The sequence below is a fragment of the Coffea arabica genome, chromosome 7c, assembly GCF_036785885.1.
Source record: "Coffea arabica cultivar ET-39 chromosome 7c, Coffea Arabica ET-39 HiFi, whole genome shotgun sequence".
In the NCBI taxonomy this organism is placed as follows: Eukaryota; Viridiplantae; Streptophyta; class Magnoliopsida; order Gentianales; family Rubiaceae; genus Coffea; species Coffea arabica.
This window is the reverse complement of record NC_092322.1, coordinates 24,931,506-25,003,594: the sequence shown is the minus strand read 5'-3', so window position 1 is coordinate 25,003,594 and position 72,089 is coordinate 24,931,506. Positions and strand designations below refer to the sequence as shown.

Below are 72,089 nucleotides of genomic sequence, written 5' to 3'. Positions count from 1 at the left end.
AGAACTGTCAGCATGACTGAACTCTCTAATACACGTCAATGGAAGAATGAATCTGTCATTGATTTCATCGACCATTGGAGGAATCTAAACTTAAATTGCAAAGATCGAATTTCTGAATCTTTCGTGATCGAGATGTATATTCAAGGTATGCACTGGGGATTCAGATACATCTTATAAGGTGTACAACCAGAAACGTTTGATGAATTGTTCACAAAAGCCCACAAGTTGAAAATTAATCTTAATGGACAAGAACCGCCAGTTCCTGACCCTCACAAGGCTAAAGAGAGACAAAAAGGAAGAAAAGGGGGCAAGCCACCGTTCAAAAATGAAAAGAAGGAGGTTTGGCTACAAGTGTAACGCTTTTTAAGATTGTTCTCAAAACTGTCAGGAGAAAAGACAGGAAAATCAATGCACATTAAGAACAAGGAAAGAGAAAACCGACTCTCAAGGAGATGCAGGATAAGGAGTACCCTTTCCTTGATTCTGATGTTTCTGGTATGTTTGACGATCTGCTAAGTATAAATTTGATCACGCTTCCTGAGATGAAGCGACCTGACGAGTCTAGGAACACTGATGATCCAAATTACTGTAAGTATCACCGATTAGTTGGGCATCCTATTCAAAAATATTTTGTCTTCAAAGACAAAGTAATGGAGTTGGCGAGACAAAGAAAAATTCTTCTTGAAGAAGACAAGGCAAGTGTGAATCAAACGTCCATTGATTTTCTACAATCCGTGGAGGTTAAAAGAGTCAGGGCTTCTGCATTGCCAACAATTTAATTTGGTTCATTGGATCCCATAGAAATCGAACAAGAAGGTGCTCTTCTAGCTCATCAAAAATATGCATATGAAGATGGGGAAGCATTACAATCCGATGTGAACGATGAAGAATAGACTTTAGTCACTCGAAAAAGGAGGCGACGTTCCCATCCATCTAATAAGGTGAACAAGGCTTTAACAAGAAGTTTAGTGATCTGGAAGGGGAAAGAGAAGGATGTAAAAAGAAACAATGACTGTCATAATCTTCAAGGAAGTCGAATCTGGGACAAGCAAAAGTTGCGGACTCCTGTCACTTTAAAAGAATTCATGCCAAAAGAATTCTTTGATGTTAATGTGGTCACAAGTCACACAACGCGAGTAGATCATGTCGAAAAATAAAAAGATAATACTCGCGAATCTCTCTGTGAGATAGCCTGTGTGGCTATCAGCGATGAAAAAAGTCGTGTGCCCACCAGCAATGAAGAGGTGAACGTCACAAGTATCACTTTCACTAGTGAAGACTTGTTGCTTGGATCAACACCGCATAATCGCCCTTTATTTGTGACTGGTTATGCAAATGAACAAAAAGTGAATAGAATTTTGATAGATGGAGGTTCCACAGTCAATATTCTTCCTTTAAAGACTCTGAAGGAGCTTGGCATCCCAGTTGATGAACTCTCTAACAGTCGATTGATGATTCAAGGTTTTAACCAAGGAGGGCAAAGAGCTCTTGAATCACTGAATTTGGAGATAGTCATTGATGACATGTCATCTAGAGCGTCGTTGTACGTAATAGATGCTAAGACAACGTACAATGTACTGCTGGGAAGACCCTGGATTCATGAAAATGGAGTTGTACCATTAACTCTTCATCAATGTTTCAAATACTGTTAAAATGGGGTAGCAAGAAGTGTGAAAACCGATGACAATCCTTTCACTGAGGCGGAAGCATATATTGCTGATGCCAAATTTTATATCAAAAGGCACAATACGAAGGATAAATCTGAGCAACATCTATCTGTGGATAAAATCCAAAACCCGAAATCTCCGAGTGCAAAAGGGAAAAACTGATAAATTCGAAGTCAAAAGAGGAAGTTTATGAAGAAATTGATGTTTCATTGCCAAACAACGAATCAGTTGTCTTTCGTTACCCTCCCAAGTCAAGAATGGAATAGGAACAGTCACCTGCAATTCAGCATGAAACTCTAAAAGGTTTGACTCTTCCGGTAGTTCATCTTGATACAAAGAAGGCATCATTTCCTCCACTTAAAAGGTCTAACCTTTTAAGTAAAGAATCTGAAGCTGAACAAGACACCACACCAGAGTCAAGAACCAAAGACGGTTTTGATCCCATTGCTCATAAACTTCTCGCTAAGGCTGGATACGATCTCAAAGAATTTGCTGTGTTAAATGTTCCATCCCGTCAATCTACTAGTGACATGATTCATGGGTTGAATCGTACCCAAAAGATGTTGAAGGAAAAAGGATATGCCGTTGAAAATCTCAAATTTGGTCTTGGCTATTCCTCTCCTGCACCAATCCGCATCAAGATCAATAGAGCTAGTAGCCAATATATTATTGTGGAGGATGAGTCTTCTCAAATAACTGGTAAATTTCAAACTTTTCACGGAAAGGAGAATAAAACTCCACAGGTATCTGTTTTTAAGAGATTAGAACCACAAAGAAAACAAAAGCCTCAAAACTCTCATAGGACTAAAGGAAAAATGGCAAAATCATTGTAAAATCTTGAAGAATCTTCTGATTGTCCTCATAAATTTGGCAGCATCATTCCCTCGAGAATGAGAAGATGCACAGACCTTATAATAAAGTGTGGGACTGAGTTAAGGATCAGAGAGCATACTGTGGTGTACACAAGACCAAAAGAGGATGATGAGGAGAGTGTTGCTTCATACAATCATACATGTGAGAACCCTAAAAAATGGATATATAAACTAGTGCATATTTCATTTGCATTTCTTTTATTCTTGGCTAATTTTTAGTATTACTTTTAATTGTTCGCAATTAAGTACGTAATAATAGGTTTACAAAAAAAAATAATAATATAATTTTCCTAAGTTATGAAATTTCTTGGTTTTATTTGACTCAATTAATATCCTTAGGGTTAGCTTAATTTGTCGCCTTAACATAAAATGATAGAATACTTAATTCTTTTATGCTAAATTAATGATAATTGAATCGATAGACTTACTATCTTTAAATAAATTATTTAAGTTCCTATGATTAATTCCAATTAGTTGCTAATGTTAAATATTAATAAGAATTTCTAGGAACCTTAATATTCAAGTTTAATCGATAATTATTCGATAAAAATGGTTTAGGTATATTAGGGTAATATTAGGCGTTCAAATCACACTTGAGGATAATTTTTAGAATTAAGTTGGAATTGAGAAATTAAGTTGAGATTAGGGAACAAAGTGAAAAGACAAAAATACCCTTACCTTTCCATGCAAATCAAACAAGACGTCTGACCGCAAATCAAATCACATTTGCTATTACCAATTCGATACGCAACCCATTTGTTATACGAAATCGATTCTTACACAAAACCTCTATTCCTTAAACAACGGCACCACCATACCATCCTCTCTATCTCACGGCTAAAACCACAATACCATCCTCTCTATCTCACGGCTTAAGACACAATTCAATTTCATTCTCTGCACAAAACCAAACCGCAAACCATTTCTCCTTTCTAAATACCGAGGCACCACCTTCACCAAATCTCATCTCCTTCTCTGCACAACTCCACCGAAACCACTGCAATCTCTCTTCATAACCACACCTCACCTCTTCCTCTACCTCAGACCGAGAGCATCCGAGAGAGAGGGTCACCTGGTGAGCTACATCCGAGAGCAAGGGAGGAGGGATCGCAGCTGCCATTTTCTTCCTTTCTGTTCTGACCGTAAGCTGAGGGAAGATACCAGGAACCATCACACCTTTCTTCTACTAGCTGTGACCATTTCCAACTTCAATCAACCGAGCTCATCTTCATCAGCTACAACCAAATCCAGTCGCAGCTTAGGAGCCAGGAACCACCGACTGCACTTGAAGCCGTGAGCAAGGAAGAAATTTCTGGAAATTTTCGCGTGAGAGATTAGCTGCTATCTAAGGTAAATTCTGGATTAATTAGGTTGTTTATTAGTTGAACAAGCTATATCAGAGCTTGCATGTAGGGATTAGGCAATCGGATGCTGAAATCAAACCATTAGGAAAAATTTTGTTTTGATAAAATGTTGCTACCGAGACTTTGATGAGATAATGCAGCTCCATTTGTGTTTTTCTGTGGCATCTGAACACCTAAGTGCCTTTAGCTGAGTGAAGACTTGAAAATTTAGATCATGCATGCTGAATTGTACATTCGGATGATGTATTAAAGCAGAGAAAAATTTCTGGTTGGGTTAAGAAAATTTCTGCCGAGAGCTTAGCTTAAATTTTTGCAGCCTGACTTGGTTTAATGTTGTTGTTTAAGCTTATAACCATAATTAGATAGTTAATAACAAGATAATTAGGCTCTGCATGCAGCTAATTAGTTAGTTTAAACCAGAAAAATAAAATAATAATGCAATCTGTTGCATGCATGTTTGTCCGAAGCTAGCTGTACAGAATTTATGGAAATTTTGGGGATTTGCAGCTGTTGTTTAAGCCGTAACTTTAGAGAAATGTTCAAAGTAACTTTCTAACATTGATATTGAGAGGTTTGTCGACTTATTTCAAGAAAATAATACTAGTTACCTTTTATAAGAAAAATATTCCAAGGAAAACTAAAGGAAACAATTCTTCTACTTTCGTCAAGATTCAACCTATGGAGATTCTTGATTTTTCTAAGGGAAAGTGAACTAGTAGTATATTAGATATACCTCAATATCTATAAGCTTAAAAACTGAGTAGAAACTTATAGTTTCAAAATTTGGTTTTTAGGATACTGCGAGGACGCGGAATTCGATTTCCAACTTGATATCTGAACTCCACTTTTGGTGAGTGTCCCTGTTTGTTCTATTCCTACGTGATTAAAGTGCTTTCTTGAATTAAAATGTGATATTTGCAAAAAAATTGGTTTTTGATCCATCGAAGTGAGCGGTGTGTACTTTATCACACTAGCTGTTCGAGTGGTGACTTGCGTGAAACATTTTCTCGTGAATCCATGAATCTAAATGTAGTTACGTCGTTGGGTGAATCTCTCGACGCGTGAATCAAACTACAATTACGTCGTTGGGTGAATCCCTCGACGCGTGAATCAAACTACAATTACGTCGTTGGGTGAATCCCTCGACCAATCAAATACGGGTATATCTCGAGTATACTGCGTCCTTAGTCGAAGTTCGGGCCCAGGACAGGGGTAAGAACGGTGACGGGTTAGGATTAAAATGAGTGGATCTACATGGACTATAAGTAGTGAGAGTTGACGGAGGGTCAACTACGATGAATGGTGATCAAGCGAGGAAAATGGCTCCTGAGAGCCCCTGTATCCTACCTTGTGCTGTTATACGCTTTCTAACTGTTTAAATTTGTTAAGTTATTAACTGCTGTTTGATATTACGTGATTGCATGTTTTGGGGCACTACTGAGCTTTAGCTCACCCCACGTTTATTGTTTTCCTTAACAGGTTCTGGAAACTGAAAGCTGGATGCTTACTTATGTTTTTCTTTTGAACTGTATTTGAATACTATAACTTATTCTGTGGGCTGTAATGTGTTATTTGGGATAATGTATTTTCCTTTTTGGATTGCCACTTGAAGCTGGAAAATGTGTAAACCCTAATTCGATTTCTTGGCTTGTAAGTTTGTATTATGGATTTATGTACTTATCTATCCGGATTGTTACGACTTTATACTTTGGTACGTAGCACGTAGGACGTTTAAGGGCCTCGACTGGTTATTTTTATCACTGCTACCTCTGAAGTTAATGTGGCTTTAAGGAAGATCTTATTCAGGAAAAATTGTTTTGTAATAGATTAGGATATTCTTCGAAAGGATTTGGGTTAGAATGCTTGCGTGAGTCCTGGCGAGAGTTGGGCAGACGGCCCGCCAACCCTTTGGTTCGCCTTAGGGGGAAGTGGGGTCGACACAGGTGGTATCAGAGCCTAGGTTAGAAAAGTTATTTGAAAGACATATTAGGTGTGCTAGAAACCCTAATCCTCTCTAGGAATAAGTTTTGAGACCATTAGAAATACCTTAAGTAATATATGATCCGGTTAGCTATTTAAGTTCTAACCTTTAAGTGTTGATTATTGTGCAGGTATGGAGAATGGTAACGGGCATGCTAATGGTAGTAGCGAGGCTAATGGACACATAGAGCCGTTAAGATCCATTTCCTATAGATCTCGAGGAGGAGGAGACCGAGTTCGATGCTCCCCAGCTGATAGGCACCCTAGGTGCCAATGTAGGGCCACATACACGTATCCCAACGCATTGGTATTATCTCTTGATGATGAGCGCCGCCACTTGTGGGACGCTAATCACACCTTGACCCAGGATGTGGAGGAGTTGAATATCATGGTGGATACCCAGTTCGACCGCATAGCCGATTTGGAGATTAGGCTGACTGCTGAGCATAATATGCTAGAGGTTGCTCGCTTGGAGATAGAGCGACAGAAGGCTAGAGGGACCCGACTTGCTGAGGGGATCAGAGATAGGAGTGCTGGCATCAGGGCTGATGCTTCTATGCTTATGGATGAGGCCACTAGTTACCTCCAAGGTAACGAACAGGCAGGTGTGGAGGAGGACCCGGAGGAGGATCCGGAGGAGGATCCAGAGGAAGATCCGGAGGAGGATCCAGCTGAGGACATTGCTCCTGATAGCCCTGCTGAGGGTTAGGTTAGGATTGACTTGATAGTATTAGATAGGTAGGATCAGAACAGGAACATTAGTCAAGTCATCAAGTTTTGTCTAGGTGAATGACTTGCTTTCGAGGCACCATATCCCTACTTTTGTTTAAGGGATTATTTGTATGTATTTTTGCTAACTTATGTGCCTTACTTTTGGAAATGTTCCAACTTGCTAATTGTATGACTGTTCCATGGAAATATATGTTAAGTGTTTCATTTTCTTTTCCTCTATTTCCATGTTGATTTTTAATCACATAACGAATCATAAAAATTAATTATAAGTAAAATTTTGCCTAATTATCTTACCCTTCAGTAATAGACATAATTAGGCAATGGATCGCCAAGTGGTAGGAAGGAACCGTGGGAGACCCACTAGACAACACCCGAAAATGGGTGGTGATAGGGAACCCGAGGTCAATCAAGACCAAGGGCAAGAGGGAGTGGCCGGAGATCGAGTGGCCACCGCAATTAACCGTATCACTGATGTCTTGGAGCGCTTGACTGAACATCAAGCCTCTGGGCCAGTGCACCGCCAAGGAGGCCCAGCCGATTCTGAGGATTGGGCACTGGAGAGGTTTCTGAAGTTTGGACCTCCTAAGTTCTACGGAGGACCCGAACCTGAGATAACTGAGGGATGGTGGGAGAGAATCTCCGACATCTTCGCAGTTTTAAACTACACGGAAGAGCGGCAGGTGACTTTCGCCGCATTCCAGTTTGAGGGAGCTGCTCGCTCCTGGTGGAATCTGATTAGAACTAACTGGGACAGGAATCATACTCCAAGGACTTGGGCAAATTTCACAAGGGAGTTCAATGCTAAATTTCTTCCACCTCTCATCCAAGAAAAGAGGGAGGACGACTTCATAAAATGTAAGCAAGGGGCGATGAGTGTTGCTGAATATGAAGTCCAATTCACAAAGCTATCCCGTTTTGCTCCTGAATTGGTAACCACGGAGCAAAGGCGAGTCAGAAGGTTTGTGCAGGGTTTGAATGTAGAAATACAGGAAGGGTTAGCTGCCGTGAAGATAGATACTTTTGCAGATGCCGTCGAGAAAGCCCAGAGAGTTGAAGTAGCAAGGGCTCAAGTGAAATCTTTTCAGGCCAAGAAAAGATTTGCTCCTAGCAGTAGTCGGGAGCCGACGTATGGAAATGCTCCACCGGCCAAAGTGGGCCGAGGAACCATTGGAGTGAATAGTCCTGGAGCACCACGAGGCGCCCAAGCAAGAGGAAACGGGGCCAGGAATGCAGGGGGACGAAATAATGGAACCAGAGTGGGACCGATTGGAAGGGGACAACCTAGGAATACCTCGCAAGGAGGCCGAGCAATAGTTCCCCAAGTGAATTGTGCATATTGTAAGAAACCTGGTCATGCTATGGATGGCTGCTGGAAAAAGCAAGGAAGGTGCTTGAAATGCGGAAGTAGCGAGCACCAAATTGCTGGATGTCCAAAAATGCAGGAGGGGAGTACTCCAAACGTTAGACCAAACACTTCTGGAGGGAGCCGGCCAACAGTTCCTGCCAGGGTGTATGCTATAGATGACCAACCCGTACCTGATTCCTCGAAAGTCGTGGAAGGTACTCTCCCCATTTTTCATCGATTAGCTAAAGTGTTAATTGACCCTGGTGCAACTCATTCATTCGTAAATCCATCATTTATGTCTGGAATAGACGTGAGACCTGTTAAATTACCCTTCGATCTTGAAGTTAGGACACCAATGGGTGATAAGAGGATAATCGCTAGCTTAGCCTTAAAGAATTGTGAATTCTGGATTGAAGAGCGTAAAATGCTAGTGGATCTAATCAGTCTGGACATAAAACGGTACGATGTTATCATAGGAATGGATTTCCTAGGTCAATATCATGCTAAGCTGGATTGCCGAGCAAAAGTGGTAGAATTCTGTATACCTGGAGAAGCAATTCTGAGGTTAGATGTTAAGGGTAGGTTAGCATCATTTGCTATGATCTCAGGGATACGGGCGAGGAAAATGTTGTCAAGAGGAGCTCAAGGTTTCTTAGCCTTCATGATTAATGCTCCCAGTGATCAAGTGAAGTTAGAAGATGTACCAGTGGTACGAGAATTTCCGGATGTTTTTCCGGAAGAGCTTAAGACTCTACCGCCGGAAAGAGAAGTGAAATTTAAGATTGACTTGGTGCCTGGAACGGCTCCAATTTCTAAAACTCCATACCGAATGGCTCCTGCCGAGCTAAAGGAGTTGAAAATTCAATTGCAAGACCTCTTGGAGAAAGGTTTTGTGAAGGAGAGTGATTCACCGTGGGGAGCCCCCATTCTATTTGTTAAGAAAAAGGACGGAAGCTTGAGGTTATGTATTGATTACCGAGGGTTAAATGAGGTTACAATTAAGAATAAATACCCTCTACCGTTGATAGATAGTCTGTTTGATCAACTGCAAGGAGCAGTAGTTTTCTCTAAGCTGGATTTGAGGCAAGGGTATTATCAGTTAAAGATTAAGAAGGAGGATATACCTAAAACTGCTTTTAGTTCAAGATATGGACATTTTGAGTTCGCAGTCATGTCTTTTGGTTTAACTAATGCACCAGCGGCATTCATGGATTTAATGCAGAGAGTCTTTAAGAAGTATCTGGATCAGTTTGTGGTGGTTTTTATTGATGATATCTTGATATACTCTAAGACTCGAGAGGAACATGTTAAGCACTTGGAGATGGTCTTACAAATATTAAGGGAGCAGAAGCTGTATGCCAAATTCAGCAAGTGTGAGTTTTGGCTTGACGAAATATCTTTTCTAGGGTATAAAATTTTCAAGGAGGGAATTGCTGTGGATCCGGCAAAAGTTGAGGCCGTCATGAATTGGAAGCAGCCAGAAAGCCCAACTGAAATTAGAAGTTTCTTGGGATTAGCAGGGTATTATAGGCGTTTTATCAAGGATTTTTCAAAGATTGCTGGACCCATGACCGAGCTAACCAAGAAAGGGAATACATTCATTTGGACTCCGAAGTGCGAGTCAAGTTTTCAAGAGTTAAAGAAGCGATTGACATCCGCTCCTGTTTTGGTGTTACCTAATGGAGGTGAAGGTTATGCCGTGTACTCCGATGCTTCTGGAGAAGGTTTAGGATGTGTTTTAATGCAAAATGGTAAAGTGATTGCCTACGCTTCCAGGAGACTGAAGCTTCACGAACAAAACTACCCAACTCATGACCTAGAGTTAGCAGCAGTGATTTTCGCCTTAAAGAAATGGAGACACTACTTGTATGGCGTGACTTTTGAGGTTTATACGGACCATAAGAGCCTTAAGTATTTATTCTCCCAAAAGGAATTAAATTTGAGACAAAGGCGATGGGTAGAATTTCTGGAAGATTATGACTGTTCAATTAACTACCACCCAGGAAAAGCTAATGTGGTAGCTGACGCTCTAAGTAGAAAGGCCCAAGTAACAGGGCTAATGGTTAAGGAGTGGGATATGTTGGAGGAAATAAGTGGTTGGAACCCTCGCTTGGAAAAATTGAAGATATTATTTGGAAACTTATCGTTAAAATCGCCATTATTAGAGCATATTAAGGAGGCCCAGAAAACATACCCTATGATTCAGAAGAATTTGGAGAAAGTGCAAAAAGGGGAAACCCTAGATTTTAAATTGGGGTCTGAAGGTGTATTGAGGTTCCGAGATCGAATTGTAATTCCGGCAGATAAAAAGATAAGAAAAGAAATTTTGGAAGAATCACATCGATCAAAATATACCATACATCCAGGTGTGACCAAGATGTATCACGATGTGAAGGGATTGTACTGGTGGGAAGGTTTGAAAAAGGATGTAGCAGAGTTTGTTCAAAGATGCTTGGTCTGCCAACAAGTAAAAGCTGAGCATCAGAAGCCCTCTGGTTTATTGCAACCATTAGAAATCCTTGAATGGAAATGGGAACATATCACAATGGATTTTGTAACGGGTCTGCCTAGAAGCCAAAAAGGATTTGATGCAATTTGGGTAATAGTTGACCGACTCACTAAGTCTGCACATTTCCTACCCGTAAGCATGAACTTTTCTCTGGAAAAACTGGTCAAGTTGTACACAGAAGAGATCCTGAGATTACATGGTATTCCTGTAAGTATTGTGTCTGACCGAGACCCAAAGTTTGTCTCACGTTTTTGGCAGAAATTTCAGGAGTCTTTGGGGACCAAGTTGAAATTTAGTACTGCGTACCATCCCCAAACCGACGGGCAATCGGAAAGAACAATTCAAACTTTGGAGGATCTGCTGAGGTCGTGTATATTGGATTTTGGAGGTAAATGGAGTAATTATATGACCTTAGTAGAATTTGCGTATAACAACAGTTATCAAGCCTCAATTCAAATGGCACCTTATGAAGCTTTGTATGGGAGAAGGTGTCGATCTCCGATTCATTGGGATGAAATAGGAGAGAAGAAGATTGTAGATCCAACAGCGATACCTTGGATAGAAGAAGCCCAGGAGAAAGTGAAACTAATTAGAGAAAGGCTTCAAACCGCTCAGAGTAGACAAAAGAGCTACGCCGACACAAGGAGGAAAGATTTGGAATTCGAAGTAGGGGACAAGGTCTTCCTAAGAATTAAACCCTTGAAGGGCGGAGTAGTACCTAAGAAAGGTAAGAAGCTAAAGCCAAGGTATATCGGACATTTCGAAATTCTGAGGCGAGTTGGGAATGTAGCATATCAGCTGAAGTTACGCGCAAGCATGGCTAAGGTTCACGATGTATTTCACGTTTCCATGCTTAAGAAATATTATTCCGACCCAAGTCATGTGCTGTCCCTGGAAGGAATTGAAGTGGATGAGACGTTAACATATGAAGAAGGACCAGTCAAGATTTTGGAAAGAGAAGTAAAGGAACTGAGAAATAAGAAAATTCCTCTGGTGAAGATTTTATGGAGAAATCATGGACTTGAGGAAGCAACTTGGGAATTAGAAGAAGAAATGCAAAAAAAGTACCCTGATTTATTTCCTTAGAAAGTGTAAATTTTGAGGACAAAATTCTTGTAAGGAGGGGAAGATGTGAGAACCCTGAAAAATGGATATATAAACTAGTGCATATTTCATTTGCATTTCTTTTATTCTTGGCTAATTTTTAGTATTACTTTTAATTGTTCGCAATTAAGTACGTAATAATAGGTTTACAAAAAAAAATAATAATATAATTTTCCTAAGTTATGAAATTTCTTGGTTTTATTTGACTCAATTAATATCCTTAGGGTTAGCTTAATTTGTCGCCTTAACATAAAATGATAGAATACTTAATTCCTTTATGCTAAATTAATGATAATTGAATCGATAGACTTACTATCTTTAAATAAATTATTTAACTTCCTATGATTAATTCCAATTAGTTGCTAATGTTAAATGTTAATAAGAATTTCTAGGAATCTTAATATTCAAGTTTAATCGATAATTATTCGATAAAAATGGTTTAGGTATATTAGGGTATAATTAGGCGTTCAAATCACACTTGAGGATAATTTTTAGAATTAAGTTGGAATTGAGAAATTAAGTTGAGATTAGAGAACAAAGTGAAAAGACAAAAATACCCTTACCTTTCCATGCAAATCAAACAAGACGTCTGACCGCAAATCAAATCACATTTGCTATTACCAATTCGATACGCAGCCCATTTGTTATACGAAATCGATTCTTACACGAAACCTCTATTCCTTAAACAACGGCACCACCATACCATCCTCTCTATCTCACGGCTAAAACCACAATACCATCCTCTCTATCTCACGGCTTAAGACACAATTCAATTTCCTTCTCTGCACAAAACCAAACCGCAAACCATTTCTCCTTTCTAAATACCGAGGCACCACCTTCACCAAATCTCATCTCCTTCTCTGCACAACTCCACCGAAACCACTGCAATCTCTCTTCATAACCACACCTCACCTCTTCCTCTACCTCAGACCGAGAGCATCCGAGAGAGAGGGTCACCTGGTGAGCTACATCCGAGAGCAAGGGAGGAGGGATCGCAGCTGCCATTTTCTTCCTTTCTGTTCTGACCGTAAGCTGAGGGAAGATACCAGGAACCATCGCACCTTTCTTCTACTAGCTGTGACCATTTCCAACTTCAATCAACCGAGCTCATCTTCATCAGCTACAACCAAATCCAGTCGCAGCTTAGGAGCCAGGAACCACCGACTGCACTTGAAGCCGTGAGCAAGGAAGAAATTTCTGGAAATTTTCGCGTGAGAGATTAGCTGCTATCTAAGGTAAATTCTGGATTAATTAGGTTGTTTATTAGTTGAACAAGCTATATCAGAGCTTGCATGTAGGGATTAGGCAATCGGATGCTGAAATCAAACCATTAGGAAAAATTTTGTTTTGATAAAATGTTGCTACCGAGACTTTGATGAGATAATGCAGCTCCATTTGTGTTTTTCTGTGGCATCTGAACACCTAAGTGCCTTTAGCTGAGTGAAGACTTAAAAATTTAGATCATGCATGCTGAATTGTACATTCGGATGATGTATTAAAGCAGAGAAAAATTTCTGGTTGGGTTAAGAAAATTTCTGCCGAGAGCTTAGCTTAAATTTTTGCAGCCTGATTTGGTTTAATGTTGTTGTTTAAGCTTATAACCATAATTAGATAGTTAATAACAAGTTAATTAGGCTCTGCATGCAGCTAATTAGTTAGTTTAAACCAGAAAAATAAAATAATAATGCAATCTGTTGCATGCATGTTTGTCCGAAGCTAGCTGTACAGAATTTATGGAAATTTTGGGGATTTGCAGCTGTTGTTTAAGTTAAATTTTGAATTGGAAATATTAATTAGCTAGATAAGTTTTTGCATGACTAATTTAGGTATCTAAAACCATGTTTAGCCGAGGAAAATTGGATTTATAAACACCTAAGTGCTGGAAAAATTCTGGAATAGCCGAGAGGTTTGATCAGAAATTTTCAGTTTGTTTTCTTTTGGATTTTAACTATTTCTGGATTTTTTTTTCCTTGGAATATAATGGTTGAGAAATACAGAGGAGTTGTAAGTCTTAAGTTGTGTAAGTTGGTTAACAATGAAATATTTGATAAATTGAAGATGGAACCAGAAAATGTTGGGTTATACATGTTGGAAATTCTTGTGTGATAGCCAAAGGGTGAGTTGGAACCTTAACTTGATTTTTAAATTGTTCCTTGAAACTTGATGGATGGAAATGCCTTGAAAATGTTGTTTTGGAGTTCTATAAGAAGTGTATGGATGGTTTAAATAAAAACATGTTGGTGTTAAAAGAGAAAAGGAGTTTTCACAAGTGAAAAATTGAAATTTCAGATTTTCGGATGTCCCTGACCAGTCTCAATAAAATGTTTATATCTTGGTGTAGGAAAATCCGTTTAAGGCGCCGTCAGTGGCGTTTGAAACTAGAATCATAGGCCTTTGTCCTGTAGAAATTTTGTATTTTTTCCTCCATGTGTACTGCTGTCTGTGAATCCTCAAAGTAGACTGTTTGTACGAATGTCCTGTTTCTTAGTGAAACTGAAATTGGGTTTTGGATGGAGATTTTAGCTTACTTGTGGTGTAAATTCTTGATTAAATTGTGGTTGGAAGTAATTGATGTTGTCAAGGGCTAATGATTGATGAAGCCCTTGGCCATTTGAATGACTTTATAAGTACTACTGGGAGATGAAAGCTAATTGCTGGAAGGTCTTGGAGGCTTTACTTTTATTTTTAATTGCTTATGATGGGCTTGCTGAAACCAAGTGCTAATGATTGATGAAGCCTTGGTTGATCATTTTATTTTATTCAGAAATGCACTTGTTGAAATCTAGGGCTAATGATTGACGAAACCCTAGTAATTTGCTATGTGATTTTTGCCATATTTTGATCCATATTATGATTTCGAAACGGAATCGGAGCTGTGGAAGTTGTATCGACCTTGCGAACTCGAGTAACTGTGGTCAAAGTAATCAAAAATATTTTCCAGCTAGTATTATATTATAAAACTCAATATCTAGTGTTTTGCCTAAAACTTTCTAACCCGATAATTCTCTCTAGCTCAAACTAGCCTTGATAGCTACAGTAAATAAGTTCTATAGCTTTTGAAAACTCTAAGTCTTATTTTAATTCCTTTTCTTTCCTTAAGCTTTGCACTTGGATAGTTAACTATAGGAAAAGTTCCAAAATACGAGTTTTACTAATTTTAGTGAAAAGCTTGGGAAACTTGCTCGGCAAGAAACCCTATTTTAGGAAAAATAGTTTTTAAGGATAATTTTTGCAAAAGCCGTAACTTTAGAGAAATGTTCAAAGTAACTTTCTAACATTGATATTGACAGTTTTGTCGACTTATTTCAAGAAAATAATACTAGTTACCTTTTATAAGAAAAGTATTCCAAGGAAAACTTAAGGAAACAATTCTTCTACTTTCGTCAAGATTCAACCTATGGAGATTCTTGATTTTTCTAAGGGAAAGTGAACTAGTAGTATATTAGATATACCTCAATATCTATAAGCTTAAAAACTGAGTAGAAACTTATAGTTTCAAAATTTGGTTTTTAGGATACTGCGAGGACGCGGAATTCGATTTCCAACTTGATATCTGAACTCCACTTTTGGTGAGTGTCCCTGCTTGTTCTATTCCTACGTGATTAAAGTGCTTTCTTGAATTAAAATGTGATATTTGCAAAAAAATTGGTTTTTGATCCATCGAAGTGAGCGGTGTGTACTTTATCACACTAGCCGTTCGAGTGGTGACTTGCGTGAAACATTTTCTCGTGAATCCATGAATCTAAATGTAGTTACGTCGTTGGGTGAATCTCTCGACGCGTGAATCAAACTACAATTACGTCGTTGGGTGAATCCCTCGACCAATCAAATACGGGTATATCTCGAGTATACTGCGTCCTTAGTCGAAGTTCGGGCCCAGGACAGGGGTAAGAACGGTGGCGGGTTAGGATTAAAATGAGTGGATCTACATGGACTATAAGTAGTGAGAGTTGACGGAGGGTCAACTACGATGAATGGTGATCAAGCGAGGAAAATGGCTCCTGAGAGCCCCTGTATCCTACCTTGTGCTGTTATACGCTTTCTAACTGTTTAAATTTGTTAAGTTATTAACTACTGTTTGATATTACGTGATTGCATGTTTTGGGGCACCACTGACCTTTAGCTCACCCCACGTTTATTGTTTTTCTTAACAGGTTCTGGAAACTGAAAGGTGGATGCTTACTTATGTTTTTCTTTTGGACTGTATTTGAATACTATAACTTATTCTGTGGGCTGTAATGTGTTATTTGGGATAATGTATTTTCCTTTTTGGATTGCCACTTGAAGCTGGAAAATGTGTAAACCCTAATTCGATTTCTTGGCTTGTAAGTTTGTATTATGAATTTATGTACTTATCTATCCGGATTATTACGACTTTATACTTTGGTACGTAGCACGTAGGACGTTTAAGGGTCTCGACTGGTTATTTTTATCACTGCTACCTCTGAAGTTAATGTGGCTTTAAGGAAGATCTTATTCAGGAAAAATTGTTTTGTAATAGATTAGGATATTCTTCGAAAGGATTTGGGTTAGAATACTTGCGTGAGTCCTGGCGAGAGTTGGGCAGACGGCCCGCCAACCCTTTGGTTCGCCTTAGGGGGAAGTGGGGTCGCCACAATACAACCCTACTTGACGGTGACTTTCCTGAAGAAGAAGAAGAAGATGCTGAAGACACTCCAACTGAATTGGAAGAAGGTGTTAAGGCCACTGTTGATGATGTAAAGGAAATCAATTTTGGTACATCAGAAGACTCGCGTCCAATATACGTAAGTGCTTTATTGAATCCCGACGAAGAGAAAGCATATATTGAACTTTTGCGGGAGTATCAAGATATTTTTGTATGGACTTATAAAGAAATGCCGGGTTTAGACCCAAAAGTGGCCGTCCACCATTTGGCTGTTAAAAAGGGAGTTCGACCTGTGAAACAAGCACAACGGAGGTTTAGACCCGATTTGATTCCATTAATCGAAATTGAAGTCAATAAGTTTATTGAAACCGGATTTATTCATGAAGTTAAATATCCCACATGGATTTCGAGTATCGTGCCTGTGTGAAAGAAGAATGGGCAAATCCGCATCTGCGTCGATTTCAGAGATCTTAACAATGCTTGTCCCAAAGATGACTTTCCTTTACCGATCATTGAGCTCTTGATTGATGCAACTGCTGGGCATGAAATTCTGTCATTTATGGATGGCTCTTCTGGATATAATCAAATTCGATTGGTACCAGAGGATGAAGAACTCACTGCATTTCGTACTCCTAAGGGTATTTATTGTTATAAAATAATGCCTTTTGGTCTCAAAAATGTTGGGGCCACATATCAAAGAGCAATGCAAAGCATTTTTGACGACATGCTTCATAAAAATATCGAGTGTTATGTGGATGATTTAGTCGTTAAATTAAAGAAAAGAAGTAATCACCTGGAGGACTTGAGACAAGTTTTTTATCAGATGAGAAGGTATCAACTCAAAATTAATCCTCTCAAGTGTGCATTTGGAGTCACATCCGAAAAATTTCTTGGTTTTGTGGTTCGCCATCGAGGTATTGAAATTGATCAGGCCAAAATTGATGCTATATTGAGAATGTCTGAATCTCGGGACATTCATGAATTGAAAAGTCTTCAAGGGCGATTAGCTTATCTGCGGAGATTTATCTCAAATTTGACAGGAAGGTGTCAACCATTTAGTCGCTTGATGAAGAAAAATGTGCCATTTCAATGGGATGAGGCATGTAGTAATGCATTCAATAGCATTAAATCTTATCTTATGAAGGCACCTGTTCTGACTGCACCTATTCATGGAAAGCCATTACTTCTTTATATTGCTGCTCAGGAACGCTCAGTGGGAGTATTGCTTGCACAAGAAAATAATGAAGGAAAAGAGGTTGCCCTTTATTATTTAAGCAGAATGATGACCCCTAACGAACTAAATTACTCGCCGATTGAAAAGTTGTGTTTAGCTTTTATTTTTGCAATATAGAAGTTAAAACACTACTTTCAAACACATAGTGTGAGGCTCATTTCCAGGGCGAATCCCATAAAGTATGTGATAAGCAGGCCAGATGGTATTTTCAACTATAACAATTTGAGATTATTTATGTGCCTCAAAAAGCTGTGAAAGGACAAGTTCTGACGGATTTTCTTGCTGATCACCCTATACCTGCTGAATGGGAGTTAAGTGATGACCTACTATATGAGGATGTACTCCTTATTGAGATTCGCCCACCATGAAAAATGTATTTTGATGGTGCTGCCCATCATCATGGGGTTGGAGCGGGGATTGTATTCGTGACTCCTGATGGAGAGATATTGTTATACTCTTTTACCCTAAATCAACATTGTTCAAACAATGTTGCTGAGTACCAATCTCTCATATTCGGACTTAAAATAGCTGTTGACATGGAGCAGTTGGAATTTCAAATTTATGGTGACTCTCAATTGGTGGTTAACCAACTCTTGGGAAGTTATGAAATCAAAAAGTCCGAATTAATTCCGTATCACAAATATGCAATGCGACTTATGAAGTGGCTTGGAGGTGCAAGTATTAAGCATGTTCCTAGAAGGGAAAATAAGCAAGCTGATGCATTAGCTGTGCTAGCCTCTTCACTTGCCATGCCGGATCATGAGATACAAGTTCGTGTATGTCAAAAGTGGATAGTTCCATCACTAATTGATGTTGAAATGTTGAAGGAGGCGACGCTCATGTGGTCTCAACCTATGAAATTGACAAAGAAGATTGGAGACAACCCCTGGTTGATTATCTCAAGTATCAAAAATTACCTGAGGAGCAACGTAGGAGAACTGAAATTCGTCGTCGTGCCCCTCGTTTTATTTTGTACAAGGATACGTTGTACCGAAGATCATTTGAAGGTGTACTGTTGCGCTGTCTGAGCGAAGACGAGGCATATCGGGCGATGCACAAGACACATTCTGGAATATGTGGAGCTCGCCAATTCGGTCCCAAATTACATTTTCGGATTAAAAGGATGGGTTACTATTGGTCTACTATGGTCAAAGATTGTGTAGAATATGCTCAAAGATGTTAAGCTTGCCAGTTTCATGCAAATTATATTCATCAACCACCTGAGCCGTTACACCCGACTGTTGCTTCTTGGCCTTTCGATACTTGGGGCCTTGACGTTGTGAAGCCATTACCAAAGTCATCCGGCCAACATTTATATATATTGGTTGCGACCGACTACTTTTCTAAATGGGTTGAAACCATACCGCTCAAGTAAGTTAGAAAGGAAGATGTGGCGAATTTTATTCATGTGAATATTATTTATCGTTACGGAGTTCCCCGGTACATTATCACTGATAATGAAAAATCCTTCTCCAATAGCTTGATGGATAAGTTGTGTGAAAAATTTAATCTCAAGCAACACAAGTCCTCCATGTATAATGCCCCCGCCAATGGTCTCGCAGAGGCATTCAACAAAACTTTGTGTAACTTGTTGAAGAAAGTGGTGGCCAAATCAAAGAAAGATTGGCACGAAAGGATAGATGAAACTCTTTGGACCTATCGCACCACATACCGAACTCCAACGCAAGCCACACCATATGCCTTAGTCTATGGTGTAGAAGCTGTTCTGCCCCTTGAACAACAAATTCCTTCTTTGAGAATTGCTATCCAAGAAGGGCTCACGGAGGAAGAAAATGTTCGTCTGCACCTTGAAGAATTGGAAGGTTTAGATGAAAAGAGATTAGAGGCCCAACAAAATTTGGAATGCTATCAAGCCCGTCTCTCTAAAGCTTTCAATAAGAAAGTTCGGTGCCACTCCTTTCAAGTTGGGGACATGGTACTTGCCGTTCGAAAGCCAATAGTTATGACTCATCGCATTAAGGACAAATTCGTCTCTAAATGGGATGGACCATATGTTGTTCGAGAAGTTTACACAAATGGCGCGTATAAACTGGTGGACAAAGATGGTGTAAAAGTTGGTCCTATAAATGAAAAATTCATGAAATTATACATGCCATAAAAAAAAAGAGCACTCCATGACGCATGAGTCTAAACTGCATGTTGCTCCAGACCCGCATGAGTTAAAACTGTGGACAACAACCACCAATAGTGTAGTACGTGGTTAAACTGCTGAAACACTCCACCAAATCTAAGGTGGTAAACAAAAGGATACTCCTGACCCGCAAGAGTTTAAACTGTGAACGGTAGGAATTACGTGTGACTTGATTCCCTTTTGGGATACGTAGGCAGGCTAGAGGGCAACTTTTAAATTCAGTTACAACCCTATAAAATTAAAGTTTTTGTTCGAATGATTCTTTTGATAAAAAAAAAGAGAACGTTCATCTTTAGGACAGTTCAAATTATTTTGTGACATATACTTGAAAGTATATTATTCAGATTACCAAATTATTTGGATAATTACCTTTTCAAGTGTAATCAAAATTATACAAAGATGGAATTGTTCATACTATGATTGATAGCCTAAAACGGTGGCTATCGAAAGAGCAAATAAAGACGAGGATGTTTGCAAGAATGTGATGAAAAGAAAAAAAAATCAAGTTTCATTATGAAGTGCTTGTACTCATAGCTACATGCTTTGAGCAATTAACAAAAGATGAAATTTGAAACAAAGTAAAAGATGGTAACTATTCCTAGAATTCAAATGATGATAGCTCCTTTCGGTTGTTTTCAAGTAATGCTTGCATCTTGTCCAAAGTTTGACTCTCCTCAGTAAGTAGAGGCGGGGAATTTTCAATCTTACGAACTTCATTTTATAAGTCGACCATCACTCCTTGCACTCGAGTAAGCTCATCTTGCTCTTCTCGTAGCAGTGAAAGCGTCTCCTTCCTGTGAGTATCCAAGAACTCAAGTCACTTCCTCAACTCTACTTCCTCGCGATCAATCTCTTTAAGTTTCAACATGTGCGTTGAGATCTTCTCCACTTGTTGTTTCTCCTTACTCTGAGCATATCTAAGATGTTGGGTGGCCGTAGAAAGCAACTCATCATATGATTCAACTGAAATTTTATTTGAAAGAGAAGATTTCACTGCAACGTAACGAGCTGCATTTGCAAAGAAAGCCTTTAAAAAGCCTTGCAAATTTGAGATATCCGTGGCATTGAAGTTTTGCATTTCCTCCATGATTTCGTTGGCTTTCATTTCAAGAACTGGCAGGCGTTCCAAGGCTGTTTGAGATTTCATCACCCTCAAGTTATTCCACAACATTTGGATATAGTCTTGACGACATGTTGAGATCACGCTTTGGGGGCAAAATTCAGATACTCGAGGTGCCCTTGACCACGATGGTGGATCAAAAACTTTAAGTTTTCTTTTGGCCGATGGAGTCATATGCTCCGCCATCTGTGGCATGATTTGCTGAATCACATTTCCATCCTCTACTGCCTTTTTGAAATTCTCACTAGCACTCTTTTGTTGGGTAGAACTGACCACTTGTTTGGCCAAAAGTTCAAATGCAATAGGTCCTTCAACTGATACTTGACTTGGTTCTCCATCATCAATGAAGATCAAGTCTTGATCATCCAACTGTAGGGAAAATGTTGTGAGACAAATCATGAATATGAAATTAACAAGCAAATTTCAAATGCTAGATTAAAGAAGGCAAGGAGGGTCCTTACAGTATTGGCACGGCTTATACCAGGCACAGATATATCCGGAATGTCTTTAAATAGTTCTTTAGGATTTAAACCAATATCATCAAAGGGGAGAGTCATTACCTTGGACTTCTTGCATTTCCAATGCTGATCCATGCTGGTAGATTGCTCATCCTCCTTATTAAAAGGCTCGCTCCGCTTCTTCTTATGTGAACTGCAAGAATCATGATCAATAGCCTTCACAATGTTTGAAGGAAGATGAAATGAAGTACCCTTCGAAAATTCTTCATTAGGAGTAAGGTTCTCAGGGGTAGTAGCCTTGTTGTTTGAACTCTTCAAAATTTCCTTCTCACTTCTCATAGTCTTTTGCTTCATCTCAAGACTATTGCCAACCTTGGAAGGATTGTTCAAGTTTGCAAGTTCCTTCCCTTTCGACTTCTTCTGCTCCCCATTTGATTGGACACTCTTAATAAAAGCATCATGCTCTTTGAGGAGATGATCATCATGCACCATAGCCCACCATGTTTGAAAACCTGAAGATGTGTGTTTGCTAGCATTCAATGAATAGTTAGGAAAAAGTACCTTTGACTCTGTTTTACTACGAATGGCAGTACGCCAGAGTATTCGACTCAAGTCATAATTTGTGGAACGAACATTTGCCCCGAGTTCCTGCGGAGGAACTTGATAAAATCTGAATTGCCGTGCGAATCTATATGGAATATATGGCTCAACAAGAAAATCCCCTTCAACATGCAAAACTAAGTAATTTGAGCAGGCGCTTACAAAATAACTTAGTTCGAGATTCGCTAATTTGCTATTATCAATAAAAAGTTCATTGCGATTCTTCACAAGAGAAGTGATTCCCCAAGTTGCTTTGTCTCCCTGATGAATGAGGTCGCGAGCATTATTTTCATCAAAATATCGTGCGCCACCCTCTCCAGAATAGTTGGTCATAGTGGGTCTAGGCATGGTATTTGGAGTCGAATAATGGGTAGAGAAATAACTCGCTAACCAAACATATACATAGTGCACCGGAAAAGCCGCACGTGCACACCTTGGGGTAGCTGAGTTTGAAATTTTATCGAGCCCATGATATATGTTTAGCAGGACAGGAACAGCAAGGCAAGTCTTACGACCGGCAACCATCATACTAGCCATTTTGAAAGTAGATGGTCTAATATAATGGAGGTCCTCATCTGGTAAAGCAAAGACACTGAGCCAGCAGGATATAAATGCTGCAAGATAGGTCTCTTACCGCAAGTGAAGTTTAACTCTGATGGTATCAAATACGCCATTGTCTTGACTTGAAAATTTGCGTGGTTGTCCAATTTCATCATCCGGATGGTATCAAAATGCCCTCTTTATCCTTCTCTGCTTTGGCTTTGAGTACCTGGTTTTGCCTTTAAACCAGAACTTAATCCATTGGGCAGCAGAAACTCCAGCTTTGTTGGATTCCCCATGTTGAATGATGTAAGGCTGCGAACAAATACTCACAGTTTTGTGGAATATGCCTTAATTTCTTTTCATTTACTCCAGTTAGCTCCTCCGCGCATGGGATTACCTCTTCATAAATACCTCCGATGATTGGAAATCCTCATAACTTGTACAGGTCCCAAAGTGAGAGAGATAATTCCCCGACAGATATATGCAAGGTATTAGTGTCTGGACACCACGCCTCGCAGAATGTTCTAAGTACATGGGGATTTCTATCATATGTGAAAAGTAAAGCATATAAGGCGTCGAACAAGTAATTTTCATGGAGCACTTGTTTGCTCCTGCCGAGAATATCCTCCAACCACTCCCAGTAATTCTCGATGTAACTGAATGCACCATTGAGTCGCAAGGAAGGACCCAGTGTGCATCTCCGTCTATGATCCGCCTGCCAAGGGTTTGAAAGGGAGTTATCCTTGGCTCCTTATTATGAATAAGGGATTTCAAGGAGTGGACTTTCGTGCCGTCATCTTGAGAAAGTTCAAGTGACCAGTCCTTCAATTCTGGGTACTGGTGAGAAGGTCACTTACCAGAGTAAGTTCCTAGTATATGGGGATGCACCAATAATTTCGTTCCTTTGTCACCAGAGTCGCCATCGCTGTCAGCGATAAGGAGATACTTTTCATTTGAAGATGTGACTTCCTTGAACATCACCATTGTATTAAGGTTAACCTGCAACAAAAGCAAGGAAAAAGAAAGTTTGGTTAAAATGGCATGATCGAAGATAGTAAAAGGTTTCTTGAATTTTGGGTGAGTCATTATTGAAGTGGGTAATCGTGTCTCATGCTTTATGTACTCCTCAAGCCATAATATGGCTCTCGTGGGAGTTTGCGGTGGCGCCTTCTTCAAATTTTGGTTGCGCTATTTCATTTGTACTCCTCAAGCCATAATAGACTCTCGTGGGAGTTTGCGGTTGCGCCTTTTTCAAATTTTGGCTGCACCATCTCTTTGTACTCCTCAAGCCATAATAGGCTCTCGTGGGAGTTTGTGGTTGCGCATTCTTCAAATTTTGGCCGCCCATCTCTTTGTACTCCTTAAGCCATAATAGGCTCTCGTGGGAGTTTGCGGTATTCAAGTTTTGGTTGCGCCATCTGTTTTTGATACGAAATATGGGCCGCTTATGGGCCATGTTTTGGGCTGCAAGAGATTGAATCTTTTAGTAATAGTTAGTAGTTTATTTTCTAGATTTCTATTTTATTTGCTAGGAATAAATTCGGTCCAAGACCTCATGTTGAGTTGGATCCGATTTATAGAGTCTAGGCTCACTATAACTTAAGTTGGTTAATTAGCTTTTATTGGGTTATGTTGGGCCAGCTTAAAGCCTTCATTGGATCAATTATAAGCTGACCATTAGATAGTGGATTTGAGTAGTGGAATCGGACCAAAGGCCTAGCCTAGCCGAGTTAGGGTTTTGTCTTGTAAGGCTATATATAGCCTAGGTTTTCATTCATTAAAGGACAGAATTCAGATTATATAACATATTCGTGAGTTTATTCACTCTCTCTTGCATCAAGAGAATTTCCTTTGAATACTTGAGAATCAATCTCAAGTTGTTCAACGAACTTATCAATCAAGTAGTCTCCTTGATTGTGGCGTTCTTCTATCTATACTTTTGGTTCACTAAAGTGGCTAGTCGTGGGTTAAGGAATCTCCTTAGTTCGTGGCTCGTGATTCTAGAAGGGTCAAAGTTCCGCAAATCATCCCAACTTGGTGTTCGTCTAGATCCGTCTCACATCAGTTGGTATCCAGAGCTAGTCGACGACATCAAGTATATCCCGTTGAGTTTGTTCGTAAGCTTTCTAGTCAATTTTATTTTGCAATTCTGGTCGTGTCTTCCTTTGTGTCAAGTCCGATTGTTATTACAAAAAAAAAAAAAAAAGGGTACTGTAGCATCGTACTGTTTCATCGCTACTGTAGCGATACTGTTCACCGTGCCGCACTGTAGCGATACTGTTCACCGCTACTGTAGTGACACTGTTCATCCCGAAAAAAAAAAAACTTTTGTTCATAACTTGTGTTTCTTTTCTTATTTTGGTGTCTTGTTATATTGTTCTTAAAGTTTTGTGTTGGTTTAGAGTAAAAAAAAAAAAAAAAAAAATCCAACCACTAGGGTTTCCTTGGGCACAAGTTTCTTACCGAATCTGTCCAAACTTTAGTTTATTCCACCAAGTTGTTTTCATTAATTTCCTAAACTGATTTTTGTGGTTAAACTTGTTAGGGGTTGGAATCTTGAAGGGGGACTACAATAATCTAGGGTTTCTTGAGTTTCTTGAAACTAATCTTGAAGTCTTGAAACTTTGATACATGTCTTAATAGTTGTTGGAGGATTGAAGGAGAACATTGGTTTGACATTAACATTCTGGAATTTTACCCAAAAACAGCCGAGTAATTGTGTGTTTTAGAGTCAAAAAAAAAGAAGGAAGAAAAGAGAAAAGGCATTCGGGTAGCAAGCAACAAAGAAAGAAGCCGAAATTTTATTGACCAAGCTGTCTTGTTACTCCTTGTTCCAAACCAAACTAGAAACTACACCAGAAAAAAAAAAGAAAAAAAAAAAGAAAAGAAACTCAAAAATTCTGTCCAACCTCTTCTTGAAAGTCTCGAACACCTTGCGTCTTGATCACTTGAACAACCCTTGCTTGAGGTTCTTGATTATCTTGGGCCTTAAAAACTTGCACTTGCCTTCGTATAAAAAGTTTCTTGTACGTTCTTGCATCCATACGGGGCTTCCTTGGTTTAGGAGTAAATCTCTTGGGAATTTCTTGAGCAAGCCGCTTGGGGGACTCTTGAGTGACAATACTCTCGTTGTCTTGACAAGCCATTTCCTTGAAACAAGAAACAAAACTGCCGTGGCCTTGTCTAAGGAAGAGAGAACAGAATTGTGCGTTGCGTCTTGAAGGAGAAAGGCCGAATTGTTGGCAAGCTAAGGGCGGCTGGAGAGAGGAAATTTTAGTGAGGGCTAGTCGACTTTTTGAAGGCTTCAAGAAGACAAGAAATCTGGAATATTTTCGTGGAAGCAATTCTGATTTGATAAGGTAACAAATCTGGAAATTCATCAGCGGTTAGGAAGCTACCAAATTCTGTTTTGCAGCCGACTTTGGAAGGTTTAAAAGGAGCAGAAATCTGGAAATTTTTAAGCTACCAAATTCTGTTTTGCAGCCGACTTTGGAAGGTTTCAAAAGAGAAGGAAATCTGGAATTTTTTGGGAACAATTCTGATTTGTTATAGCCGACTTTAGGAAGGTTTTTGGAGAGGGAATCTGGAAAATTTTTGGAAGGTTTTTGGAGAGGGAATCTGGAAAAAATTTTGGTAATAATTCTGTTTGGTTAGCCGACTTTAAGGAAATTTCCAAATAAGTCCAACACCTAACCTGTTTCCAAAAATCAATTGGGCAATTAAGTAAAGCACTTGGGAACTCCATCATCGTACTTGGACTTTCTTTTTCTTTGTACATCAATTTTTTCCTCTTCCATTCCTTATTCATTACTTGAGCTTTCCATTTCTACTTTTTGTTTCCTTGTTCCTTTGATACAATTGGGAGCTATATTGATTAAAGTTTGATTGAACTTCCTTGAGAAAATTTCTGATTTCTTCAAAGGAAACAAACAAGTGGTTTGAGAAGTGAATTGGTGAGAGCATTAGAGTGCCATACACACTTGAGTGAAAACACGAGAGGAGTGAAACACGTAAGGGAGCGAGTGAGGACTGTTCTACTAATTTTTGTTGAGTTTTGCAGGTAATAAAAGTATGAGACAAACGACTGCTCAACTGGAGCTTCACCATCTTGTGCCTAAAGGAGTAAATACTGTGGCATTGCGTGAGATAACTGAGCAATTGGAAATCATCAAAGCTCAAAAAAATGATTGGTTTTATACACGTTGCCATATCAAGGATAAAGTTTGCAGCTTAGCCATTGATAAGGGTTGTGAAGTTAATCTCGCAAGTACTGTCTTGGTTGAGAAATTGAATCTTCCAACCATTGATCATCTTCGACCTTACAAGTTGCAAAGTGATAGTGGTGATATTTGGATTACTAAGCACACACTTGTTCCTTTTCGTATTGGTCAATACGTGGATGAGGTGTTGTGTGATGTGGTTCCCATTCAAGTGACGCATGTACTGTTGGGACAATGGTGGATGTTTAATCGAGAAGTCAAATATGATGGATATACTAATAAGTATTCCTTCATATTTAATGGCCGTCGTACCAGGCTTGTGTCGCTTAACTCTAAACAACTTTGTATTGATCTAGCATACATGAAGAGTGAGCATGAGCGTTATAGTATGAAGAAAGAGCTGGAGGAGAGAATTGTGACTGAAGAGGTAAAATTCGAGGGAGTTGAAATGGAGAAAGAGGTTGAGAATAATGAGGTGAAAAAGTCAGCTACTGAGCATGAAAAAGAGATTAAAAATTCTAAGAGTAAGCTGATTGTGAGAAAGGATGTGAGCTCATATGTTTTTTCTAACGATCCTGACTCTACTTTGTTTAGTGTTTCTACTTTTATGCAGGTTAAGCAAGGAAAAATTGAGTTGATCTTGGCATGCTCTATGCCTAAATCCATTGGTGAATATCAAACTTTTCATGGATTTTGCATCTTAGGTGTTGTATCCCTTTGTCATCCATTGATGTTCAACTTCAACCATGAGCCTGAATTGCTTGTTGGGAGGAATAATGAAATTTCAAAGGGAGTTTCTACACTTGAAACTTGTTATAAACTTCCTTTTTATTTCGTTAGTGATAATTCTTTCCTCATTGGTCCAAATTCTGATTCCTTACAAGCTGATTTTATTCTTCAATTTGAAGGTTCAGAAACTGCCTATCTCAATCTTACTCCATTTGTGCAAGATAGGCCATACCAACAACAACTTGCAATGAATTTTGTAACTTTGCAAAATCATGTCCGGGACTTTTCTAACCTGATTGAGCACCACTATGAAGATCCTTATCTTGTGAATGTGAATGGTAAGCTGTCAAGTGATTTTATACCTACAAATCCTAATCGTGTGATTTATTGTGTAGGTCCAAATTCGACCATTCATGACACAATGCTGATTAGAGAGCTTTGGAGTGGTTGGAGTAAAGCCTTGAGTTGCCCATGGCGGATTGTGAGCATTTTCAAGCTAACCAAGAGACATGTGCAGCGAATTATAATAATCACGACGTATGCAAGTATCATCCATTCTAAGAGAGCCAATATGTGGAGATTTGAAGTTTCATACTGCCAACTCTTATAGTACAATTCATTTCCAAACACGATTTGAGGACAAATCTTTTTTTAAGAGGAGGGGAATGATACGAAATATGGGCCGCTTATGGGCCATGTTTTGGGCTGCAAGAGATTGAATTTTTTAGTAATAGTTAGTAGTTTATTTTCTAGATTTCTATTTTATTTGCTAGGAATAAATTCGGTCCAAGACCTCATGTTGAGTTGGATCCGATTTATAGAGTCTAGGCTCACTATAACTTAAGTTTGTTAATTAGCTTTTATTGGGTTATGTTGGGCCAGCTTAAAGCCTTCATTGGATCAATTATAAGCTGACCATTAGATAGTGGATTTGAGTAGTGGAATCGGACCAAAGGCCTAGCCTAGCCGAGTTAGGGTTTTGTCTTGTAAGGCTATATATAGCCTAGGTTTTCATTCATTAAAGGACAGAATTCAGATTATATAACATATTCGTGAGTTTATTCACTCTCTCTTGCTTCAAGAGAATTTCCTTTGAATACTTGAGAATCAATCTCAAGTTGTTCAACGAACTTATCAATCAAGTAGTCTCCTTGATTGTGGCGTTCTTCTATCTATACTTTTGGTTCACTAAAGTGGCTAGTCGTGGGTTAAGGAATCTCCTTAGTTCGTGGCTCGTGATTCTAGAAGGGTCAAAGTTCCGCAAATCATCCCAACTTGGTGTTCGTCTAGATCCGTCTCACATCAGTTTTGTACTCCTCAAGCCATTATGGGCTCTCGTGGGAGTTTACGGTTACACCTTCTTCAAAGTGAGGGTCCACCGTGTATGTTATCGCAAGGGATCCTCCTTTCATATCACAAAAAAAATTGGCATTGACAAGAAGTAAAAATTATGAGGCATGTGAGTTACCTTAGTGTTTTGAATTCCACGAGCTATAAAGTGTCAAACACAATTGAAACGTCAACCCGCTTCAATGGGTGTCAATACAAGCTGCAACAAAAAAAAAAAGAAAAAAAAACTCATAAGAAGAATGCATTTCCAAGAAAGTCGCAATGCATGTGTTGGTGAGCACTTTATGTCAGTTATCAATTAAATTGACATGAAAAGCAAAAAAAATAAAAAAAAAATAAAAAAAAATAAAAAAAAACTCAAAAAAAAAGAAAATATTTTTTTCTCTTTCCAAGGTGGAAATAAATCAAGTTTTGACAGATCACAATGAAATTTGGCGGACATCTGTTACTCGACCAACATGTGGTTGTCAAAAGGCAGTAAAGATGATTACCTTCAGGGTGCACGTGTGAAACAGGTTTCTTTCTCAAATATTGTGGTAGTTTTCAGTAAAGATGTTTGTCACAGCTTCAAGACAAAAACATGTCTTGTGCAGCTTTTATAAGGTGCTTGGATGAATCGTTTTAAGAAGTTTTAAATTTTGGCCAGCTATTAAATTTAGTGATTACCATTTAATTTTTTGGAATCACATGGATTTGGTTCCTAAGATTAACTTCAAAAGCTGAAAGTCGGTTTAGGAAGCTCTTGAAATTCGGCAGTCAGAGGTGCTTGGATGAATCATTTTAAGAAGTGTTAAATTTCGGGCAGCTACTAAATTCAGTGATTACCATTTAACTTTTTGGAATCACATGAATTTGGTTCCTAAAATCAATTTCAAAAACTGGAAGTCAGTTTAGGAAGCTATCGAAATTCGAGAAATTCCATATTGTCAAGACATTGGTTTCGGCAATTACCTATTCATTGTATGGAGTAAAGCTGCAACTCCATATGGAAGAGGAAGGCACAGGTCTGTTTGCAAGGAGAGAATACTATATTAATGGCTGGTGTTCTAGAAACTTGGAGTATTTGGCTATTGCTATGATTTCTCGGTTATTACTACTTCCAAAAGCTGCTCGCATGAACTTTAGGAAGCAATGACATTTTGGTAATTGCAAGGTCAAGGTAAATTGGTTATTTCCAAAGTTGCTTGGCTGCCATTGTTCTTGTAAGTCGCACCAATGGACCTTGAGTATATTTTGGACAATGCAATTGGTTTTGGCAATTGCCAAACCACCGAGGTGATGCAATCTCCATTTTAGTAGCTTTGGTTCAAATTCCAAAGCAACTATGGTTAAGATACTAAAAAGTTTGTGCATGTGACCGTTTGTGGCAATTGCAATGCTAAGCTTCCTACTGATGCTCCATTCAAGATTTGGCAACTTAAATATTGGATTTGGTGTCAATGGGAATCCAAGTTGCTGAATAAAAAAAAAAAAAGAAGAAATCAAGGTTAACTTCAAGCCTCGTTTTGGCAATTGTCAAGCAATGCCACACCAAGTCTTGAAGTGGGGGCATTTGTAGACAAAGAAAATTTATTTAATTTATTTAGTCAAGATTTATTTAAATTAAATTGATCTTGATTAAATTAAGTTAAATGATAAAAGTTCATTATGTTTTGAACTTGCAAATTGGGTCAGTATTATATGGGCTATTAAATCAAATTAAATTTGTAATGCCCATTTAAGTTGAAGTGAATTAATTGATTTATTAATTCACAATGGACTATTTGGGTTGGCCCATTATTTAAGCCCAAGTTAAATGGATTTCTTGAGTAACAAGTGATCCAAAATACAGGAAGATTCTGAGGGTTTTCTTGAAGACTTAGCCTACATATTTTGGCTATAAATAAAGGTCTTCCCTCAAGGCAAAGACATGAGAAAATCCCTAACATTCGGAGAAACTCTGTCAAATTCTCTTAAGAGCTTTCTTCCTCAAATCCAAGTCTAAATTAAGTCAAACAAATCCTCCTGCTATCAGTGTTGAAGACTTGAAGTTCCAAGTGTTTGACGCCATCATTAAATCAATCGTTTTCTATGCCGAAATTGTAGGAAACACCTTTTCGATTGAAGAACAAGTCTTTTCGGCCCTTTAATTGAAGCTATTCGAAGAAAAGAATCAGGGAATTAAATTCTTTGATTCAAGAATTTTCAGAGATTGTAACCCACTTATTTTTTGATTTAATATATTTGATATTTGTGCAAGTTTTCTTGTCTTTTATTTTAGGCAACAAAATTTGTGCTTACAGTGGCTTAATAGAGAAGCCCACAATGACTTCCTGGCAGTTGCTAGTCTTTTGTAAATCTGCTGTGCAGTCTCAGCTGTAATCAGTTATATATTTATAGAAGTTGAAATTTGACAAAAAAAAAAGTAGATTAAAAGAAACAAACCCATTTTTTTCTTTTTCCCTTTTTCTATTTCTTTCCCTTTCTTTTTTCTTTTTTCTTTCCTCTTCTTCTTCTTCCCTTTTCTTCTTCCTCATTGTCACGCCCCATTTTTGATAAATAAATAAAGGGTTTAAAAAATGTATTTTTTGATTCAATTTGTGAAAAATGGGTCTAAATAGGGTTTGAGAATGCGATGATTTGACCCAAAATTATAGTTTAAAAAGGGTTTTTGAAATGAAGAATTGGAGTCGCCACTTGGTAATGAGTTAAGGTGTACCAAGTCACCAAAAAATGAATTTTTAAAGGAAAAATAGGAAAAAGTAGTAAGAAACCCCTTTTAAACGACTCCTAATCCACGTAAACCAAAGAAAAAAGGTTCGGGAGTCACATTTGACAAAGGGGAAGGCAAGGATAAAATCCAAGGCACCCCTTTGACCTAGCCAAGGCTAGTTGCATGATTTAATCAAAGATTTTCTTGTTTTAACCAAAGAATTTATTACATTTGGATGCACTACATGAATGCAAACCCTAGGTCTAGGGGTATTGGGGGAAATTTCTCTTCAAAGGTTGAGTGGTGCCAATCACATTAATCGTGAAACCCAATAACGATCCTTTGAAGAAGTCACGAATAACGCGAGTGGGATGCAAATGAATGGAATGCATGTATGCAATGTGAAGGCATGAGTTTGAAAAAGTAATAAAAAACAATAAATATGTAAATGAAAGTGTGCACGTGAGTGGGGCAAGGTATGGTATGTGAAATGATAATATGAAGTGCATGTGTGCAAGTGATGATAAAAGTGTTCGTGTGCAAGTGAAGAAACATAAAGGTGCACTTGTGCAAAATGGGAGGAAAAAAATGAAAGTGTGATAAGAGTATAAAATGGTAGAGTGGATGCATGATCCTAGGGAATGTATGCATATTGGGTACGGGGAGACCTAAATCGTGACTCAATTTGCCCTTTTATAGAGGGAATACAAGCGTGCTAAGGCTTAGAAAAAGCCACACTCGTCTATATCCCATATTTAAGGGGACTCTCAAGCAAATGAACCCTATAACTAGCATGAAATGCAAAAATCCTAAAATGGAGGGAAAAGGGGTTCGAGGGGCATGCAAAATGATAAAACTAAAGAATGCATGACATGTAATGAACATGCAAACATGTACTAACGAGGAGAAATCCCTAAGGGTCTAGCGTTGGACTAACCCATTTTATGAATTCCGACTAGCGTTGGACTAGTGGAAACGTACATTCATCCATTCCATTCATCCACACTATGGAAAGCAAGTAGACATACCAAATACTCATAAACACGTAGCACGTAACATTTAGCATGCTCGACTAGATGCAAGGCCCTAACAAAGCAAATTAACACGTAGCAACTAAGCATGCAATCAAGCTAATGAACCTATTACATTCACTAACTAAAACAAAAAGGGAAAGGGAAAATGGACCAAATTGCTCGCCACAGCCCTATCTATTACAAGCCAAGAGGTGTACACATACCCCATTAAAAGAATAATTTAATGAAAACAAAAAGTAAATGACATAAATAAAAGGAATTAAAGAAAAGCTAGGAAAGCAAAGTAGACATGCAATTCACTTAGCACGTTGAGTCACATAGGAGAGACACAAAGAGGGATAAAAGAAATTATACCGCCCCCTTGAATTGATGCTCTAAATGGAGTGAAATCACTTATTTATCCTCCAAAATAAAAGAAATGGTCAAGGTACCAATTTATTTGAGAAATTAAAGGAAACATGCAAACACGGGCTCACATGGTCGTAAGGCTCTTAAAATCATGAATTAAAAGCAATTTAAACAAAGCATAGTAGTTAATTGAAGCAAACAAGCAATAAAGCTGTAAAATTAAAATTACCAAGGACCAAAATGAAGAGATTATTCAATTGGTTGGGTCATAGTGAAACAAAGGGGAACTTGAGGGGTTAAAGTGCAAATTTTAGAATATTTTTACATGCAAATTCATGCAGCTACGTAGGAAGACAATTTCTGCAGCTGAAAACTTCTACAAACAACATGAATGTGCGCTGCATTTTACTTCCAAACTTGGATTTCATATTCCAAAAGCACCAAATTTGATCAAGACCTTTCAACCAAACATCACAAAACTAATCTAAGCCTCATGACATACAATTTCAAGATTCAAACAACCCAAAAAATAGCAGGGAAAACATGCAAATGCTGGGAAAATTTCATGCAAAATGGTTTGGGAGCTTCAGCAAACAATGCTTTTGAGCTTCGGCACATAGCATGGCAGATTCATACAACCATCTCAAACCACAAACCCAACCTCAAGTTCTTATCAAGCTTATCATGCATACAAGGGAATGGTAAAAACAGAATGAGAAAGATTCTCATGCCAACTCCACGCAAGCTACTAAGAAAATAACCTTTCTGCAACAAAGGCTTTCAGCAATATGATGCAGATTTTCTGAAATTTTTTCAATGCAAGTTTTCCATCCCAAACACAGCTAAAATCTCAACCAAACAGAACAACAATGTCAACCGAACACTAAAGATAACATAACATGTAAAACCAAAACTTGAACAATAAAGAAAAGAAAGAAAATCATGGCTGCCGCAGGCCTTCAGCTGCTTGAGGCAGTTTAATGGTACACCACACCTTGCTACTCGAAGTGGCAGCAAGCACACACACGGGACACCATGAAACAACAAACAAAACCCCATAGGTAATTTAGGCCATTCTGGAAAACCTTCTCAGCCTAAAAGATTGATTTTTTCCCTCAAAAACTGCTGCTATAAAAACAGAATTTCGAACCTGTTGCAGCAATCTTTCATACACAAACATAACCAAACTAAGACTCAAACAAATCTCATGGATTCATTGGTTAACCATCATAGAAAATCCTAAACCCCTGTTCTTAAACATACTCATCTTTTAGACTTCTACTGCATCCTATCTTAGCAAACGAGCAACATGGCAGAGTCAAAAACATCGAAAATTTGAACCAGCATCAACTCAAGAAACCAGAGACAACATGGGTTTGTTGCTGGCTAAGAGAAAACAGAGATAACTCCTATGCAAACAGTCTTGGGAATGCACGCTAATGCAAAGCCTAGATGCTACCACATGATACCCATATTGAAGTCAATCAGCGCATGAAAATAAAATAAAATAACCGCAAGACTGAGAACAAAAATCAAGTAGCCCAGATTTTGATTACAGAGGGGGTGTGCAGGCGGAAGAGGATAAGCAAGTTGTTACCTTGGGAGCCCTAAACAACTGCTGTGTAAAACGCTTGAGCTTGAAACGATTGAACTCCTCGAAACTGCTATGACCTTGATGAAGCACTTGTCGGCGAAAGTTTTGGATGTTCTCGATCTTCTCCGTTTGCCCGAAACCCAGCTCCTCTATTTCCTTCCTCTGTTTTTTCTTAAGTTTTGCAGCCGTCACTTGATGCCCATTCTCTCTAGTTTCTGTTTTCTCTTGTTGTTTTTCAGATTTTTTTTTGCGGTCGTCGCTCTCTATCTTCCCCCCTTTCTCCAAAACTCTCCTTCCTTCTCAAACCTTTTGCCGTCTGTTTTCTATCCTTTCTATCCTCCCTCCCCCTTGCGGCTGCCTTTTCTTTTGCTATTTATATCAGACGTCCAACCCTAAATCCTCAACCACTCTTCTGAAATTTGCAGCTAAGGAGCTCCCCAAAGTTCACTTGCAAGCTGCGGCAAAAACGCAGCCTTCATGCTGCGCGTTTTTTTTTTAAATAAATACATAATATAAATAAAAACAAAAGTAACAAAATGACAAAACCATGTAATAATAATAATAATAATGAAAATAAATAAATAAAAAAAAAACAAACTAAACAAATAAAAACAACAAAAATGTCCATTTTTCGAATTTTCTTCATTTTTCCTTTTTTTTCTTTTCTTTTTTCTTTTCTCAAAATAACTTAATAAAAATAACTAAAATGCCAAAAGAAAGAAATAAACATATTTTTGTGAACAAATTTTCCTTTTTCCTTTCTTTTTCCATCTTTTCAAGAAAACTCTACGCTAAACTTTAAAAAAGCTAAAAACTAAAAACTAAAACTAAAAAGTGAATAAAATTAAACTGACAAATAGCAAATGAAACAAACTAACAAGGCAAAAATGAATAAAACTAAAATAACATAACAACTAAAAGTGCAAAACACACAATAACGAACTAAAATGCAAGCAATCTAAAATGAAAATCATGAAATAGATGCCACATACAAATTATTCAAAATTTGGTGTCTACACTCATCTTCGACCAAACTAAACTTCCTGTTGGCGACCATGGCAGATGTCAACAGTGGTACTGCTGTTGGACCACCGTCGACCGCCAGTCACAAAAATTCACCAAAATACACCTTCCTATTCAATTTTTCCCGTAGAATTCATTTTAGAACTTATTTATTGTAAAAAATGAACCAAAAAGGTAAAAAAAAATGGCAAAATGCAGTCAAGTATTGGGAGTGTTTGGACAGTAAATTATTTGGGATTATTTTTACCTTACTATTTAAGATTGCGTAAATTTGAAATAGGCGTTTGGATAGTAAATAAATCGTGTAAATTAGCGTTTGGACAGGTGCTCATTATTGAATGTAATCAATTGACTTTGACTTCAAAAATTTTGACTTTGACTTTGTAGTAAGTTTAGACTAAACCAATGCATACTTAATACACAGACCGTATAGATTAATTTAGAAGTTGGAACAAAAGGCCATTTTAAGTACACTCCAAACATGGATTGTACTTTTACAGACAATTACAAATCGGTTAATTTGATGAACACCTAACGGCGTCGTCGCCCCCGTGCTGCGTACATTTGAGTCGCTATGTAGTCTCGTTTAGCCTTCCATTCCACCAGCTCTGCAGGAGATACGTTCAATGCGAACGGCTGAGGTACTGGCCTGCTACTTCTGGCTCTTCATTTAAGTGCACGTCTTTTGATTCGAACCGTTGAAAATGGGCATCTTCCGGTTGGTGCAACCTTAAAAAGCTGTGCAACGTACAATAAGCAATGACTATGGTTATTTGAGTGCTCATGTAGAAATTATCTATCGGACCTTTTAAAAATTTGAATCTTTTCTTCAGCACACCGAATATGCGCTCAATGACATTGCAAAGCTGCGAATGTCGAGTATTGAACAAGGTCTTTGCCGGAGATTCGGGGCCCACATTCTTATACGGGGGCATGAAGCCAGGAACATTCCTATATGCCGCATCAACTAAGTAGTATTGGCCTAATTGAAAAAGTTGGTATAGTTAATAAACGCGATAAAAAGCAAGAGTTTAGCATTTAAAGCATGGCATTTATTGATTTGAAAAATTTGGACCATCAACTACCAGGTTGCGGCAGTGGAAAATCCGACGGATATGCTAATGCTGACCCTAATACTTGCGCGTCATGTGCACTTCCCTTCCATCCAGCATACACATAGATGAAGTGCATGTCATGGTCACACACTGCCAGAATATTCTGTGATTTAAACCCGTGCCGTTTTGTATATGCCATTTGCTCGCCTGTCGGAGGACAAGCATGGATGTGGTTGCCATCCATCGCTCCTACGATATCCTAATATTCATGCAAAACATATAATCATCTGTTTTGAATTAACTTATTACATCGAGCCAAAAAACACTCTTCTTTACACATTACCTTGAACCATGGATAAAAATTAGTTGAGTTTGCAATTCGTGGATGAATTGCAGTCTGGTCACTCAGTCGTATTATTTCAGCTGCAAATAGACATAGGCCTCGGAGCACCTTTTTTATATTTCGGTTAATCGTCTCGATGGATCGATCAAAAATAGTCCCCAACACACGGTGCGTATGCTTGTGGCTCACCAACATTAAAGTCATAGCTAACGCCTCCTGTATGGGCACACGCTGTTGGTAGTTGTGTGAAACGTTCTATCTCTAGACAAGGATATCGGACAGTTGCAAGAATTATCAACCGTGATACGCATGTTGTCTCTTGATCGTCTATGATGACCGTAGAGTAATCGCTCCACCCATTGTCTATTGGTGAATGAACCATCATGTTGCGGAAGTGGTTGATTGTTGGTTACGTGTGCAAGAGACGGATGCATTAACATTAACGACGCACTCATAAGAAGTAAGGCCTCATCTTCCTCATCTTGCCTCATGAGGTCCGAATTGCGTCCCCTAGCACCACGGCGGTTGTTCCAAGCTATGATAATTGAGTATATATCTGTATATATTTTTACATAAGTGTGTTCATGTGTGTACATCTAATTTCATAAATTTGTTTATATATGTGTTTGTATACATATATAAAATGTATATACTAGACATAAAATGTCTTTAACTTAAAGTATGAAATTGTACATAAATGTCCCATCAGAGTCTTCATCATCCTTTCACACCAATTATGAAAACGAAAGTAGCTTTATGGAATTAAAGATACGTTAGCAATATGACCTTTATATCACAAGGATGATAATTCATTACTGTGACAATTCTTTCCAACCAACCTCACCAAGGAAAAATTTTTCTTTTTCTAACATTTTTAATCAGCTTTCAAGAAGGTCATATTCTGATTAACATTGGAAGTGAAATTCTTTCAAATAAATTTGAAATAATATTCAAGTTCAAAAAGTGGGCCAATAATTGTTCTATATAATTACTCAAATAATCTATGCGCGGAAGGCTCTGTCTTTCTCCTTAAGTTTAGAAACTGATTTAAGAATAATTTGTCCTCGAAATAACCTCTTAACTGATTTTAAGTACGTCCAAAATTTTTTAAAAACAACTCTATAATTGTATTACATTGTGCACGGGACAATAGGGACTAGAGAATTTTATAAAATTTATGTTGGGAGGGGGTGGGGGATGAGTTATTTCAAGTCAGTTCGTTAAAATTTCAGCAGGATGAGATAATACTCCATTTCAGCACGTAAGCAATATGGAGCCCGTGATGACATCAGTTCATCTTCGCAATTTTACTTCTAGTTAGTTCTTAAAAGATTTCTAGTCTAATGCTGTATCATGCTTCTTCATTTTCCAACCAAGTGGGTTCAAACGTACAACCAAATGGGAAAATTCCATTCAGGAAAGATAAATCAATTCTTTAATGAGCAAATGATGAGAGTCCTTTTTTTTTTTCCTTTTTCTCTTCTGTGAAAGTTGTTAGAATTTATTACTACTTTAGATTGAACATGCAAAAGACAACCCAATTAAAAGTTTGATTCGTACTACCTCAAAAAGAAATATCTCAATATGAATATCACTTTAACTTCTAACTTCCACTTTAATTCGTACTACCTCAAAATGAAATATCACTTTGAACATGAAAATATGAATGACTTTTATGCGATACACGTATAATGCATTAAATGAGAGTATAAATAGTTTCCATACAAGAACCAAATAACCACAGAAATTGAATTTAGATTGCAATATTACAAAGAGACCGCTACTACTTACCTCGCCTCCACTGGTACACCATGTAGTTTACGATTTGCCACACTCTCTGCCCACACAGGTACCATGTACACAATCAACTGTAACACTACTTTGGGAGGAGAAATGGTAATGAGGAGGGGCTCAAGGCTGCTCAAACTTCTAGTGCTCAAGTCATGCAAATACCCAGTGGTCCAATTACAAGAGCGCGTGCTAGGAGAATTCAAGAATCACTTCAAGCTCTTGTTTGCATGATTCAAAAACGAGTTGGTGATGACTTGAGGACCATTGAAGGATTACATAATGGAGAAACTACTCTATACACTTTCCTTCAAATGGAAGAACCAAGTGAAGACTAGTTCACGGAGCACTAGCTTGCTAATTAGGGTTTTAGTTACCATTATTAGTTGTTTGTTAGCATTAATAATTTCGGTCAATTTTCACTTCACTTTGGCCGAATTCAGAGTCTTAATTTTAGTCAATTAGTTGTTAGATATTTTCACCCTTAATGAAGGGCAAGGTCGTCCATTGGACATTCTAGGGCTTGAGTCTTGTAAGACTATATATAGCCTAGGTTTTCATTCATTAAAGGGGGAATTCAGATCTTTTACAAAAATATTCGTGAGTTTATTCACTCTCTCTTGCCTCAAGAGAATTTCCTTTGAATACTTGAGAATTAATCTCAAGTTGTTCATCGAACTTATCAATCAAGTAGTCTCCTTGATTGTGGCGTTCTTCTATCTATACTTTGGTTCACTAAATTTGCTAGTCTTGGGTTAAGGAATCTCCTTAGTTCGTGGCTTGTGATTCTAGAAGGGTCAAAGTTCCGCCAATCATCCCAACTTGGTGTTCGTCTAGATCCGTCTCACATCAGTTGGTATCAAGAGCTAGTCGATGACATCAAGTATATCCCGTTGAGGTTCTTTGTTTTTCTCCTTTTCTTTTCTTCGTAAGTTTTCTAGTATTTTCTTCAAATCTGGTCGTGTCAATCCGTGTGACAATTACAAAAAAAAAAAAGAAAACAGCCGCATCTTATTTGTTTCCTTGTTGCATCGTTTATTGAATTTTTTCTCTTTTGATTCTTGTACACTTCGTGCGTTATTTTGTTGCGTGAATTTCCTTGGAATCTGCCTCCAAGCTTAGCCGTGGTTGTCTTTGGATAATCTGGTTAGTACAAAAAAAAAAAATTATTTGCGACGGCTAGGGTTTTCACTTGCAATTAGGGTTTCCTTGAGCGCAAGTTTCTTGCCAAATCTGTCCAAACTTTAGTTTATTCCACCAAGTTGTTTTCATTAATTTTCTAAACTGATTTTTGTGGTTAAACTTGTTTGGGTTGGAATCTTGAAGAGGGACTACAATAATCTAGGGATTCTTGAGTTTCTTGAAACTAATCTTGAAGTCTCAAAAATTTTGATACATGTCTTGATAGTTATTGGAGGATTGAAGGAGAACATTGGAGTGACATTAAATTCTGGAATTTTACCCAAAAACAGCCGAGTAATTGTGTGTTCGTAGAGTAAAAAAAAAAAGAAAAAAAGAAAGGAAACACACAATCGGCTAGGACAAGGCCGAACAAGAAAGAAAAGAAGGAACTTGACCTGATTTGCTACACTTTGTTCCTTGAATTTGATCCGCAAAAACAGAAATTTAAGGCAAAGGAAGGGTTTAAAAATTTTGACCAATTTCTTCTTGGAAATGTTGAGCACCTTGAGCCTTGATCACTTGTATCACCCGTTGAGACTTGTGAGGATCTTGACCATCTTGATTCTTGAAGATTTGCACCTCTCTTCGTACAAAAAGTTTCTTGTACATCCTTGCATCCATACGGGGCTTCCTTGGCTTAAGAGTAAACCTCTTGGGAATTTCCTGAGCAGGCCGCTTGGGGAATTCTTGAGTGACGTCGCTTGTATCAACTTGTGAAACCATTATTTAGAACCAAGCGTCGAAACTGTCCTTGTGTGGAGCAAAGAGGAGGGGGCCGAATTGTTTGTTCTTGAGGGAGAGTAAGGGATGAAAATTTTGGGGGGCAGGCTTGGCTTTAAGAAGAGGCTCTTGATTCTGGAAAATTTTTAGGAAGCTCTAGCCGACTTTGAGAGGGATTTAAGAAGAGGGAATTCTAGAATTTTCAGAGGATAGTTTCGGTTAGAATAGGAAACTGCCAAAAAAAACTGTTTGGCACTTGGTTAGCAGCCGACTTTAGGAAGGTTAAAGAGAAAGGAAATCTGGTATCTTTTGGTAACAATTCTGATTTGGCTAGACGACTTTAAGGAAATTTTCCAAATAAGTACAACACCTAACTTGTTTCCAAAAAAATCAATTAGGAAATTAAGTAAAACACTTGGGAAACTCCATCATTGTACTTGGGCATTTTTTTGTACATCAATTTTCCTTGTTCCATTTCTTACCAAATCCGCCATTGAGTTTTCCGTTCTACTCTTGTCCTTTGATTTGGGAGCTAATTGGTTAAAGTTTGACTGAATTTTTTTTTGAGATAATTTTTGATTTCTTCAAAGGAAACGATCGAGAGACTTGAGGAGTGAATTGGTGAGTGCATTAGAGGGACATAAACACTTGAGTGAAAACACGAGAGGAGTGCAACACTTAAGGGAGCGAGTGAGGCATTTTCTACTAACAATTTGTCAAGTTTTGCAGGTTTCACCATGTCTCAGGAAAATGACCTTACCATTGCTCAGTTATCACTTAAAATGGATGCTATGTGGAAGGAAATGCAGAGGAGATTTGACCAAAGATTGGAAACGATCCATGAGCAGATTGATCAACTAAGTTCATCTAGGGTTTCTTCTAGGAAATCTAGGGGAAAATCCACCCTGGAGGAGTCTAGTGACTCCAATGCCGATTCGGACCGTGAGGCATACGGGCAAGGGAGACCGAAGAGAAACACAAGAGCAATTGGTGATGCAATCAAAGGGATTAAGATGAAGATTCCTCCTTTCCAAGGCAAATCTGATCCGGATACATACCTTGAATGGGAGAGTCGAGTAGAGCTAGTATTCGATTGTAATGACTACACCGATGCACAAAAATTGAGACTTGCTGTAGTAGAATTCACCGACTATGCCATAGTTTGGTGGGAACAAGTGGCTACAAGCAGGAGAAGGTGTGGTGAACCACCTATAACCACTTGGACTGAGCTCAAGAGACTTATGAAGAAGCGATTTGTACCAAGTCACTACCATAGAGACTTGTACCAAAAACTTCAAACCTTGACGCAAGGTCAACGCTCAGTTGAGGACTACTACAAGGACATGGAAATCTCCATGTTGAGAGCTGATATTCAAGAAGATAGAGAGGCTACAATGGCAAGGTTTCTCAATGGTCTGAGGGCTGAAATAGCCGATCAACTGGAGCTTCAATACTATGTGGAGATAGAAGATATGGTGGAAAAGGCTATCAAGATTGAGCAAAGGCTCAAGAGGAGGGGTACAACCAGAAATTATAACCCTCATCCACAAACATTTACTCGACCATTCCAGTCTAGAAGGGAAGAGAGAGGTTCGAATGCTTGAAACCCTCCAAAGCCGAAGCAAGATCAAGGGTCAAGCTCGCGGCCACCTGTTACCAAAACCGACTCCAAGGTTGTTTCAAAGCCAACAATTGAAACTTCAAAACCTAGGAATCGTGACACCAAATGTTGGAGGTGTCAAGGAGTTGGACATATTGCAAGCCAATGTCCAAACCCAAGGACCATGCTTGTCCTACCATATGGAGACATTGTCACTGATGATGAAGAGAAGGATTACAAAGACATGCCTCCCTTGGTTGAAGAGGAAGATGAAATAGAGGAAGTTCCAACTCAAGACAAAGTTGGATTGGTAGCAAGAAGGGCGCTAGCTACTCAAGCTAGTAAAGATGAGCTTCAACGTGACAACATCTTTTACACTAGGTGCCATGTGACCAACAAGGTATGCAGCTTGGTGATTGACCCCGGAAGTTGCACTAATGTTGCTAGTGCATTGATGGTGGAGAAACTAAACTTGCCAACTAGTGAGCACCCCCGTTCCTACAAGCTTCAGTGGTTAAACAACAGTGGAGAGGTACGTGTTCATAAACAAGTTTTGGTTACTTTTCGCATTGGTAGGTATGAAGATGATGTTATGTGTGATGTATTACCAATGCAAGCTGCACATATACTCTTAGGGCGTCCTTGGCAATTTGACAAAAGAGTCACTTTTGATGGTTTCTTGAACAAATACTCTTTTATGCATAATTGTAAAAAGATTACACTTGCACCTCTTACACCTCAACAAGTACATGAGGATCAAGTTAGTCTACAAAAAGAGTATGACTTGCATGCTACCACCAAGAAGGACAACGCCAAAGCTAAGAAATTAGTGTTGGCCGATCCTTCTTCAAGCAAGTTGGATCACTCTCATTCGGTATTCGAGCCCACACAGGAGAGAAAACCCAGCATGCTTGCCAAGGTGAAAGATGTGAGAAAGGCCGTGCATTCTAATCAGGTTTTATTTATTTTATTTGGCAAGGAATCCTTACTCACTAATGCTCTTGATGCTTCTTTGCCTAGTGTTATTACTAACCTCTTACAGGAGTATCAAGACGTCTTTCCTGAGGATATACCTAATGGTTTGCCTCCATTAAGGGGAATTGAACATCAAATTGATTTCATTCCTGGCTCTTCCCTTCCAAACAAGGCACCATATAGGACCAATCCTGAGGAAACCAAGGAGCAACAACGACAAGTTGAGGAGTTGCTTAGTAAGGGTTGGATTCAAGAGAGTCTAAGCCCTTGTGCTGTACCAGTTCTACTTGTTCCGAAGAAAGATGGAGGATGGAGAATGTGCACTGATTGTAGGGCTAATGCCATAACGGTAAAGTACCGCCATCCCATACCTCGTTTGGATGACATGCTTGATGAATTACATGGTGCTATCATTTTTACTAAGATTGATTTGAAAAGTGGTTACCATCAAATTCGCATGAAAGAAGGAGATGAATGGAAAACTGCATTTAAAACAAAACATGGACTTTTTGAGTGGTTGGTCATGCCTTTTGGGCTAACCAATGCACCAAGTACTTTTATGAGACTCATGAATCATGTTTTACGCTCTTTCATTGGTAAATTTGTGGTCGTTTACTTTGATGACATTTTGATCTATAGTAAGACTCTAGATGAGCATGTTGTGCATTTACAAATGGTCCTCGATGCACTTCGCAAGGCAAGCCTCTACGCTAATCTTAAGAAGTGTACCTTTTGCACAAATCAATTGGTTTTCCTAGGATATGTTGTTAGTGAGCAGGGAATTCATGTTGATCAAGAAAAGGTGAAGGCTATTAGTGAATGGCCAACCCCTACCAATGTAAGTGAGGTGAGAAGTTTCCATGGCTTGGCAAGCTTCTATAGGCATTTTGTCAAGGATTTTAGCACAATAGCTGCACCACTTACATCAATTATCAAGAAAGATGTGCAATTTCATTGGGGAGAGGAGCAAGCTAAGTCTTTCCAATTACTTAAACACATGCTCACACATGCACCTGTTCTTAGTTTACCTAATCTTGACAAAGCTTTTGAAGTAGAGTGTGATGCTTCTGGTATAGGTATTGGAGTTGTTTTACTTCAAGAGGGCCGCCCGGTTGCCTACTTTAGCGAGAAGTTAAATGGAGCTGCTCTAAACTACTCAACCTATGATAAGGAACTCATGGCCTTAGTGCGAGCCCTACAAACATGGCAACATTACCTTCGCCCTCGTGAGTTTGTCTTGCACACCGATCATGAGTCGCTCAAGCATATCAAGTCCCAAGACAAGTTGAGTAAGTGACATGCAAGATGGATTACCTTCATTGACAGTTTTACCTTTGTGATCAAATACAAGACAGGTAAGACGAATGTAGTGGCTGATGCACTCTCACAAAGGTATGCACTTATCACTACATTAGATGCTAAGTTGCTTGGTTTTGAATTCCTTAAAGATTTTTATGCAGCTGACTCAGATTTTGGTGAGATTTTTGTCTCCTTGCCACGACACTCTCGTAAGCACTATTTCATCTCTCAGGGGTTCTTATACTACAAGAACAAGCTTTGCATTCCCAAGAGCTCTATGCGCACACTCCTAGTGAGAGAAGCTCATGGAGGAGGACTAATGGGACACTTTGGCATTGCCAAGACCTTAATAATTCTCCAAGAACATTTCTTCTGGCCACGCATGAGGAGTGACGTAAAACGACACATTGAAAGGTGTGTGACCTGTCACCAAACCAAATCAAAGGTACACCCTTATGGTCTCTATACACCTTTGCCAATTCTACATGAACCATGGGTTGATCTGTCAATGGATTTTGTGCTTGGACTACCTAGGACTAGAAAAGGACATGTTTCAATCTATGTGGTAGTTGACCACTTCTCCAAAATAGCCCATTTTATTCCTTGTCTTAAAACAGATGATGCTAAGCATGTTGCAGATTTATTCTTTCGTGAGATAGTTAGATTACATGGCATGCCACGCACTATTGTTTCTGATAGGGATGCCAAATTCCTTAGCTATTTTTGGAAAACTTTGTGGTGTAAACTAGGTACTAAATTGCTATTTTCTACTTCTAGCCACCTACAAACTGATGGTCAAACCGAAGTGGTTAATAGGACTTTATCTACCCTGTTGCGCGCAATTATAAAAAGGAACATTAAATCTTGGGAAGATTGCTTACCACATGTGGAATTTGCATACAATCGCACTGTTCATTCTGCTACACATTATTCGCCGTTTGAAATTGTGTATGGTTTTAATCCTCTCACACCTTTAGATTTAACTCCTTTACCTGTTCATGAGAGAGTTAACTTGGATGGTAAGAACAAAGCTGCATATGTACGTGAGTTACACACTAAGGTGCGAGCCAACATCGAGAAGCGTACACTTCAATACATCCAAAGTGCCAACAAGGGGCGCCGCAAGATGGTCTTTGAGCCTGGCGATTGGGTATGGATACACATGCGCAAAGAGAGGTTCCCAGTCAAAAGGCGTAGTAAGCTACTTCCACGAGGAGATGGTCCATTCCAAGTCCTGGAGCGTATAAATGACAATGCCTACAAACTTGAACTTCCAGGTGAGTATGGGGTACATGCTACTTTTAATGTATCTGACTTGAGTCCTTTTCATGCAGACGATGAGTTTGATTTGAGGACAAATCACCTTCAAGATGAGGGGACTAATGAGGAGGGGCTCAAGGCTGCTCAAACTTCTAGTGCTCAGGTCATGCAAATACCCAGTGGTCCAATTACAAGAACGCGTGCTAGGAGAATTCAAGAATCACTTCAAGTTCTTGTTTGCACGATTCAAGAACGAGTTGGTTGATACGAAATATGGGCCGCTTATGGGCCATGTTTTGGGCTGCAAGAGATTGAATCTTATAGTAATAGTTAGTAGTTTATTTTCCAGATTTCTATTTTATTTGCGAGGAATAAATTCGGTCCAAGACCTCATGTTGAGTTGGATCCGAATTATAGAGTCTAGGCTCACCATTACTTAAGTTGGTTAATTAGCTTTTATTGGGTTATGTTGGGCCAGCTTAAAAGCCTTCATTGGATCGATTATAAGCTGACCATTAGATAGTGGATTTGAGTAGTAGAATTGGCCCAAAGGCCTAGCCTAACTGAGTTAGGGTTTTCCCAAGTTACTTTAGGTTTTCAAGTTGTATGGCTATATATAGCCAAGGCAAGAGACCTTCATGGGGAGTTTTGAAGATCAATAAAATTGTGAGTTTTCACTTTTCTCTTTCCAAGAGAGCCTCTTTGAATACTTGAGAATCTTCTCAAGTTATTCACCTGAACATATCAATTGAGTATCTCCTTGATTTGGTTCGTTAATTCGAGTAGTGACGGGTTGAGATCATATCAAAATTGTTCGTGACTTCTAGGGATTAGTTGGGTCAAATTTTCGCTGCCTAAGCCATGGTGTTTTGATTGTCTAGATCGGGGTTTCACATCAGTTGGTAATCAGAGCTAGTCGACAACCACCAGGTTATATCCTTCTTTTCTTTTGTGTTTCGAGTCACATACTCTTGTTTCAAATCAGTTTGTGTGTCAATTCAAAAAAAAAAAAAAAGTACTGTAGCATCGGACTGTTCATCGCTACTGTAGCGGTACTGTTCACCGGTACTGTTCATCGTACTGTTCACTGACACTGTTCATCGTTACTGTTCACCGAATACAAATCTGTCCAGCCTTGTTGTTTGTGTTATCCAACTTGTTTATTTGGTTTTCAAATCTGAATTTTGGCAAAACTTGTTGGAATTTTGTGAATCTTAAAGAGAACTTACAATAATCTTGAGCTTCTTGCATTCTTGATCACAATCTTGAAATTTCTGAAGTTCCTGACAACTTCCTTGAAAATTCTTGAAAGATCTTGGAGTTCTTGGTAGTTATTATTTGTGGACTTCCTTGTTTTGTGTCGTGGTCGATAGTTGTAGTAAAAAAAAAACAGAAAACAAAAACGAAAAGAAAAAGAAAGAAAAGAGGAATCGGTTGGCAAGAAAAAAAAAAGGAAAGGAAAGAAAGTGGCAACCGAATTGTTTTGAATAGGAAACCAAATCTGATTTGTGCAATCTTTCTTGGAGTAGAATTTGGAAGTTACCAAAAGTTGTTTCAAGAAGATTACCAAAGGTTGTTTCAAGAAGGTTACCAAAAGTTGTTTCAAGAAGATTACCAAAAGTTGTTTCAAGAAGGTTACCAAAAGTTGTTCAAGAGGAAAAGGATTTTCAAAGGGTTTCCAAAAACTAACTTGTTTCCAAAATCAATTAGGAAACTAAGTAAAGCACTTGGATAACTCTTTGTACTCACTTGGACACTTTCTCTCCTACCTTTTTAGGAAACTTTCCTAAACTCTCTCATCCATTTTTTTTTTTGGAAACTTTCCTATATTCTCTCATCCATTTTTTAGGAAATTTTCCTAAACTCTCTCATCCATTTTTTTTTTTGAAACTTTCCTAAATTCTCTCATCCATTTTTTAGGAAACTCCTAAAATTCTCTCATCCATTTTTAGGACCTTTCCTATATTCTCTCATCCACTTTAGGAAACTCTCCTATATTCTTCCTAGATTCTAGAAACACTTTCCTACATTTTCTCCTACATTCTTGTGATTTCACTTGTGGAAAGATTGGTAACGGTTGTTGGACTTGAGCAGCATTTCTCAACTACCAAACCCAACAGGTAAAGGTATTTGGTAAGTCCATTAGAGTGACATCCATATACACGAGTGCGAGTGGAAACACGTAAGGGAGCGAGTGAGGACTGTTCTACTAATTTTTGTTGAGTTTTACAGGTAATAAAAGTATGAGACAAACGAATGCTCAACTGGAGCTTCACCATCTTGTGCCTAAAGGAGTAAATACTGTGGCATTGCGTGAGATAACTGAGCAATTGGAAATCATCAAAGCTCAAAAAAATGATTGGTTTTATACACGTTGCCATATCAAGGATAAAGTTTGCAGCTTAGCTATTGATAAGGGTTGTGAAGTTAATCTCGCAAGTACTGTCTTGGTTGAGAAATTGAATCTTCCAACCATTGATCATCTTCGACCTTACAAGTTGCAAAGTGATAGTGGTGATATTTGGATTACTAAGCACACACTTGTTCCTTTTCGTATTGGTCAATACGTGGATGAGGTGTTGTGTGATGTGGTTCCCATTCAAGTGACGCATGTGCTGTTGGGACAATGGTGGATGTTTAATCGAGAAGTCAAATATGATGGATATACTAATAAGTATTCCTTCACATTTAATGGCCGTCGTACCAGGCTTGTGTCGCTTAACTCTAAGCAACTTTGTATTGATCTAGCATACATGAAGAGTGAGCATGAGCGTTATAGTATGAAGAAAGAGCTGGAGGAGAGAATTGTGACTGAAGAGGTAAAATTCGAGGGAGTTGAAAAGGAGAAAGAGGTTGAGAATAATGAGGGGAAAAGGTCAGTTACTGAGCATGAAAAAGAGATTAAAAATTCTAAGAGTAAGCTGATTGTGAGAAAGGATGTGAGATCATATATTTTTTCTAACGATCTTGACTCTACTTTATTTAGTGTTTCTACTTTTATGCAGGTTAAGCAAGGAAAAATTGAGTTGATCTTGGCATGTTCTATGCCTAAATCCATTGGTGAATATCAAACTTTTCATGGAGTTTGCACCTTAAGTGTTGTCTCTCTTTGTCATCCACTGATGTTCAACGTCAACCATGAGCCTGATTTGCTTGTTGGGAGGAATAATGAAGTTTCAAAGGGAGTTTCTACACTTGAAACTTGTTATAAATTTCCTTCTTATTTTGTTGGTGACAATCCTTTCCTCATTGGTCCAAATTCTGATTCCTTACAACCTGGTTTTATTCTTCAATTTGAGGGTTCAAAAGCTACCTATCTCGATCTTGTTCCATTTGTGCAAGATAGGCCATACCCACAACAACTTGCAATGAATTTTATAACTTTGCACAATCATGTCCGAGACTTTTCTAACATGATTGAGCATCACTATGAAGATCCTTATCTTGTGAATGTGAATGGTAAGCTGTCAAGTGATTTTATACCTACAAATGCTAATCGTGTGATTTATTGTGTAGGTCCAAATTCGACCATTCATGACACAGGACTGATTAGAGAGCTTTGGAGTGGTTGGAGTCAAGCCTTGAGTTTCCCATGGCAGATTGTGAGCATTTTCAAGCTGACCAAGAGACATGTGCACCGAATTACAATAATCATGACGTATGCAAGTATCATTCATTCTAAGAGAGCCAATATGTGGAGATTTGAAGTTTCATACTGCCAATTCTTGTAGTACTATTCATTTCCAAACACGATTTGAGGACAAATCTTTTTCAAGAGAAGGAGAATGATACGAAATATGGGCCGCTTATGGGCCATGTTTTGGGCTGCAAGAGATTGAATCTTATAGTAATAGTTAGTAGTTTATTTTCCAGATTTCTATTTTATTTGCGAGGAATAAATTTGGTCCAAGACCTCATGTTGAGTTGGATCCGAATTATAGAGTCTAGACTCACCATTACTTAAGTTGGTTAATTAGCTTTTATTGGGTTATGTTGGGCCAGCTTAAAAGCCTTCATTGGATCGATTATAAGCTGACCATTAGATAGTGGATTTGAGTAGTAGAATTGGCCCAAAGGCCTAGCCTAACTGAGTTAGGGTTTTCCCAAGTTACTTTAGGTTTTCAAGTTGTATGGCTATATATAGCCAAGGCAAGAGACCTTCATGGGGAGTTTTGAAGATCAATAAAATTGTGAGTTTTCACTTTTCTCTTTCCAAGAGAGCCTCTTTGAATACTTGAGAATCTTCTCAAGTTATTCACCTGAACATATCAATCGAGTATCTCCTTGATTTGGTTCGTTAATTCGAGTAGTGACGGGTTGAGATCATATCAAAATTGTTCGTGACTTCTAGGGATTAGTTGGGTCAAATTTCCGCTGCCTAAGCCATGGTGTTTTGGTTGTCTAGATCGGGGTTTCACATCATTGGTGATGACTTGAGGACCATTGAAGGATTACATAATGGAGAAACTACTCTATACACTTTCCTTCAAATGGAAGAACCAAGTGAAGAATAGTTCACGGAGCACTAGCTTGCTAATTAGGGTTTTAGTTACCATTATTAGTTGTTTGTTAGCATTAATAATTTCGATCAATTTTCACTTCACTTTGGCCGAATTCAGAGTCTTAATTTTAGTCAATTAGTTGTTAGATATTTTCACCATTAATGAAGGGCAAGGTCGTCCATTGGACATTCTAGGGTTTGAGTCTTGTAAGGCTATATATAGCCTAGGTTTTCATTCATTAAAGGGGGAATTCAGATCTTTTACAAAAATATTCGTGAGTTTATTCACTCTCTCTTGCTTCAAGAGAATTTCCTTTGAATACTTGAGAATTAATCTCAAGTTGTTCATCGAACTTATCAATCAAGTAGTCTCCTTGATTGTGGCGTTCTTCTATCTATACTTTTGGTTCACTAAATTTGCTAGTCTTGGGTTAAGGAATCTCCTTAGTTCGTGGCTTGTGATTCTAGAAGGGTCAAAGTTCCGCCAATCATCCCAACTTGGTGTTCGTCTAGATCCGTCTCACATCAAATGGCCAGCTATTCGTCTTGGTGTTCTGTCTCTGGTTTTCATTCTTTCTTTGTGGAGTAGCGAATTGGAGTGAAGTTCTTATGGTAGTACGATATATTTATTGGGGTGGATGGCTGATCTGCATTGGGAAGCATTGGGGTTATCGTACTACCATAAGAACTTCCACTACAATTTTATCTTTATGGTCGTACGATATATTTGGTCTACAGGTCTTGGGATGCAGATTAGTACATGCATTTCCACAATTTATGGCCCCTGTAGTACACTGTATAGGTGCTAGTACATACTGGCAGACATGACAAGTCCTTGAATATAGCAAGTGGAAACATACAATTGATCACATTTCTATTTTTTCAGACTTCTATTGGCCAGCAAAAGCAAAACTCACTAACGTACAAAACCTATCTCCACCATATGCTTGGTAGGGAGTCTGGCCCCATAGAACTAATTATTTGAGCATCGTTTTGTAGTTCTTGAAGAAGTATGCCATTATTGCCATGCTCAAGCATTACATTTTACACTTGAACAACCTCCTTATGGGTATAAGGAGTGTGTTTAGATAGAAGATTACTAGAGAAAATTTCATCGCGAGTACAGAATTTTGATATCATCGCGAGTTTTACATTAATTTAAAACAAATTTGTATTTACATATCAAAATTATATACTTTTAAAATATTGATGAATGTTAAAACCTATTACATAAACGAGCAAACTGAGAAGGTCCATTTCCATTTGAGGAGGTCAAACTGGTAGAGAGTCATAAGGTTTGGTGCATCGGACCACCACTTCATGCCACAGTTTGCCATTATCGATACAGATATGAGAAAGCTACGGTTGGTTGGTTGTTTGGTGACTTTGGTCCTATGGGCCTCAAGTCCCAGCTACAAGTTGGCAGTAGGTACCAAAGCCATTCCCTTACACTGGTGGAGGAATCTCCACACATCTATTAAGTTCAATCGAAAACTTTCTTTAAATCATTTACTAGTGCTAAAAAACTGTCATGATCTAAAAGCCATAAACAGAGATGAGGTGAAAAAAAAGAAATGAAGGCACCTAATTTCGTCCACAAGGAAATTTATTGTGCTGCTTAGCTCTTAATACTAGAATAAGAATTGGTCACATCCCCATTATTAAGTACACTCGACAACATCTTTAACCCCTTTCTTTGGTAGATCAAAGTGAAAATGGATCTGGGCTCCAAGAGCTCTCGAAAAAACTCGTGGTATATTATTATCTTTGAAACCACCTCCTTTGATGTGGGAACCAATTAACAAGAATTAAAAACAGACAGCTAATCCATGGTCAATCACATTCTAGAAGTATAGTCATCCACAATGTATTTTAATAGTAGAAAAAATCCACAATTGGCAGGCCACAGAACGTGTTCTTGATGTAGCTGTAGCAGTCTGCTGCAGAAGCCCTAATGAAAATAATCCTTTCACCCTCATTTTGACTATTGGCATAATGACAATTAGCATGTATTCTCCAAAGGTTCGGAATCTCCATTATGTTGATCTCATCTTGGCACTGCATTACACTGTAGAGGGACTCGAACTCCATCCTACTCCGTTTGTCCTCAAGTACGAAATCGGAGTAATTTCTAATCTTGCTTATAGCATCCTCAAGGCCAGTAAATGACCGTGTCGATTTTGACCCTCTAGTCCCCTCCAGTTCACCGCTAGTTCCTAGGCTTGAGGCTGACCGTTTTCCTCCAACTGCCCTAGGAACTGGGGGAACATAGTACACGTCGTCATCATCCCCTTGGACTGGTATGTTCGCTGGAGTAGGAGCCCTCGAGCTAGAGGCTTTACCTTTTCCCTTCCGGCTTTTAGCAGAAGTGTTGGCCCTTTCACGGCGAGGCGGTTCCGATGGAACTACCTCGCTTGCAGACTGGGCACGGTTGCCTATGGCGCGTCTTCCAAGCAGTATTGGTCTCAACCGATCGTACCAGTAGCATGAATTCTCTTTTTTGAATTCAGTGTACGAGGCATTAGTCTAATGAAATGCAAATCTGAAGTCAGCATCAAGGAAAGAGGCTCTGACTACTACTTAACTACTGAAATAGAAGATATTAGAGGCAGTAGATATGCATTTCAGTTAGTACGAGTCTTGGAACAAAAATTTCTTTACGAATATTTTTCACCGAAAGAAAAAGTTTTTGGCCAGAATTTGGGAAATATAGAAGGCCCTAGATCATAAGTAGTTATCTAGACAAATATTGGAGAAGGAACCAAGCTCGGCAGGAGCAAGATGCAATACTAAAGTAAGAAGAAATTATTTTGGGACCAAAAATCAAAAAGTGTCCTGGCTACAGCATCCTTTCACAACACCAGATTTTTCCACTTGTTTAGAGTGATAAGAAGGAGAAGAAATACATTGCAAAACTTTAAATATGTTAATTGCACTTGTAGCATCCTAAATAGTTCTCAATTTGAATCCAAGTAATATTTTGCACAAAACAGCATGCAAAAGGGACTACTACATCAATTTCATGCATTGATTCCTAAAGTTTACAACCTAGAGCTATAATGACCTTGCAGCCCATACCCCTATGTAACGTGACCTACAAAGTGGTCACCAAAATCAGGTCAAGAAACAAAGGGCAGTGCTGAATTTTCTAGTGGGACAAGTGCAAGCTAGCTTTATCATAAGGCAGATACAAGTTTAAATGTAAGCATCCCACACAAGCAACTGCACTCAATGAGGACAATGAAAAGGAAAAAAGGGAACAATAAAAGTTTTCTTAAGAAGTTTTAAAAGGCATATATAAAATGCAGTAATAAAAGGCACTTCAGAGATAGCAGAAATCCAAATTGTGGCTGCCGAAAATCAATTAAAAGAAGTGAGGGCAGCGACAAGTCCATACCTACACCAAGTTGGCCCAATGTTCATCATTAGCAGTGAAGCAGTAGCTATCCTCACTCCACCCAACCCTGCTCTCTGATTTTGATGATATCCCACGCAGATTACAGAACAAGTCCCATTCTTCTTGATGTGATAGAATCTGGTCTGCAATTGCTGGCCAGTGACAGTCATTATGCCATTATTTGCCAAATGGCCTGCCAACATGTCATAGTTTGTCTCTAGCGACTTCTTGTTGTCCCACCAGTTATTTTCCGTACAGCTAACGTAGGCTGTGAGGAAAGCTTCGTCCATTGCATCGATCCATTGAATCCTAGAAACCATTTGCTAAGTTTGATGGAAAAAAACAGTTAGCGCTGGACAGAGATTACAAAAATTGTTTGAAGTGCTTTGGAAAAAGAAATGGACGATTAATAGAGAAAGCAAAAATAGGTCAAGAAGGAACTCAACGAATTCACTTGCCTCAATGTAGATGGAAAGGTAGTCGATGTAGTTGTTGGAGGCAGTTGACGAACGGGAGGAGCAATCGGATGTACAGCTAACAGGTGAGGCTTCAAAATTCAAACAATAAGTAGTAAGATTCAATTAATATGCTGCGAAAATTACTTTCTAATACAGATACACATGGAAGAAGGACATACAATCGCAAAAAGGCTTCTTCCTCTTCTCAGCAGTCATAACTGAAGAGAGAACAACCTCAGAACCAAGTAATGGCAGCAGCTAGACAGTAAAATTATTTAGTCATCAGAAAAAATATGCATCCAAACAGCACCTGGGAGTTTGCATCCAAACAATCCTAGCATGTTAGCCACAAATGCCAGTGTGAAACAAATTAAATCTTGCGTCTGACCATTCTGGAAATTACCAGACACAAATAATAAAGGTTTTTAACTCCAAAGAACAAGATAATAATTCGGACCTTTGACATGTATCTGACCTCATCAAATGAGACTTAAAACAAACAAAAAAGTTAATGCAAGTATATATTCATGAACTGTGCAGGCTGTGGTAAGCACTTTCTCAGAGATGGCTATCCATGTAAATATCTGTGATTATTACATTAGATGGGAGATGTATTCATAAAGAAAACACTACCTTTACACCCTACAAGACACACGACAAAATGGCATACTTCCTTATCAAAACCTTCCATATGCGCTGCATGACATATATAATCTGGCTTTCTACATGGCAGTTTCTACTTTCTGCTACAGGACTAATGCTGGTGAAACTGGCCATATCACCATCATCATTACTATCTCCAATTTAGGCAACCCATCATTTTTCATTATCTAGTGAATTTGCTGTGAACCACCTAAATCTTTTGGTTAAATAATTTCCATTAAAAGATCTACTTGCTATCAAGATTCTATTAAAAGATTGAGAGGTAAATAGTTCCTTTTCTATACAACAATATATTCGTCAATTTTTTCTTCATGATTTTTGCTCAATTAATCATTACTATTACCAAGAAACAAAAATATAATGAAAGAAATTTTTCCAAATTCGATACAAGTAAAACTTTATTAAACAATTTATGTCCAACATTAATTTACGTCCAAGAATATATTTTACTACATTTCTTTTTGTTTTTAGGGGTGATAAAGATCCTACTTCAAAGTGAAATAATTCAAAGCAAAATTAGCTTCTAACATCCTTATCCTCCTAATAAATTCAGGTTAAATTTTGTTTTCCCCTATTTAATTTTTTCCATCCATGATCAGAAAAAAGGCACAAAGAGGAATAAATTCCCTACTTACATTTTATTACTACTATATAAATTCCGGTGGCAATCCACAATTAGAAAGAATATTTTAATGCTCATTTCCTCCCAATTTGGAATGCCAGAGCAGCTTTATTCCACCATTCTATTCATATTCGTGTTCAATTAAAACTGAAAAAAATTAATCTAACTAAAAAAATCTCTACTCTTCACACATACACAACACAAAATTAGGTGTGGATGGAAGACAATCAGCTGATAAATCTATGGAGAACTAGAAAGAGAGATCAATGCAGGAGGAGGAATGTAAATTGCAGCTAATGGTAAATCAAGGGAACATACCTGCCATTGTAGATATGGAGAAAGAGGGATGTTCTCAAACCAACTTCCGCTGGAGTGTTGGAAATTGTAACCGCGGCTGGACGAATGCGGGCTGGAAATTCAAATCGTAGCTGAACTGGTTGTTTGCCGGATCTGATTGCAGCTCTCTTTGCCAGTGGGAGCTAGATGAAAATGGCGAATATGGACAAGCACAGAGGAGCACGTGAAGCCTGTCGTGCTCTATTGAGGAGTAAATGGCTTTACTCCAGACCAACGGTAACTTTATTGCATGCCTTTGAAAAATTATTGCCACGTCAGACATATTTGAAGTGTAGTATGACTTTAGTGCAAAAGGCTGCAGCACATAGGAATCCAATGTCGGTTAAATGCAGATGAAAAACCCCACTTTTATCTTATATAGTCCAAACTTCCTAAATAGTGAAATAACCAACCAATTCTGCATTCCAAACAGTTCACTTATTTTTCAAAAATCACTCAAATTTTCACCAAAATTGATAAAAATTTATCTAGAACACTCGTTATGGATTCCATAATACAATTATAGCCTTAGTTTGAGAAAAAAAAACAACAGCAAAATGATAAATTAAAGCAAAAATAGCCCCAGATGAAGAAATCTATTTCATTGCTTTTAAGGCTCAAAAACTTCCAAATTTTGAATAACAAAATATTTTCCAGGCTTTGTACTCACTATAATTGTTTATTTTAACAAAATATATACACAAAATTTACTCTTTGAATCCGATTATTCATTTGGACATTTTTTCAAACATGTGGTAGACATGATTTTGGCTCCCAGATTTCATGAAATTTCGGCAGATTTGAGCCCCAAAAAATTTTTGCCAATAGTCACTGATCATTTTTCAAGTTGAACAAAATAAAAAAAGGGGCAAAAGGAATTCACATAGTCAAGAAAAATACTCATAAAACAATCAAGCATGAAGTTCACTTCCAAAACTAGAAAAAGCAAAAGAAAAGGAAACTAAGGAAACGTCACCATTTTTTGATCAAGGGTGATAATGATGGCAATTTCCATAGCAACTAAAGCAACATCAATCGTTCTTCATTTGGTATTTTGCCATTTCTTTTTTTTTTTCACATGTGAGGGAAGGTAGAGGGATTGAGAGTCAAGGGAGAGAATTTTTTCCATGCAAGAGTGTGTCTATGTGTTTATGTCTGAGGGAGGAAAGGAAAGAAAAATGGAGTGATATGTGTGCTTGTGTTTCTTGTGAAAGACTCAAGTGAGGAGGAGAGAAATGTATTGTGTAGTTGTTGTAGTGGTTGAGTGTAAAATTGAGAGGGAGAGAGAGAGAGAGGGGGGGAGTCAAAAGAGGAATAGGGGAGAGGAAGAGTGTCGTGTGTAGTGTGGTGTTATGTCTTGAGAGAAAAAAAAAAGGACTGAGAGTGTGGGAGAGAGGTTGTTGAGAGTTGTTGTGTGTAGTGTGTGTTTTGTGTCTTTTTGTGTGAGAATCTAAGAGGGAAAATGAGATGGAGTTGTGTATGCAAGTGTTTTGAGTGTAATGAAGTTTTTATACAAAAAATGAGAGAGGGAAAAGAAAGAGTTGAGAGATGGAGGGATTGGGGAGTTGTGTTTTTTTGAGTGTATAGTGGGGTGAATAGTGTATTAGTTGGGAAAAAAAGATTAGAGAGTGTTTTTTTTTCTTTTTCTCTTTTTAAAGAAAAACCTTCAAAAATGAGAAAAAAATAAACATTATAATGCATGAAAATAAATGACTCAGTAAATAGATAAAATTCAAGAAAATTTTAAAATTTGACAAAATTTTGGTGTCTATAACTTGCCCCTCTTTGTCTGGAGTTCTGAAGAAATTCAAGAACAAAATGTGGACAATAAATTGCTTACCTATCTCTTCTGACTGCAACTGACCTAAAATAAAGAAATAAATGCCCAATTAAAAATTATTGAATAAAAAATGATACAATGACATTGCAAAAGATGTGACCGAACTCGTGTAGAGTTGCCTATGTATTCCACCATGGGAATCAGGTCAAACGTAGTTCATATATAAATGAACTATGATGAAATAGATGTGTATCCCGTCAAGGATCTCTCCAGATATAAGGAATTTTGAGCCCTCAAAATTTATAAACATGAAACACAAAATGCGTGATAGAATACAATTACTAAACAAACCAATCAAGAAAAGCAAGTTTTCATAATAAGGAAAAGATTTGCAGAGGGACGCAGTTACACTCCATGAAGGAGGGATAGAAGGATGCGCGGTAAATGTTGAGACTTGTCAATAGTAAAATTAAATGGATAGACAAGAATGGAGATAAAAGGGTACGTGGCAAATGCTAGACTCGCCAACAATAAATAAAATGGATACCCAAGAAGGGAAATAAAAGGGTATGCAGCGGACGTTGAGACTTGCCTATAGTAAATTAAATGGATTCCTGAATCTAAGTTGTTTGGTGGGATTGAATCTGAGTCCAAACGTCTAATAGGAGAATGAAAATGTACCCCATGTCTAGATTGCTGGTGGGATTAGACTCGAGTCCAGATAATTAACGGGAAAAATGAAAATACACTCCAAATCTAAATTGCTGGTGAGATTATACCCAAAACCAAACAACTAGCGGGAGAAATGAAAATACACCTTAAATCTAAATAGTTGATGGGATTAGATCCAAACCCAGACAATTAGTAAGAGAAATAAAAATACACCCCAAACCTATATAGGTGGTGGGATTAGACCTAATCCAAATAACTAGTAGGATAAATGAAAATACACCCTAGGCCTAAGTTACTGGTAGCATTAGATCCGAATCCAAACAACTAGTTGGAGAAATAAAAATACACCCCAAATCTAGATAGTTGGTGGGATTAGATCCGAATCCAAACAACTAGCGGGAGAAATAAAAATACACTTCAAACCTAGATACCTAGTGGGATTAGACGCAAACCCAAATAACTAACAGAAGAAATAAAAATACACCTCAAACGTAGATTACTAGTGGGATTAGACTCAAATCTAGATGTCTAGTGGGAAAAATAAACCACCCCAGACCTAGACTACTGGTAGTATTAGATTCGAATCCAAATAACTAACGGGAGAAATGAAACACCCTAAGTCTAGATCGCAGTGGAATTAGACTCGAACCCAAATAATTAGCGGGAGAAATAAAATACTCCAAACCTAGATCGCTAGTAGGATTGAATTCGAGTCCAGACAACTAGTGGAAGAAAAAAAATACCATAGGCCTAAATCGCTGGTAGGATTAGAGTCAAGCCCAAATAACTAGTGGGAGAAATAAAACACCCCAAATCTAGATCCCTGATAGGATTGAATCCAAATCCAAACAACTAGTGAGAGAAATAAAAATGCACTCCAGACCTAAATTGTTGGTGAGATTAGACCCAAACCTAGCAACTAGTGGGAGAAATGAAAAAAAAATTTCATGCCTAGATCACTGGTGGGATTAGATACAACTAGCAAAAGAAATGAAAAAAAAGGTATCGCAGGTCTAGATTGCTGGTGGAATTAGATCCAAGCCTAGATAACTCACGGGAGAAATGAAAATGGAAGTCTGGGTTGCCAAACTTGAAGAGTGAAATGTTTGCTATTCAAATATAATAAACATAAAATGCATACAATGACAGACTTACTCGATGAATTTTGCCATCTTTTAATTTTTCAAATTTTAGAAGAAGAAGAATGAAAGAAACAATTTTTGTTTGGAAAAAGTCAAAAGTGACAAGTTTCGAAACTTGAAAAATACAAGTGAAAACTCTTTTTTCAAGGGATTTAACAAGCGCATACTCATGTCACTATCCTTTCGATTTATTTTTTTTTTTTTTACAAAACCTATTTGAAATACATTGTTGGAGTTCACTCGTTTTAAAATTTGCCCCAGTGTAAATTGTGCTTAACTAAGTAAGGGCTGCATTTTTCATCCTTTTAAGCAGGCATAATTAGTGATCACGTATCCCACCTACAAAAAAAAGAGGAAACAATTGTTATGAAAATAATGCTACCACCGTGTGATCTTGTTAACCTTGAGAACCACATAAGCATTGGTTTGCAATGTCAAGCACTTGCCCCCTTAAATCAATTTCACAATCTGTTTGGAATTTTTGCAACTTTCTTACACCAACATCCATGCTTTACTGTGCACCACAAGACATTTGGTTCTACTGACCAAATTTAAAGAAAAATATCGCATCTAACCCCTCATTCATCTAGAACTCAATGCTGATAGAAGAATAACAGTGTAAAAAGAAATCTAAATGGACATAGTCACAAACTTTTCAAGTTTCGGCATCCTACTTTTAGTTCATGATTTTTTTTTTTTTTTTGTATTTTACTACCTTAGTCCTCTTTTGGGTTTTCACTAAAATTACCCCACCCCCTTTTCTTCCTTTTTTTTTCTTTTTCAATTTTCTTCAATTTTCTTTTCTTTTGTTTTTCTTTTTCTTTTTTAAAATCTTTTTTCTTTTCTTTTTTTTTAATCTTTCTGAAGAAAAGGTGCCCTTTCGAGTTTTCACCTTGAGATAGGGATAAGACCATGGAATGAAATTAACCCCAATTGTATCAATTCAGTCATGTTTTTTTATAATTAATGGTATCAGTGAGACAATCTTCTCTTGACAAGTTTTAAAAAAGATATACTTACCTCATTTGCCAATTGATTAAGAAATTTTTTTCTTAAAAAATATTGCAGGAGGGGAAGGTCGATAACGGGCTTTTGTAATGGAGTTTGGTGGGGTGTGAAGAAAAGGTTAAAGGTTAAAGGTTAAAGATAAATCATGAAATAGGTTTGAAATAACTCTAAGATCGCAATCTTTCAAAATTTACCCCAGTGTAGGTCTAATAAGAACTAAAAATTTGCTTCAATTTAATTCTAATTGGGCTTCTCTTTTCTTCTCTTTTCACTTACTTCTTTTTTTTTGCTGCTTTTCATGTTTCTTTTTCTTCTTTTCTTCTCTTTTTTTTGAAATAGAAACAAGAAATAAAAAAATTTGCACTGGCGTGGGATTTGTGATCTTCATGGGTTGCCAAACAAAAAGAATAAATTATTCTAAAAGTTTGAAGGGAAAAATTAGGGATAAAATATCCAATTGGAAAAGAAAGAAGGCCTTCCCTAAGCCCGTCTTTTGTAGTAGTTTCAAAAAAAATTGTCATAATCAAATGAAAATTTTTTGTAAATGTCTGAATTGATTGGTTGGGAAAAAACTTGCCCATCCACCTTTACGAGAATAAGCGCTCTTTCGGGTAGTACTTTTTTTTAACATGAATGATCCTTGCCAAATTGGAGCAAACTTTCATTTAACCTCCCCTTGAATTGGAAGAATTTGCTTCAAGACCTTGTCTTCTACGTCAAATAGATGAGGTTTAACCTTTTTGTTGTAAGCACGAGCTATTCTTTGTTGTTAACATTGTCCATGACAAACAACATTCAACCCCTTTTCAATTGGAGATAGCAACTCATGGTACTCCTTGACCCATTTGCTTTCTTCTAGTTGGGCTTTCATCAAGATGCATAAGGATGGGATCCCAACTTTGGCAGGTATTACCATTTCCATTCCAAATATATATATGAAAATGCAATCCCGAAATGAAATGTTCCAAAAGTTCAATAGCAAAATTTGCAGAATTGAAGGAAAAACTTTTTTTTTTTCTTTTTATCTCTCTCTTTTTTTGTTTCTTTTTTCTCTTTTTACCAAACTGGTTGTTGAAGTATGTACTCGTTCTGAATGGATAAGCCAATCTTCCACTTTGCAATGTAGTATTATTGCCCATTTTTTGTTCGTGATTGACATTTGAATTTGGAAGATTTTGACTTTCATTTCTTTCTCAATTTCAATCATAAACACCTATACTGAGGGGATTTGTTAAAGTATAATATGCGCTTTAATTTTTTTTTTCACGAAGAATTACTGCTCATACAAAGTGTTGACTTATCAAAGGTAAAATTTGAACAATAGATTTGAAAACTACTTCACCCTTGTGTATATACCCTATGAATGTATTATAAATATTTGCCTCAATTTAAACCATTTAATTGCAAAAATTTTTGTTTGGATGACTTTCCATTTATTTGATAAAAACAAGAAAACTGTGCTTTCTAACATTTAGAAAACAATCACATGCTAACATGCAATGTTTATTGGTGTATCATTAAAGACATGCAATACAATTGAAATTGCATTCTTTAATTGAAAAAGAAGCCGAAAAATGTCATGTTTGAACTCATGTAGAAGACTTCATGATGAACCTCTGAAAACAAGAGAAAATTGTAATAAATCTCTTCTTCACTTAGAATTAGTGTTTAGGGAAAAGGATCACTCTTTCTTGTTAGCTAGCTCATCCTTCAGGACCAATAAAGTGGGTATTATTTCTGATTTTTAGGTGATTAAAAGAAATAATAGTTAAAGACTATACACTAGGAAATCTCTTAACTTTGTGCCTGAATTGCATCTAACTCATTAAATACTACATCTTAGTAAAAGCAAATAGTTTCTCATCCTTATTTCTTATGAAAACTCAGTCAATATATAAGCTCTATAGGCTTATAATATATAGGTAGAAAAGATAGCTCTATAGACTCTATAGGCTTGTAATATATAGAGTAGATCCCTTAGACACTTGATCTTTACTTCAAGTTGTTATGAAAAATAAGTCATCCATGGACTTTATGAGCTTATAATGTGGCTTGAAAATAATAGTTAAAAGAAATAAGATTTTTAAGAGCATTACACTTAAGATCGCATTCCTTCCAAAAATTACCCCAAATTTGGGTTTGATTTTAAAAGATCTTTGACTTCATTTCGACTTTTATCATCATCACTGAAGGGATTTTGACATTGAATTTTCTCTTTTTTTTCTTTGCATTTTCTTTTCCTTTCTTTTTGTTTATGTTTTTCTTTGCCTTTTTTCCTTTTTTTGATAATACTAAAGTCCAAACATCAATAGTAGAATCAAAACCTCCTAACTTTTGGAAGATAGATGCACTTTTTTTTTTTAATACTTCACGTCTCTTTCAAAAAATTTTAGCATTTTTGTTATTATTGAAAATCCTCAAATCTCTTTTCTTAATGTGGGGTATGATCATAAGTGCTTTTGAAACGAACCACCAGTTTAAACTCAAATGAGGATGCAAAAGATAAACAATGTTTAGATAGTAGAAAAGATGGCCAAATCATCATTCTTACGTTACATGACAACCAAAGTAAATGATAGCTCGTTTGGACATTTGAAAATTTCCATAATGTAGGGTTGTGATCACCAAGTTCTCTTATTTGAAACAAAATCATACTTGTGATGGCTCAAATGGGAGAACAAATGATAAAATCTATATAGATAATAAAACAAACATCTAAAACATCATTCCAAATTCTCAAAATAAAAAAGAGTAATGAATATTTTTGCTTTTAATTAAATGTGGATTGAATCTAGTTAGACATATGGGGCCTTTCCAAACTAAAATTGCCCCATCTTGAAGTTTATCAACCAAGATGACTAATTCTGGAGGCTCGATAGAATTGGACAAAACATGAATAGCAAAAATGAAAGAGAAAAGGTATTGTGCTTGATTTTTTAAGACAAACTAACAAGTTCGAATGACCTTTTCAATATTTTGATTTCAAACACTTTCATTGAATTGCCTGAACCACAAATCTAGTACATACAAAGATTTTAGAAAAGCTAAGCACACATTGGTGAATTTCATACAAGAGATGACAAAATTAGGAATCTTAACCTAGTCTTGTTTCCTAAAGTCCAACATAAAATCTCCCAACGAGTAAAAGAGAATGAAATGTACATAAATATATACAAAACTGCAATACAAGAATAGTCTAAATGAAAAACTGTATTGTTGCAAATGTTTAAAACAAAAATTTTGCTCAACTATGATACAAATGAGAAAAGAAAAATCTCTAAAGAACTCCCTTTCACACACACACACACACACACTTTCTCCCTCTTTTTCCTTTTGGGACAACTCATTATAAATAATAAATAAAGAATTTTTTGATAAACTAATATATCACGAAATCTCTTAAATGCTCTAAAATGCTCTAATATATCACAAGGTAAGATAGGATCCGATCCTAATAAAGAATCTTTTTCCAGATGAATTTTTCATGTCTCACATTGCAGGATCTACCCAAAAGTCAAATAATAGTTCTAATTTTTCAAAATTTAGTAGACCAAAATTGTTGTTGAATATAGGAAAAACATTCCTACCTTATTAAAACATCTTTTATGAATGCAGGGGAGAGGGAAAAAAGGAAAAGAAAATACCCACAATTAGTAAGTAAAACAGCAAATCCGATGTGCATGTCTTATAGGAGAACCCTTATATGCTAAGGATTGGTCTAGCATGAAAAATGCAATCCTTTAAGGTAGGCATCATACAATACTTGATAGATCCAATCAATTTACTAACATTCGACTAAAAAGTAATTTGAAAATTTGGCAAATTAGAACAGCAAAAGACATTTGACCTAACAGGATGAGGATAAAGTCCGAATGAATTGATTGCTTCAGTTGGCACACGAAGAGAGATGTTAAAAGTCAATTTAGCATGAAAGAGCCTACTCTTGAAAGAATTGTAATGTCTCGACTAGTTTCTTTAGTGAAGCATGAATCGAAACCTTGAAAGAGAATAAACTGGTCAAATGGATTAGATAAAATTGATTATTTATTCAAAAATTGACTAGATTGCCCACCCATTGTAGTCTTAAATCTCATAATTTTTGTTGCAATGAATTAGTCTATGAGTTTTCTAAGATCAAGATTTGACTTCAATACATTTATTATCTCAACAATGAGGACTCATTTATGAATTTATTCAATTAGTGTCCTTACACAAGAGATTTTACCAATTTTGACAAAATGGCCAAAAAGTGAATATTAGGAACTTATATTCTAATGTGCAAAAACTACTCAATAATCTTCAATGCCATCATCATTGTAAGGATCAGATCCTACCTTATCTTGTGCACTACCTGTGAGGGCTCGAAATTTTACTCATATATTTCATACTTTTTCTAGAAAATTGAATGCGTTACATTCACCTTATTATTTATTGATTTATGTGTTTAATTATTTTTCTTATAATTTAAGTGCATAAGAGTACTTTAAATTTTTGTATGATTATCTTTATAGAAATTATACTAATTAGAATGAATTAATGGGGCAATAGTGTGACCGCTAAAAATTATTTGGCCATAGTTGAATAATGTCTGGGTACAAAATATATTCATTTGACAAATGTCAAGATTCTTGCCAAGTGGTAAATTATTGCCAAATGACCAAATTGCCATGTGAATATACCTAAACTACCATGCAACCGTTTGACCAATCCTAAGACTGCAAACGAATCGAACTACTCGTGAATGGCTTAAGTCAAACTCAATTCGAGTTCTATCAATATCGAGCTCGAGTCGAGCTCAAACTGGCTAAATCAAATTTGTACTCGAACTCGAGATAAAAAATGTTAAACTCGTTAGCTCGCGATCCAACTCGCAAGCTCAAGTATGTATATTTTTTATTTTTTATTTTAATAGTAAAATTACATATATATATTTCTAATATTTTATTATTTATTAAGAAAAAAATATTATTTAATTTATTTTTTAAAAATAAAATATTTATTTTGTCAGGATCGAAGACAACCTAAGAAGGAGGTGAATTAGATAGTTTAAAAACTGGCCAAGTTGTGAGTCATTTTTAGAGTACTTGCCCTCTTTTTCTAAAAGACCACACAATGGAGCAATTGATCAGAAAGCACAAGTGCTTGTGAGTAGAATAGATGAGCAATTTATATATCAAGATAGTAAGTAAAAGAGATAGAGTATCAAACCAAATACCAAACTCCTCTTGAATTTGAATATCACTTTATAGAGCAAGCTTCTTCAAGTTGATTAACTTACAACCAATCTCTTGTGTACAAGGGAATGACCACTTCCTCCTTGCCCCAAGCCACACTTGGTCAAGCAAGAAAGTTTTACTATCACTCGAATAATCCTCACAAAGGTACACTATTGAAGTAATTGAATCACACTCGAAAAACTTATCGAAAATTACACAACTAAGAGTACAAATCCTCTTTGAAGAGTATTTTACCACTAAAATCACTCTTGATCTGATGTAGTCTCAATGTGCAAAGTCTCTTGGAAGTGGTTGACTTTGTTCTATTTATATGGGACCAAAAAGTTCCTCAATTAATACTTTCAACGGATAGAAGGCAGTTAAAGAGTCAACTAGCCGTTGGTAGTGTCGGACGTCCGGTAGACCAACTTCTTGCGTTCGAACGTAGGCAGTGAACTCAAGAATTTTCTTGAATTATTTCGGACGTCCGGTACCTTCAATCTATGCGTCCGAAGGTAGGAGGTTAAACTGAGAGTTCTTCTTTAATCTTTTTCAGACGTCCAGTGCCTCCAAAGTTTTGCGTCTGAAGTGTCGCAACGCTTGTCAGACGTCCGGTGCTCTGATAATGTGCGTCCGATCGAGGTTAATGAGTTTAGAGGGAATGACTCAATATCTTCGGACGTCCAAGGGTGAAGTTCTTCAAGCGTCCGAAGTTGCACAAAGGTTGTCGGACGTCCGATCCAGTCTTCTTGTGCATCCGACAGCAGCTTCAGCATTCTTTGTGCTTAATTTTTGAACCTGTTTTGCTCCATTTCTGAAAGGGTCTATTGAAACAATATTAGTAGCATCCATTTGTTTTGTAATCATCAAAACCTACGGACTAAGATAAACATATTTTTTACTTTTTCGAGGTCGATTTTGAGTTCGAGCTTGATAAAACTAAGTCAAAATTCAGCTCGATTAGGCCAAAGTTCAAATCGATTCGGCTAGTTTGCATCCCTAACCAAGACAAAAGCTTATTCAAACCGACATTTTTGTGGTGTCTTTCTTTTGATTGTACCCAAGAGAGAAAGGGAGAAGATTGCTCCATTTTCTTCATTTCACTTCAAGATAAGAGAGAGTTGAGAGAGGTAGAAAATTTCAACTTCCTTGTGTCCCAATCAGTTGTATTGAGGGGAAGAAATAGAGAAATCTTGGTGCATTTCATCCATGAGAAATTGAGGGAGAGAAAGTGAAGCTGTCTGCATTTTTTCCAGCTTTCATTTGTGAGGATAAGGGAGGTAAAAATTACTATAAAATCCCTCATTATTGTAATACTCTTGAGTACTCTTGTTGCATGTTGAATTTGAGCTAAGAAAAGAGAGTTTTGTCGAAGAAAAACCCTGCTTAAGACTGATTACCTGCTGGATATTTTCTATTTTGGCCGAGAGGAAGAGAGCTTTGTTCCACAGCTTTTCCTCCAAAATTTTGGAGGAATTTTTACTAGAAATGCATGATATATGTCTTATTTCTTGCTTTGCATGATATAGTATATTTACCTTTGAATCTAGTGGAAAGTTGATAACTTGGATGGAAAAAGTTTGAAGGAACTGCTAGAAAACTTGTTTGATTGGCTGAGTGAGGGAAAGAGAATTTTCCAGTTTTCTTCGTGAATTTTTGGCTGCAAAATTTCAGATTGTTGTTCAATATACCTTATAACACCTTAATCTTCACATGCATGTTGGATTTGAGTGAAAAATAAAGAGTTTTATTGGAGAAAATTTTGTTTAACAAATTGTCTTCTTGCTGGAAATTTTTCCAACTTTGAGCCATAGAGAAAGCTTGAATTTTCAGCTCTTAGTTGTAGTTTTGTTGAGTTTTGCCAGAAAATGCTTCATTAATACCTCACCTTATGTTATAAGCATGTTATTCTGTGATTTATGGTTGAAAGTGAGTAAGAAGGGTACTGTTTTGGTGAGAAAAAATGAAGAAAGCTTGTTGGAATTTTCCAGCCTAAACCGCAAGATGTGAGCTGTGATTTCTAGCTTGTAGCTTCCACTTTTGTTGAGATTTTTCTAGGAGAATCATGCTTTATAGTTGCCGATTGATACATTGTCTGATTTATGCTTAAATCAAGAAAGAAAGTTGAGATTTGGTTAGAAATCAACATGCATGTAACCTATTTTGGATGAAAATTTTCCAACTTTGAACCATGGTTAAATTTTAGCCATTATTTCAAAAATTTGATGCTATTTTATTGTAAATTCTTACGATATGCCTTAGTGTAGGTTTATGCCAAGTTTTGGTGTGTTAAATCTAAAAGCTATAAGAGAAAATTTGAATGGTAATATTTGGAATGATGCGAGTGAGCAAGCTGGCTATGGTGTCCACATAGACCCCCGTGAAGGTTTTTCAAGGGCTAGTGACACGTGCACAAGCTAAGAGGTTCAAAGAGTCACTTCAAACTTTAGTTCACACCGTACAAGTTCAAGAGAAACCATGCTCAAGCATTGAGGGCATTGACTTGGAGGTTTCGCACAAGCCTACCAAGATGTTGCTAACAATTGAAGACGCAAATGATCAAGCTTAAATGACAAATTGGGCCTAAATAAATTAGCTCATGTTGAGCTTAGGTTAGGAATAATTGGGCCTTAGTTACATTAGTCACTTAGTAGTTAGTTAGGGTTACATTCGGCCAAAGGGTAGAGGCCTTGTGGGCCGACTTTATTTAGCTATTTTCCAGCCTTTATTAGGTTTAAACAAGGCTATAAATAGCCCTAAGTTGATATATTCATTCGGTTTTTGAACTTTAATAAACAAAATTTCCAGAAATTTGTCTTCTTAAACAAATTTTCCTTTAGCTTGTGAGAGCTAAGTTGAACACCCTAGAGTTGAGCTTAGGTTGTTTCTTGACTTATCAATCAAGCAATACACTTGATTGTGGCATCCTTTACCATCAAATCTATTCTTGAGTGGTCCAAGTTTGGGTCGAATTCCATCAACTTCACAACGTGTTCCTCTTAAGATCTAGGGTTTTCTTCTGCGTGCATTCTTCTTGGTTCCCGTGGATCAAAAATCACATCAGTTAGTAATCAGAGCTAGTAAGAGGTATCACATATATCCCTTTTTCTTGTTATTGAGTCAGTTTTTATCCTCCAAATTCGTGGCTAGGTGCCAGGGTTTTTGTCTTGGGTTGTGGGAAAATTCTTGTGTCAAGTCCGAATTTCTGTTTTGTTATTTTAGTTGCTGTCTGAATTTCTATTTTGTTATTTTAGTTGCTGTCCAAATTTCCAGTCTTTGTTTGCACGAGTTTTCTGTCCAAATTTCATCCGTGAGTTTGGTCTAGTGTGTGTTAAGGTTGTTTGAGTCAAAAAAAAAAAAGAAAGGTTACGTACCTAATTTTCGGGTTCAAAGTTGCTGGAATTTCTGTTGAGCATTGCCAAATTTTGTCTTGCATTGTTTCTTGAATTTTGGGTGCTGTTCTTGTGAACCTTGGATACCACAACACAATTTGGGGAAGTTCTTGGAGTACCAAAACCTGCTTGAAAGTTCTTGGAGCATTAGATAGGGGTGAGCAAATTCGGTTCTTACCGAATTCATAACCGATTTCAAATTCAATTCGGCAACTTGAAATTGGGTATTTGGTAATTTGGTATAAATTCGGTACATGCCGAATTCACCGAATTCTAATATGGTATGAAATAGGTAATGAGATTATGAATTTGGTAATAACCAATTTTGCATTCAAATTCGGTAATTGAAATCGGGTATCGCATTACCGCATTCGAATTACCAAATTGATATATAAAATTATATAATATATAGATAAATGCTATTTAGTATTAGTATATACTACTAATACTTTATTATATTATATAGGTAAATGCTATTAATAATAATTAGTATATGGTATTATCATCATATCATGTACTTATAAAATTAATAATAATATATAATATATAATAATGTACAATATATTCTTTTAGTATTTGTTAATTGTTATATGACTATAAAAATACAAACATAACAATATAAGATAACTATAATACTTATTATTTTATACATGAGTAACATGACTAGAATTAGATAATAATTAATACATATATGTATAATACTAAATATTAAACAATAAACATAATTCATAATTAGAATTTAGATATTGGTAATTTGATATATCATTCATGTTTGAATTATTGAATATTTGAATGCGTAATCTGTAACTTGCAAGTATTAGTGTGTACTCTACATATTTAACATAAAAATTCATATTATCTATTCACTAATCTTAATTCTTAAGGCTTTAGCCTTTAAGTATAGATAAGACAACTAAGCAGTTAGCAATGTAAGTGAATGCATATGAATTGCAAATCAATGTATTAGTGTATTGACTTTCACAATAACATATGTAAGTAAATAAGTTTTATTTTGATTTGAAATAAATTATAAGTTTGTAACTAATATAACTTATCACCAATCATTGTAATTTGTAAGTTTGTAACTAATATTACTTATTATTAATCATTATAAATTATAAATTCATAAATTATCACTAATCATTGTGTTCCTTAAATCACAGACTAAGGATTCTAGGTATAAGTTGTCAAATAAGTTAAAATTCATATTATCTATTTACTAATCTTAAGGTTTTAAGCATAGACAAGACAACTAAATAGTATAAGTGAATGCATGTGAATTGCAAATCAATGTATTAGTGTATTGACTTTCACAATAACATGTGTAAGTAAATAAGTTTTTATTTTGATTTGAAATAAATTATAAGTTTGTAACTAATATAACTTATCACTAATTATTGTAATTTGTAAGTTTGTAACTAATATTATTTATTATTAATTACTGTAAATTATAAATTCATTGTAACTACTAACTAATATTACTTATTATTAATCATTGTAAATTATAAATTCATAAATTATCACCAATCATTGTATAGTCTAAGGTTTATTCTAGTTTAAATTAATAGATAAATTATTATTTTTTTTAATAGTTTAACCGAATTCATTACCGTTTTCGAATTTGAAATCGGTTACGGTATGAATTCGGTTGTGGCTAATTCGGAATTGAAAACGGTTTAGATTTCTATAGGTAGAATAACCAAATTCACCGAATTCAGTGCACCGAATTACCGATTTTGCACCGAATGCACACCCCTAGCATTAGATCAAGAACTAGGGTTTTCTTAAAACTTGAATAACCTTCATCCTTTCCTTGATCTTATTGGACTTTGATCTTCAATTGAAGAGTAATTGGACCTGAAATTGTGTTTCTTGAAGAGCCAAAGGTTGAACAAACAAGAAAAGACAAAAAAAAAAAAGGAGAAAGAACAATCGGCTCAAGCAAGAAACCAAGTTTCCAAATCTTGATCAAACTCCAAGTTTCCAAGTCTTGAACAACTCCAGGTTTCCAAATCTGATCAAACTCTAAGGTTTCCAAATCTTGATCAACTCCAAGTTTCCATATCTGATCAAAGTCTAAGGTTTCCAAATCTTGATCAAACCCCATTCTTGGATCAAATCTAACCTAGAATATCTTGGATTAGATTGTGGTCAAGAAAACCCAACAACACCAGATCCCATACACACTCAACCACCCTTAGACACCCCCATTCGACATAAACAGCCCCCAAACAATTCAATTTCGAAGTAGCTCTAACCTGCCAAACACCAACCGTCTTTGATCCTAGAACCTTCTAAGTCGATGGAGCCTTGTTTCCAACCTGATTTGGTTGAGATTTGAGGACCAATTTGCACATCATTTGAGCATCCTAAGAGCACCAAAAACACTACAAATTACTGACCAAAAATCAGAGAAATGGCAACTCAAAGAAATTCTAGAAATCTGGTTGTCGGGTAGAGTGTTTCTAGGTATTTCGAAAATTTCAGCTTTGAAGTCATTTGTTACACTTTCTATTGAGTCACTAATTTGTTTTCAGCCATAATCTAAGTCCTATATCACGTTTTAATTCCTCATTCATCTCCATCATTGCTGCAATTTTGTGTTAGATCCTATTTTTAATTGTCTAAGAAATGCAGCCATGTTTAATATTTAATTAAATTTTTACTTAGACGGGAACAACCGAGCACTATGCCTGGAACATCCTATCCTGGACTTACCAACGGTCTAACAAGGCATCAAGTCTTACCAACGTTTTCAGTAAAAGTTTAATAAAATATGTAACATAAATGCATGAAATAGCCAAGTTAAAATAGAAACGTAATCCAAAATAAAGTAAATGTAAATGCAAAGTTTAAATATGCGTATGCACTTTAAACAGGGGTGTGGCTCTGATACCACTTCTAACCCAGGGTATAGTATGATTGCATGTAATTGATTGAAACTTGCAATATTCAGAATTTATAAGGACTTACAATGAAAGCTTTGAGTTGCACACGGAAGTCTTGCTCTTTGATTCTTTATTCAACCTTTGACAAACTTGTACAATGACTTTGAAAACTTAATATGAGTAGTTGAGAGTAGGTAAGGAAGATTGAAAGTAGTACAAGGATTTTTCTTTAAGATTGCTAATGGGGTTTTTCCGCCGATGCCTTTCTTCTGTTTTTTGAATCTATTTATAGAGGCTCGGGTCTTCATTCCAATCTTCATTTCATTTTCATTTGAATTACATTTGCCTTTTGTATAGAAGTGGCCGACAGCTTTGAATGATTACTTTTTCTTTTGAAATTGCCAGCACCTTTGAGTGACTTAAAAGTCATTTGGGTCTTGTCCGCATGGTCCCCCAAACGGATCAAAAATTGATTCGGATGAGCCTGCTGACTCC

The 72,089-nt window shown here is 37.2% G+C and overlaps 3 protein-coding genes and 1 long non-coding RNA gene across 4 annotated transcripts; 2 read left to right on the top strand and 2 right to left on the bottom strand.

Annotated features, from left to right (window-relative positions):
- The first annotated feature begins 17,805 nt into the window (after positions 1 to 17,805).
- Positions 17,806 to 19,618, top strand: LOC140010627 (uncharacterized). The gene is made up of 3 exons (XM_072057931.1): positions 17,806 to 18,323; positions 18,914 to 19,508; positions 19,604 to 19,618. The coding sequence occupies exons 1-3, from the start codon at positions 17,806 to 17,808 to the stop codon at positions 19,616 to 19,618; spliced, it is 1,128 nt and encodes a 375-aa protein (XP_071914032.1).
- A 16,302-nt stretch (positions 19,619 to 35,920) lies between these two features.
- LOC113699790 (uncharacterized) lies at positions 35,921 to 36,596 on the bottom strand. The gene is made up of 2 exons (XM_027220135.1): positions 36,383 to 36,596; positions 35,921 to 36,279 (listed from the first exon to the last, which is right to left on the bottom strand). Exons 1-2 carry the CDS (start codon positions 36,594 to 36,596, stop codon positions 35,921 to 35,923), a joined length of 573 nt encoding a protein of 190 aa, XP_027075936.1.
- A 5,573-nt stretch (positions 36,597 to 42,169) lies between these two features.
- On the top strand, positions 42,170 to 51,112 carry LOC140010626 (uncharacterized). Its single transcript, XM_072057930.1, has 9 exons — positions 42,170 to 42,517; positions 42,701 to 42,940; positions 43,028 to 43,314; positions 43,984 to 44,186; positions 44,316 to 44,673; positions 44,794 to 44,930; positions 45,237 to 45,536; positions 45,594 to 45,682; positions 51,020 to 51,112. Exons 1-9 carry the CDS (start codon positions 42,170 to 42,172, stop codon positions 51,110 to 51,112), a joined length of 2,055 nt encoding a protein of 684 aa, XP_071914031.1.
- Positions 51,113 to 51,850: 738 nt separating this feature from the next.
- Positions 51,851 to 56,995, bottom strand: LOC140010502 (uncharacterized). The gene is made up of 5 exons (XR_011817786.1): positions 56,473 to 56,995; positions 55,479 to 55,750; positions 54,055 to 54,133; positions 53,418 to 53,964; positions 51,851 to 52,546 (listed from the first exon to the last, which is right to left on the bottom strand). It is a non-coding gene; the product is annotated as an uncharacterized lncRNA (long non-coding RNA).
- Between the last annotated feature and the right edge of the window lie 15,094 nt (positions 56,996 to 72,089).

Bases quoted from the DNA above. Each gene is read 5' to 3' on its own strand.
- LOC140010627 (XM_072057931.1), top strand. From the start codon at position 17,806: ATGTATTTTGATGGTGCTGCCCATCATCATGGGGTTGGAGCGGGGATT. The intron at 18,324-18,913 runs GTTGATTATCTC...CTTCTCCAATAG, and splicing joins AAGATTGGAGACAACCCCTG to CTTGATGGATAAGTTGTGTG.
- LOC113699790 (XM_027220135.1), bottom strand. From the start codon at position 36,596: ATGGATGGCAACCACATCCATGCTTGTCCTCCGACAGGCGAGCAAATG. The intron at 36,280-36,382 runs GTAGTTGATGGT...TTTTTCAATTAG, and splicing joins TTTTCCACTGCCGCAACCTG to GCCAATACTACTTAGTTGAT.
- LOC140010626 (XM_072057930.1), top strand. From the start codon at position 42,170: ATGCTTGTCCTACCATATGGAGACATTGTCACTGATGATGAAGAGAAG. The intron at 44,674-44,793 runs GTGTGTGACCTG...TGGACTACCTAG, and splicing joins GTAAAACGACACATTGAAAG to GACTAGAAAAGGACATGTTT. The intron at 45,683-51,019 runs GTCATGCAAATA...ATCGTTTTGTAG, and splicing joins CTCAAACTTCTAGTGCTCAG to TTCTTGAAGAAGTATGCCAT.